Source organism: Gavia stellata, chromosome Z (genome assembly GCF_030936135.1).
Source record: "Gavia stellata isolate bGavSte3 chromosome Z, bGavSte3.hap2, whole genome shotgun sequence".
Classification (NCBI taxonomy): Eukaryota; Metazoa; Chordata; class Aves; order Gaviiformes; family Gaviidae; genus Gavia; species Gavia stellata.
Window position 1 is genome coordinate 49,001,140 of NC_082637.1, and position 72,089 is coordinate 49,073,228.

A 72,089-nucleotide genomic window follows, 5' to 3' on the forward strand; every position below is an offset into this window, starting at 1 on the left:
ACTGGTCTATGAACTAGACCATGTTTTCATGTTCACAGTAATACTGAACAGGTGGAGCCATATATTAGAATAAAATATACTGTTTAGGCAGCTCTTGATTTGCGATGAAACATCTTTAGAAAAATAAACATGCATGATTTCTTTACACTTGGTTGTAAGTTTTTATTTTGAAACTCTAATGATAGCCAATGTTTATAGGGTTCTTCTGTTCAGAGTGGAAGAAAACCTAAACTTACAATCTATAAAAAACTTCAAGAACCTAACTCTCTATTCCTTTTCCCAACAATTTTATTCATCCTATGATATGATGTTTCTCAGATCTTACACCAATGGAAGCTGCACAGAGTAGTGCGTAGTTTACTCTCCCCTCCCTACCCTTTCCATCAGCCAACCAAACTTGGCAGATTGGATACTATGCTTCACAAACCTAGTTCGACAGAGGACTCAGAGTGCAAAGTAAACTCAGCTTGGTATGTGGACCTTTTAAAAAAATTCCTCACCTCTTTATTTCGAAAAAAACTAAGCTGCTAAGAGTTAAGAGGAAATGTTCTCTCACGTATTAGTAAGAGGTCAAAAGATACAAAGCAGAAACCAAGAAGTTACTAGTTTCCAGCACAGAGGAGGCAGATCAGAAGACCCATAACAGGAATCCTAGGGGTTGTGCTATTCATCTTATTCCCAAATGATTTCAAGAAGCGGTTGTAGAGTAATGTGATAATTCAAAGTTATCTATCAGAGTAAAAGCTAAAACGAACTGCAAAGAATTACGAAACAATCTTGCCATCTCAAAAACTAGTCAAGAAAACATTATATGAAATTCAGTGTAGATAAATACACAAGTTATGCATGAGATCTGTCCTCACTTTAGATACACAGTGATGAATGTAACACATTGCTACATCTTAGAGTTATTCTAGACAGTTTATGAGCATGTGAACTTGATATCCAGTAGCATAAAAAAACAGTGTTAGAAATTTTTAGAAAAATAGTTACGATCGGAACATATATGCAGCTATATTTCTATATACTACTGTACAAAGCTTCAGCCTAACCAACTCTTGAACACTGTGCATAGTTCAGAGACAAAATAAACAGGTAAGCAGTAGAGCAACTCATTCCCCCAGCGTGTTTTTGACATCAGGAGTTTTCATATGGTCTGAATATAATTGAAGCAATTTGTAGACTAAAAATGCACCACAGGCTATGAACACAAAGGTTATAACTGGTAAAAAACTTTTTCATCCCTGAAGCTAGTAAGTTGCAATGGTTTGCATCCAAACAACAAAATTCCCTTCCTCCTCAAAGGGAAATACCTGTTGGAAACAGTCAATAGCTCATGGTGTAACCCAAAATCATTTGCAGATGTGTTCTGGGAGAGTACCCACTGACACAGATCAAACCATGCCTATTAGCATCTATTCTGTTTAATCATTAGAATAGTGTTCAGGCTTGAACCCTGACCGTGTCCTGTTGACAAGTATAAAAAAGTAGGTAGGCATCTGTTACAGCCTGTGACAGAGATCGGATATTCAGCTAAATAAATCATTGCTCTAACACCGTCTGGTTATTTATTTTACTTTTAAAAATCAGCAGGGATGCTGAAGAGAAGAAAGAGATTTGGGGTCTATTTATACATTAATGCCATGTCTCAGAGATGGTTAGAAGCCTGGAGCACAGCTAACCATATCCTGGGCTGCATCAAAAAAAAAAAGCATGAAGAGCAGGTCGAGGGAGGTGATTCCGCCCCTCTACTCTACTCTGGAGAGACCCCACCTGGACTACTGCGTCCAGCTCTGGAGTCCTCAGCACAGGAAAGACATGGACCTGTCAGAAAGGGTCCAGAGGATGGCCACAAAAATGATCAGAAAGATGGAACATCTCTCCCATGAAAAAAGGCTGAGACAGTTGGGTTTGTTCAGCCTGGAGAAGAGAAGGCACCAGGGACACCTTCTTGCAACCTTTCAATACTTAAATGAAGCTTGTAAGAAAGACGGGGACAAACTTTTTAGTAGGGCCTGTTGTCATAGGACAAGGGGTAATGGTTTTAAAGTAGGGCAGCTTTAGACTAGATATAAGGAAGAAATTTTTTACAATGAGGGTCATGAAACACTGGAACAGAGGTGGTAGATGCCCCATCCCTGGAAATATTCAAGGTCAGGCTGGACATAGCTCTGAGCAACCTGATCTAGTTGAAGATGTCCCTGCTTATTACAGGAAGGTTGGACTAGATGACCTTTAAAGGTCCCTTCCAACCCAAACCATTCTATGATTCTATGATTCCTTCTCATTTAGGAATACATAGCTCTGCTGTGCTATGGGTCTTAGGTACAAACCACCAATGCCTTCTGAGAAGCTACATCACTGTAAAGGAGAAATCACCTCCACAGAGAGGCACAAATTATAAGGACAGGATGTTATCCTTGAGCTAGTAGCATGCTTGCAAAAAGATCTTACTCCTAAAATGAGGTTTCTCAGCAGGAGGATAGACTGTCCACATTGATCTCTGGATTTTTTTTTTTTTTTAATTTTGCTTTAATTGCATAGTTATTCATGATACAAAATATCCTTTCAAAAACAGAGGAAGCTATACACCGAATGACAATTAAACTAATAATATGTACCTCAGCTTTGCACCACAGATCAGTTCTACACTTTTTCTAAGACTGTGTAAAAGATACAGTGATTATCTCTTTCAGAGAATCTGGAAACATTGTGATTTATTTCCTCCTTCTTTCCTAGTTCTCCGGGAACACAGATTAAGATTGTGGTTTGCTACTGACACAAAATGGCCTACCTTTTCTTTCTGATTCTCTCATATAACAGTGATAGAGGCATTAGAGTAGAGATTAAGGAGCAGAGGGTTTTACAAAGTTATCTTGCTGTAGGTGAAAATTCTTAAACTGCTTTATTTATGAGTGCTCAAGACCAGAAGTTTAAAAAACAGAAAAGCAGCAAGAAGAAGGGATTGTTCTTGCAAAACAGGAAGCTTGAGCAAAGATAAGAAGACTTCCTCATCACTACTGCTTATGATCAAAACTTGCTAAACATTTTTGTTGATTTTTAAAAGCCTGAATTTTAAGAGATTGAATGCACTGCTTCTGTGAATAATTTATATGAGAAGTTGTCAGTCTGCTTAGGAGAAATGTTTTTCTCTTTATAAACTCAGTGCTAAGAAGAAACATTTTCAGATAAAGCCTTTTCCGTAATAATTCTTGAGACTGCTACAGTCATAGCTGGAAGAACAGATTATTGGTAAGGAAGGATTACCTAGTAAAAAGGTTGCAAGGTTAATATTACAATGTTATGCTTTGACACAAGATTCAGAAATAGAAAATATTTACAGGTGACAATTATGACAAAAAAAGAATGAAACATTACACAAAAGTTGCCATAAAGCCTGTCCCTAATGACCACCTTTTCTGCTCGGCAGCTGCAGTAGCAAAACTGAATAAAGAAGACTACATGCATAAACTAAGGACATGTTGTAAATAACTTTTTTACACATCATTATATTAAAAATGTATTATTAGAAGAAGAAAAAATAAAAATCTACAAAATATATTTCTAAAATATTGAAGAATTTTTGAAATTTAGCATTTTAAATTCATTGTTTTTCAATATTACTTTTGCTTTAAAATTACTTCAAATACAAGACTGAAAATTTTAAAAATGTCAAAAGAAATGTGAACAATTGGCTTTTTCCAGATGTTTCAGAATATCTTTTGACTTACCATATCATCATATTCTCGCTAAATGTTTCAATGTTAATGAACCAACACAGTTCTCATTTTAAAACAAAACCAAATACCAACTAACTGGCAATCATTATTTTGTGTCCTAAAAGGGCTTTTAGAGCATCAGGGAATATATTAGAAGAATCTGTGTTTCAGAACACAACGAAATACATTCTTATTTTTAAATTGCAGGAAGTGAGTATGGAGAGAAGAAAAATGCAGGTTTTTTCCACAAAGCAACCATGGTATTTCATTACTGTGTTCTCCTTAATGTCCTTTAATTTCATCACTGGCAGCTAGCAGAAAGCCTTGCACGTAACTTTCAGATATAGAAAAGTCAGTAAAGCTGTAGATACTCCTTGTGTTGTGTTAGTTTTTCAACTAGATTTTCCCATTGGCTTTTTAGATTTTCAAATTGTGATCAATATGGAAATTGATACATTAATTCCCAATGCATTATACTGTTAATGTTCTTTTCTCAGACCAAGTAAAAGAATTTTTGGACACAACTTTTATTGCAGTCAAGCATTTATCCATAGAAAATGGGTTGAGCCACAGCAGAAAACTACAAACACAGACCTCCCTTCAGTTCCCAGCAATGTCCCTACACTCTATTATTTCTCTTTTCTTGGTGAGTTTTAGAGACAAACTTACATAACTTACCCTAAAGGTTTCAAATGTTCCAAGCTAGCTGCAGAAGAGAACTAAAGAACTCTTAGTCTCTAAAGCTCTGGAAAAGAAGGCCCACTGCTTTCTGATTCTTATTTTCACTCTATCCAAACACCTTCTTTTTAGTTGTAATATCTAACCTAGTTATAAGTTTCATGTACCTTTCTCAGTAGCAAATCTGTCTTAGGAGAACTCTAAACCAAGACATCCATTTCCAACACTGTAACACATTTTTCTTTAGTTTCATCTATTTGTCTCTTCGAGGCTGTGTTGCAAAACAGATCACCGACGTGAGCAAAGTAACAACTCTTGGGAAAAGAAGTGAGAGATTTAGTGGTTTGCTGCTTCTGAAGAACTGATGCCGTTCCACTGCCCTCTCTCCTCCAGTCTGTGTTCTCACACAAATTCCCTTAACTAGCACAATTGCTTGCTTGTCTGACTAGAAGAAACTAATGCATTCACTGATATGGCAGAAAACTAATCCAGGTAAGGGAAAAGCAAAAAGAAGTCAGTCATTTTTTGTCAGCTTAAAAATCAACAAGCTGATTCATCTGTATGATACACTGGAAGAAGAATATAGGTAAGAGTTTAAAAAATGTCACCACTCTTGTTTGCAGCAATGAACCACTGGATTATCTTAGCTATCTTGTTTAACTGAAAAAACCCCAAAAATCCACTCAAGAAAAGGCAAGAGGGGCACAAACAACTAGTATGGGCAGGTGTCTTTAAAACTACCTTCCAGGTATGCAGAAGGTACCAGTAAGATCTCTAAAGCAGCTGTTATCATTTAGATGCATTAATATGGGTGTACCAATTTGCGTTTTAGCAAGATCTAGAGTAACAAGCATGAACATTTCTTCCTGCTGCATGCAGATCTTTCACTTTAGTCTTGGGACCCACTTACCAAGCCCCTATATGTCAAGGATCAGATATTAGGGTGATCTCCCCAAGACAGCTGCCTGTGTGTTCCAAAGCAGTCTTTTGCCCACACACAGTTCGGCTAGTCCTAAACATCTTCTGGGAGATAAAATATTATGGATATAAAAAGAAAATATTTTAGGATTATATACTTTGCTTTATACAATCTGTTGATACACTTAGAAAGAAAACTTGCCCACTGGTCACAGGTAGCTTTCTTTAGTTAACAAAGACATTTCAAAGATGATCAATGGACAGCATTCAAATACCCAGATGCAGTTCATGCATCACCTTTTGGACACCAGAATGCATCTAGGCTTCCTCTTTACCAAGACTATTCTTAATTTCTCCAAATGCTTTTTTCGGTATGTCTTTCAACTTTGTATTGTAGTTGTAGTAAACAGTAGGGAACAAAAGTAGTAATCTGGTTGAAACTCATTTCAAGTTGGTAAAATGGCCTCACAATATTTGGATTGGTTAGGAAGCCGGCCTGCCATAAAAGGACAATTTAAAGTGAATGAGTGACTGAAGTTTCAATAACAAGAAACCACTTGGATAATCAATAACAGTTCATAGGAAGTCTGAGGGAGGGCTGTTTTGCTTTCTTCCTGTTGATTTTTTTTTATTATTAGTGGTAGTTAAAAGCATTAATGTCACTGTGCTTCAACTTCAATAGAAAAGACATTCAGCTGTTCACCATAATTGAAGGAAACTGACATATCTGTATTGTCACATGGGAATTGTCTAGGACACTACCTAGACAACATGTCTACACATGTGTCAGGACCACATTTGGACCCTGAATCCCTTATTTGAGCAGCTATTTTTCTGTATACATAAAAAAGAAGGGTAATTAAAGATTAAGCTACAACACAGGCCAAGATAGCATTCGACTCTTTGATGATTCTTAAAAATAGATGAAAAGGATCAGCAGAGACTCAGGAAAATGTTACCAGAATGTCAGCCAAAAGGCTGCAGTTTATCCAATAAAAATCAGTGCATCTTAAAGTTATCCCAAAGGATGAATAGTCATGAATAAAGCAATATATAAAAATGGCAAAAAAAAAACCAACCCAAAACTTAAAAATATGTCAGTTCAGTATTATGCAGTGCAATCTGTTTGTGCCTGCATTACTTACATGAATCCTGCCACAAAACTCTTCAGACTATTGATTTGGTTTTAGGTCTCTGTTGGGAGGTCAGTCTTTGAAATAAAATGCACACAAGTATTACCAACTCGTGACAAGAATCAATTGTCTTGAATTATTTTAAATTGTTCTTAAATGTGTAAACAAACAGAGCTCACAAAGCAGAAGAAATACTGATGCTAAAATCAAGCCTATAGTATTTTGTTTCTCAAGTGTTCAACTGAATTTGAATCTTAAAAGTTTACAATAAATGCTGCACTGTACTCTTTTTATTATAATTGTTATGACCTAGAAAACACATTATATTAAAAAATAAGGCCTTGCCAGAAAAGCCATTTACATTTTAACTGTTTGAATCAGGAAGCAGAGGCAAAAAATCTTCAAAGCATCTTTCTGAAATTAATGTCACAAATAAAAAATATGTATCAGTGGGGGAAGAAAAGATGAGGGAAGGAGGAACAAAGAATTTATAGTCCACCAACATTTTCTTAGATGTTAATTAAAACCATGACAAACACTTCAGATATAAATACAAAAAAGGCAAATACTTCAATGTTGCAAAGATTATGCCTTAAATAATCTACACCTGATATTAATTGCTTAAGGATTGGAATATATGAGGCAATAAACCTTTTCAGAGGGTTATTACCAAACAAGAAAAAGTGAAGTTTATCTAGTTTATATTCAATATGGAAATTAGTGATTTCCATTTATTTAAATATTATTTGTGTCTAAGTTGTTGATCAGTAAACCCTACATAAATGTCTGCAAACCAAGAGTTTAAATCAGTATATACACTTTACATAGCAATTTGATACTTCATTTGGCTTGTTAATACTCAAGATGATAGAAACACCACAATGATTACATTTAATTCACATTATTCACTTAGTAAAGGCTCAACATCACAAGGCACTGAACAACCTCACCTCTGTTGAATCTAAAGAGTATGGAGCGAGTTCAACCCATTATACCATAGGGTTCTAAGCAATGATTTACACTACCATACACATGAGAAAAGAATGAGTTTTGTATTTTGAAAGAGTTCGCAGTTGTCCAAAAAGGTGGTGTATGCCATATGCAAAAGCTTCAGATTAGATTTTTCGTCTAATTAATGAACTTGGTGGGTAGGGTCCAAAGCTGTAACACCTGCATATTCATAAACAACAAGGTGGGTGAGCACTCCTACCAGAATACTGAAAAGTGCTCCCCAACCTTTTCCAAAGGTAAGAACACTAAGTCCAGTCACCTCAGCTGCATGTATACCAACGCACATAGTCTGGGCAACAAACAGGAAGAACTGGAGCTTCATACACAGTCTGGAGTTTTAAATATCACAGGAATCACAGAAACTTGTTGAAAAAACTCACACGACTGGAATGGCTACAAACTCTTTCAGTAAAATAGGAAGGGAAGAAAACGAAGTGGATTTTCACTTTATGTAAGAGAGGAATTTCAGTATATGGAGGTGAGCTATGGAGACTACAAAAGTTCTATTGAATGCCTTAGGATCAAGGTTAGAGGAACTTCCACGAAGGAGGATGTCATGTTAAGTATCCGTTGCTGACCTCCCAGTCAGGCTGACGAGGCTGACAAAACCTTATTTTGGCTGCTTAAGGAAGTCTCAGGCCAACAGAACCTGGTCTTCATGGGTGTCTTCAATTACCTGGATACTTGTTGGGAAAACAACACAGTGGTGCACAAGTCATCCCTCAGGTTCCTGGAATGCATTGAGGACAGCTTTCTGCTACAGATACTGCACATGCCAACTAGGAGCAGCTGGATTTACTGCTTGCAAACCAAGAAGTCTTACCTGATAACATAGCTACCAATGGTACACTTGGATACAGTGATCACAACACTGCGCAGTTCAAGACCCTGCTAAGCACACTGAAGACCAGTAGCAGGCCAGCTTCATTGATTTCAGAGCCCAGTTGTGAGTGATTCCATGGGAAGCATCCATGCAGGACAAAGGAGCTTATGAATGCTGGGAGTGTATTTGGTTTGCATGGCAGCGCTTTGGTAGCAGGGGGGGCTACAGGGGTGGCTTCTGTGAGAAGCTGCTAGAAGCTTCTCCTATGTCTGATAGAGCCAATGCCAGCCGACTCCAAGACGGATCTGCCACTGGCTAAGGCTGAGCTAATCAGCAACAGTGGTAGCGCCTCTGTGATAACATATTTAAGAAGGGGGAAAAAAACGGGAAGCGGCAGCCGGAGAAGAGAGGAGTGAGAATATGTGAGAGAAACAACTCTGCAGACACCAAGGTCAGTGAAGGAGGGGGAGGAGGTGCTCCAGGTGCCGGAGCAGAGATTCCCCTGCAGCCCGTGGTGAAGACCATGGTGAAGCAGGTTGTCCCCCTGCAGCCCATGGAGGTCCACGGTGGAGCAGATATCCACCTGCAGCCCGTGGAGGACCCCACGCTGGAGTAGGTGGATGCCTGAAGGAGGCTGTGATCCTGTGGGAAGCCCGTGCTGGAGCAGGCTCCTGGCAGGACCTGTGGAGCCGTGGAGAGAGGAGACCACGCTGGAGCAGGTTTGCCGGCAGGACTTGCGATCCCGCGGGGGACCCACGCTGGAGCAGTCTGTTCCGGAAGGACTGCACGCTGTGGAACGGACCCATGCTGGAGCAGTTCGTGAAGAACTGCAGCCTGTGGGAAGAACCCACGTTGGAGAAGTTCGTGGAGAACTGTCTCCTGTGGGAGGGACCCCACGCTGGAGCAGGGGAAGAGTGTGAGGAGGAAGGAGCGGCAGAAACAACGTGTGATGAACTGACCGCAACCCCCATTCCCCGTCCCCCTGCGCCACTTGGGGGGAGAGGTAGAAAATCGGGAGTGAAGTTGAGCCCGGGAAGAAGGGAGGGGTGGGGGGAAGGTGTTGGTTTTTTTTTTTTAAGATTTGGTTTTACTTCTCATTATCCTACTCTGATTTTGATTGGTAATAAATTAAACTAATTTCCCCAAGTCAAGTCTATTTTGCCCATGGTGGTAATTGGTGAGTGATCTCCCTATGTCCTTATCTCGACCTACGAGCCTTTTCCTCATATTTTCTCTCTCCTGTCCAGCTGAGGAAGGGGAGTGAGTGAGCAGCTGTGTGGTGATTAGTCCGGCTGGGCTTAAACCACGACAGGGATTTATTCAAGAGCAGCATCCTGGAAACACAAGAACAGTCCATCCCCTAAAAAAAGAAAGGAAGAAGGCAGAACAAGACAGCAACCTGGCTTAACAATGAGTTTTTGAGTGTGCTTAAAAGCAAAAAGGAAGCATACCAGCTATGGAAAGGTGGACAAACAGCCATTAAGGATTACAAGAACCTGCAGAGAGGCAGTCAGGAAGGCTAAGGCTCAGCTAGAATATAAATTGGCCAGAGATGTCAGGAAAGTATTCTTCAGATACGTGAGCAGAAAGGAGAAGCAGAAGCACTGGGAAGATACAGGCCCATTACTAAACAGGGCAGGGAAACCAGTAACTAATAATACTGACAAGAGAGACGTTCTCAGTATCTTCTTTGCCTCTGTCATTACCAGTGTTGCTGGACCCCAGATCACAGGATCAAGTAGCTACGACAATGCATGGGTCAACCCACGGGTGGTGGAAGTGCTGGGCTGTGGCCAACTCCAAGGTCTCAACCCACATAAATCTATGGGCCCAGACAGAATCTAGCACAGGATGTTGAAAGAAGTGGCTGACACTGTTGCAAGGCCACTGTCTATAATATTTGAAAAGTTGTGGAGATCAGGGGATGTCCCTGATGACTGGAAGAACGCAAATGTCACACCTATCTAGAAGATGAGCCCAAAAGAGGACCCAGGAAATTACAGGACTATTAGCCTTGCTTCAATCCCTGGGAAAGTAATAAAACAAGTCCTCCTATCACAGAATCACAGAATCACTATGGTTGGAAAAGACCTGTAAAATCATCAAGTCCAACAATCAACTAACACCACCATGCCCACTAGACCATGTTCCACAATGCCACATCCACATGTTCCTTGAACACCTCCAGTGAGGGTGACTCCACCACCTCCCTGGGCAGCCTGTTTCATCACTCTCTCAGTAAAGAAATTTTTCCTAATATCCAATCTGAACCTCCCCTGGTGCAGCATGAGGCCATTTCCTCTTGTCCTGTCCTGTCACTCGTCACTTGGGAGAAGAGGCCAACACCTGCCTCTCTGCAACCCCCTTTCAGGTAATTGTAGAGAGCGATGAGGTCTCCCCTCAGCCTCCTCTTCTCCAGACTAAACAACCCCAGTTCCCTCAGCCGCTCCTTATAAGACTTGTGCTCCAGACCCCTCACCAGCTTCGTCGCCCTTCTCTGGACACACTCCAGCACCTCAATGTCCTTCTTGTAGTGAGGGGCCAAAAACTGAACACAGGATTCGAGGTGCGGCCTCACCAGCGCCGAGTACAGGGGCACGAGCACCTCCCTACTCCTGCTGGCCACACTATTTCTGATACAGGCCAGGATGCCGTTGGCCTTCTTGGCCACTTCGGCACACTGCTGGCTCATATTCCACCGGCTGTCAATCAACACCCCCAGGTCCTTTTCTGCAGGGCAGCTTTCCAGCCACTCATCCCCAAGCCTGTAGCGTTGCATGGGGTTGTTGTGGCCAAAATGCAGGACCCGGCACTTGGCCTTGTTGAACCTCATACAATTGGCCTGGGCCCATCCATCCAGCCTGTCCAGATCCCGCTGCAGAGCCTTCCTACCCTCGAGCAGATCAACACTCCCACCCAACTTGCTGTTCTCTGCAAACTTGCTGAGGGAGCACTTGATCCCCTCATCTAAATAGTCAATAAACATATTAAACAAGACCGGTCGCAAAACTGAGCCCTGGGGTCTCCACTTGTGACTGGCTGCCAACTGGATTTTGCTCCATTTACCATGACTCTCTGGGCTCAGCTGTCCAGCCAGTTTTTTGCCCAGCGAAGAGTCAACCTATCTAAGCCACAAGCTGCCAGTTTCTCCAGAATACTGTGGGAGACAGTGTTGAAGGCTTTACTAAAGTCCAGGTAGACAACATCCACAGCCTTGCCCTCATCCACTGGGCGGGTCACCTGGTCATAGGAGATCAGGTTGGTCAAGCAGGACCTGCCTTTCATGAACCCATGCTGGCTGGACCTGATCCCTTGGTTGTCCTGCACATGCCCTGTGAGCACCCTCAGGATGAACATCTCCATAATCTTCCCCAGCACAGAGGTCAGGCTGACAGGCCTGTAGTTCCCCGGATCCTCCTTCTGGCCCTTCTTGTAGATGGATGTCATATTGGCAAGCCTCCAGTCATCTGGGACCTCCCCCATTAACCAGGACTGTTGATAAATGGTGGAGAGTGGCTTGGCAAGCTCCTCCGCCAGCTCCCTCAGTACTCTTGGGTGGATGCCATCAGGCCCCATAGACTTGCGAGTGTCCAGGTGGCATAGCAGGTCATTAACTGCTTCCTCCTGGATCACAGGGAGTTTATTTTGCTCTCCATCCTTGTCTTCCAGCTCAGGGAGTTGAATACCCGGAGGATACCTGGTGTGGCTATTAAAGGCTGAGGCAAAGAAGGCATTAAGGACCTCAGCTTTTTCCTCATCCTTCGTGACGATGTTCCCCCCGCATCCAGTAAAGGATGGAGAGTCTCCTTGGCTCTCTTTTTGTTGTTAGTGTATTTATAGAAACATTTTTTGTTATCCCTTACAACCGTCACCAGGTTGAGCTCTAGCTGTGCTTCTGCCTTATGGGTAAGGATGAGTGCTTCTGCCTTTCTAATTCCCTCTCTGCATGACCTAACGAGGTCCTTGTACTCTTCTTCAGCTGCCTGCCCCTTCTTCCAAAGGTGATAAACTCTCCTTTTTTCCCTCAGTCCCAGCAAAAGCTTCTTGTTCAGCCAGGCCGGTCGTCTTCCGCGCCAGCTCTTCTTACAGCACATGGGGACTGCTTGCTCCTGTGCCTTTATGATTTCCTTCTTGAAGAAGGTCCAGGCTTCTCTGGACCCCTTTGCTCTTCAGGACCATCTCCAAGGGACCCTCTCAACCAGTGTCCTGAACAGGCCGAAGTCTGCCCTCCGGAAGTCCCTTGTAGTGTTTTTGCCGATCCCCTTCCTTACTTGGCCAAGAATTGAGAACTCTATAATTTTGTTGTCCGTAAGCCCAAGACAGCCTCCGACCTTCACTTCTCCCACCAGATTCTCTCTGTTTGTAAACAGCAGTCAAGCAGGGCACCTCCCCTGCTAAACTCCCTTACCAGCTGCGTCAGGAAGTTATCTGCCACACACTCCAGGAACCTCCGGGACTGTTTCCTCTCTGCTGTATTATATTTCCAGCAGACATCTGGTAAGTTGAAGTACCCCACAAGAACAAGGACTTGCGACTGTGAGACTTCTGCCAGTCACTTGTAGAACGCTTCATCGGCTTCTTCACCCTGGTTGGGTGGTCTGTAACAGACCCCCAGCAGAATATCTGCCTTGTTAGCCTTCTCCCTCATCCTTACCCATAAGCATTCAACCCTGTCGTCACAATCCTTGAGCTCTATACAATCAAAACACTCCCTAACATACAGAGCCACCCCACCGCCTCTCCTTCCTTGCGTATCCCTTCTGAAGAGCTTATAGCCATCCATTGCAGCACTCCAGCCATGCGAGTCGTCCCACCATGTTTCTGTGATGGCGACTATGTCATAGCTGTCCTGCTGCACAATGGCTTCCAGCTCCTCCTGTTTGCTGCCCATGCTGTGTGCACTGGAGTAGATGCACTTGAGCTGGGCTATTGATTTCGCCCCTAGCATCGGCATGCCACCCCTAGGCTCATTTCTAGGGAGCCTGGTTTCATGCCCTTCCCCCTTCAAATCTAGTTTAAAGCCCTCTCCATGAGGCTCACCAACTCATGAGCGAGAACCCTTTTCCCCCTTGACGATAGTTGAACTCTGCCTGCAGTCAGCAGGCCCAGTGCTGTGTAGACCACCCCATGGTCAAAAAAACCAGTTCTTCCGATGGCACCAGCCTCTGAGCCACGTGTTAACCAGGTGTGCTTTCCTGTTCCTTTCAGTGTTCCTCCCCGCCACTGAAGGGATTGAGGAAAACACCACCTGTGCACCTGATCCTTCAACCAGTCTCCCCAGCACTCTGAAGTCCCTCTTGATCATTTTTAGGCTACTTTGCTGAACCTCATCGCTGCCAATCTGCAAACCAACAGCAGGTAGTAATCAGTGGGCCATACCAGACCAGGGAGTTTCCTAGTGACCTCTCTCACCCGGGCCCCAGGGAGGCAGAAGACTTCCCTGTGGGTTGGGTCTGGTCGGCATATTGGGCCCTCTGTTCCCCTCAGCAGGGAATGGCCTGCGACAATTATGCTACTTTTTGTCTTAGTAGAGGTGGTTGTGATGCGTGGGGCAGTCTGACTCACCCTAGGTAGCCCCCTGGAAGGACTATCATCCATATCCTCATTATCCTGGCCCTCAAGTTCCAGAGCCCCATATCTGTTGTGTAGGGGCAGCTGGGAAGGTGAGGGAGGCCAGGAGGGGATTCGCCTGCTGCCCCGAGCAGGGACCTGTGTCCATTCCCCTTCGCCTCTTAGGTCCCCTCCTTCTGCCCGGCGGCAAGAGAGTAAGGGATCCTCTGCTTCTCGTGGAGCCTCCATCCTCTGCCTTTCCCTCAGGGACGGTAGGGCGTGACTCTACCACTGTTACAAACCAAATGAAGCAGCCATTCGGAAAAGTCAGTATAGGTTTACCAAAGGCAAATCATGCCAGACTAACCTGATCACCTTCTACAACAATATAACATCTTCTGTCAACATGGAGAGAGCAGTGGATGTTGTTTGCCTGGACTTCAGCAAACCCTTTGACACTGTTTCCCACAGCCTTCTTCTGGACAGACTGGCAAGATACAGATTGGATGGGTGGTCTGTGAGAAGAGTAGGAAATTGGCTCATAGGCTGCACTCAGAGGGTGATCAATGGTTTTTAATCAGGCTGGCAGCCTGTGACATGTTGGGTTCCCCAGGGATTGACAGTGGGCCCCTCACATGTTTAACATTTTCACAAATGACCAGGATGAAGGGATTGAAAGCACCCTCACCACTGGTGACACTAAACTGGGTGGTTAAGTGGACACATCAGAAGGGAGAGCTACTTTACACGGGGACACAAACAAGCTGGAAGAGTGAGATAGCAAGAACAACATGAAGTTTAATAAAGACAAGTGCAAAGTTCTGCACCAGGAACGACATAACCAAAAAGCCCAGTACAGGCTAGGTTCTGTGTGGCTGGGGAGCAGCCTTGCTGAAAGAGCCTTGATAGTCCTGATGGACAATAAGCCAAACACGAGTCAGCAGTGCACCACTGCAGCAATGGAGGCAAATCAGATCCTGAGCTGCATCTGCAGGGGCATTATTTTCACAGACAGAGAAGCTATCATCCCACTTGACTCAGTGCTTGTCATGCTGCACCTGGAGTACAGTGTCCAGTTCTGGTCCCCACAATTCAAGAAAGATGCAGACAGACTGGAGAGGGAGCAAAGGAGGGCCACAAAAATGACCAAAGGGCTGGAGAGACTGCCCTACGAAGAAAGACTTAAGGAATTAGGTCTTTTCTCCCTGCAGAACAGAAGGCTCGCTGGGACCACATCACAGTATTCCAGGATTTGAAGGGCATCTACAAAGAGGATGGAGGCTCTCTCTTCACAAGGTGCCACATGGAAAAGTCAAGGGGCAAAGGGTACAAGTTGCACCTGGAGAGATTTCATCTTGATATAAGAAAGAATTTTTTTTCAGTGAGCACCATCAGTCATTGCAACAACATCCAGTGATGGAATTGCCGTCACTGGAGATTTTCAAGATGCAATTGGACAGTGTGCTAGGTAATCTCATTTAGGCTCCCTTTCCCGTGAAAGATTGGACAAGACTATCTTTCAAGGTCCTTTCCAACCTGGGCTGGTCTGTGATTCTATGGTTCCATGACTTTGTCTTGTTTTTCTTCTGTTAGCAGGATGTTTTACTCTTGTTCTGTAGGTCAATCCCTGCTTCACCTCCGCAAGCAAAAAAAAAAAAAAAAAAAAAAAAAAAAAAAAAAAAAATTAAAACCTACAGTGAGAAGCTGTAATAAGTTAGAAAGATCTCTGCATGCACAAGATCAAGTGATCTCCTTAACCAGCCTACTTTTGACATGAGACACTACATCCTTAATATGGATATACTGCCATAAACATGGCATAAGGTGCTGGGCTCAGAGAGTTGGATTTCACTGCAGTCAGGCCACTGTCTCATTCATAAATCATTAAGGAAAACAGATTGTCCCTATTTGCTGGTCAGAGCTATTGTAATTTATAATAGTACAAGCAGACTCCTGTACAATGGAGGATATGAACACAGGGAGAAAAGCAAGGGAAGTCTTTTTCATTCTGAATAAGGATGGCAAAATACGCATACTGTTTTAAGATAAATACACTCTTTTTCATGAACAAGACAGCCCTGCTGCACCAACAGAGAGCACACAGGTTTTCCACATTTTTTCTTAAAGCCTTACATAGCAGGGAAGTAGTAAAATTAGTGAAGGAAACATTGTCTTTCAGGAAAGATTCTGTTCTTACTAATCTAATAATGGAGGTATTATTTAGATGCTGTGGTAACTTCACATATAGACTGGTCAAGTTAGTGTGATTCAGAAACAGCTCCCAGATAAAGCCTCACAGAAGGATGTTATGGCCAAGAAACACCTCATCATGTCCAGTAGAGAACTTGCAAACTGAAATTTTAATGGTGTATGCAGAGATGTGGGAACCTCCAGCAGCAGGCAGTAGCTCAGCAAGGATTTTAAAGCTCAATTATTTGGAATTTGTGTACCACAGATGTAACAGTGAAATGTCTAAGTTCCATCTTAGCTTCAAAGAAGCCATTTGCCTTTTACTTTCTTATTCTGATTTACTCAGGTGTGAGTTAATCACACATTTGCATTGACGAGTTTCTTCTGTACTATAAAATTTCTGCTCATACCATGATAGTAAATGGAGTCCTACTCAACCTAGGAGTACTAGACAGCTTGAAGATGTGCCAAGGTCCCTCTTCAGTCATTTGGTATACGGCCTGTGAATAACTGTTGTATACACTTTATCTGCCAACTATAAAACATCATAATCAAAACAATGAAAAAAATCTATGTTTCCTTATACTCACTCCGACAACATGTTAGAATTTTAGTTCCAAATAACAGGAAGACTAAACCTTTCTCATTTCAGAAAGACCCTCTTCAATTTTATTGCAATTGTAGTGAGTGGACAAATCAGCACACATGGGTAGCTCACCACATACTCGCCACTCAAATCTAACAGATTGTTAAAACAATGAGAAGACAGATATTTTTCATTTCCAAAATAAAACCTCAACAGTGAAATACCTGTACAGACAGCTTAAGCCATGCCTAAACATGTTTCTGTTTAACAGAACAAACCATTATGTTTGCATTTAAGTGTTTCATATCCCAATGTCTTTCTCATGACTTAGATGGGACATAAGTAGTCATTGAATTGCTATGCTAATTAAATACAGACTGATTACTGGTACCTCTATATAGTGTTTACTTTGGTTTTGAAAGAACTTCATTAATACTTTTTAATTCAGAAAAAAATATTTTAAGACTTCACCTTGTGTAAAGGCTATGAGTGGCCGATACATAGACATTAATGCTGGGTATTTTGCATAGGAATTCAGGGCTCAAAAAGACCCCTCTGTAATGGGGTTACAAAATGACAACAACAAAAAAACCAAACCCACAGAATGAAACGTTTTATTTGGAAGAAAAATTCACATTGGAATAAGGGAACTTGGATTGTTTTTCCTTCTAGGAGATTTTACCAGACACATTTCAAGGTCAAGTCAAGAGGAAAAGAAGTCAAAACATTTTGGATTCTGTCTCCCAATATCTGAAGGCATAGACTTGTAAGTATAAGTACATTAACCGAAAAGTCACTTGTCATCTGCTTCCTTCCCAGTCTTGCTAGCAGATGTTCCAAAGAAACAGTACCGTGAGAGATTTTCACAGGTGACCCCATCCTTGTGTATTTACGTGGTCATTAGAGAATGCGTGCACATACATGACCATATGTGAATATAATCTTTTTCTGAGAGTACACACAGCATGGAATGATTCCACTAAAAAATTAATCCTGTCAAAATTAAGTTTTAGAATGCTTCCAGAAGCCCAGTACTTAGAACATCGAGTGATAGCCTTCACAAACACTTTTATTCTTCATCCCCAATTGAGGTTCATGAGTTTCGCAGAACAATTTCAACTCTATACCTAAAAAGAGGAAATAATTTGGTGAAGCTAGAGGAGATTATCTGCCTTATTATCCAATATCTTAGAACAGTTGTATAAGGCAGACTATGTAACAACCAAGAAAGTGACATCTGTATAAAACATATTTCATGTTATTATGATCTAATCATCCACTGCAAATACAACAAATAAAGACCAAAACAGCATGCTTGTAATGCCCCTGTACTTGTTTCATGTGTTTCATTTGTTTGTAATTTCATACATAATTAACATGAAATAGAATTTAAAATTACATATGGGGCTGAAGCAGACATTAATGAGCCTTTGTCAATGTCAATAATTAGTTTTTATGCATTTAAATCTTTTAATGTTTCATTAATGAAAATTTAATGGACAAAGTGGACTTCAATGTAAGCTTTCCAATCCCACAGCGCAGGCAGCAGCAATTACTTATCTACTGTATAAAATAGATCCAAGGCTGAACTATTCAATCATATGGTGGATATGACAATGAGTCAGCTAGAGACTGCAGGGATTAGCATTGAAGATGCTGAAGATGAAATAAGCTGCCTCACTCCCTCTTTACTCTTTATTCAAAAAGCATCAGTAGGGTGCAACAAATGTGTTTATACGACAATATCCCAACATTTGCCAAGATGGTGATATTAACATTGTGACGAACTGCCTGGCTCTACAGCAGCAGGAGACCAAAACCTTTTTTTCTTCTTCTGTAAACCAAGATTACATCCTTCTATTATTATTAACTGCAATGCAGTTGTTTCACAGTAGAAAAATCTCACAATCCTGCTGTGGCTGAGTAATGGGCAAGGAGGTTTCTCCAGACTTTGCTATCAACATGATATGTCTTTTCCTCCTCCCACAATGCACGGTTGAGCCTATTGGGTTCTATCAGTATGCAGACTGAGATTTCGTGTGAATACCCAGAACAGTGTCATAGACGTGCACTTACTTTCTATCTTCCATTTTTGGAGCCTAATGTTGAACCCCAGCAGGTCCACACTGGGTTTGTTTAGATTAATTATACAAGAGAATGTCACATCATCACATTTGCAGGCAAGACCGGATGCAGTACAATAACTCTCCATAAATCTCTGTCATTTCACAGTTTCATACTAGTAATTAGTGACTGTAAACTGTACTAGTAAGAATTAAAGGATGGCCTTTCTCACTGGGTCACCTGTCTTCCAAGATGGTGTTATACAGAGATCATGAATGACAGCCTGAGACAGTTCAACTCAGTCTTGTGTGGCTCCCTGGTTCAAAATATTCAATCACAGGAAAGCAAAGGAGTAAAGTAGAAATAACAATACAACTGAATGGTGAGGTTAGACAGTGAGATGCAATCATTCTTGTGATTAGTTCATCATAGTACAGTTATACAGAAATGACTCTTAACATATTTTACTTACCAGAGCACAGTACCTTCACAGCTTTTTCTTGTTTGGTTGTTTGTTTTTTTTTTTTTTTGGTGATCTAATCCCATGTAGGAACATCAAGATGGTTTTTGAGCTTCTCCTGAAAGTAGGAATGATAGAAGCACTCCTTGAAAATTCATCATGTAATGCTGACAATAAAGTTTTCTCAAAGAACACATTTCCTCATGTCTTTAACTTGTGGTCCTATCAACAACAGTTCTTAACATGAGAAGTGTCTGTTTAAATCAAAGTAGGAAGTTCACATCATCCTAAGCACAGAGGAAAGAGATTGAGAGAAGATAGCAAAAATAATGAGGGCCAGTGGAAAAGGAATGCAGAAGTCCTGATCGTTTAAGGTTAGTTGTGATAATCCAAGTGAACACCTCAGAAATGTAATCTATTTTGTTTCATTTCTTCAAAATTAAAAAGCGCACTTCATCCTTAAACACTCATATGCAAGTATTCAAGAACGAAGTAACAATGCTGACAATACAGTGATATGAAACAGGCCACTGGCTTTGAGGGGAGAAAGAAGTCCTAGTCAAAATGCTTAAATACACTAAACATGACTTCATTATTGTTACAAAAGGGAACAAAAGGGAAAGTGAAAGGGGAAAAAGGGGAAAAAGGGGAAAAAGGGGAAAAAGAGGAAAAGGCAGTGCTACTTGTGTTATTAGCTACATCTGTTCTGCAGTTTAACACTGTAAATAACTGCTATTTAAAGGCACAAAATAAACAAAAAACAACACCAAAACTGAGTCAAAGATGTAAAACCTTATGGAAATCATGTTCAGCAGAAGACACGTTAAAAAGACAGGTATTGTGGCTTTTAACACACAATCCTCCCAAACCAAGCCTCAGCTTGTGTCATGGGAATCACAACCATAGCAAACTCACAGTCTTAATGATGATCCAGAATTTGCGCTACAAAGAGGAAAAATATTTTTGTTGCAAGAGTCTGAGAGAGCTTCAAAGGCAGAAGGTTGCTTTTAATCCTGCCCAAAACTATTTGGAGAAAGGGGGTTTGTAGTATGCCACCTATTCAGAGTCTGAGATATTCAAGATAATTCAGTCCTGCCCCAAAACCAAGAGGATATTCAAATATGCGAAGACTTCTGTCATAGGAGGAACAGAGACAAAATAATCTCAGAATGGCAAATCAATGATTTAGTTGTGTGCCAAAGCTGTTAATTAACGTTTGCATAGACTTAAGCTGTTTGTTTAGAAAGCCATTAGTTGAGAGAAAACGGATCCTGATGGACAGTAGATTCAGTCCCACTGTTCATGGTAGTCACTAGGGTTACAGCATATTCCATTGTTTAACTGTTTTGGTAAATCATCTTCTGATCTTTGCTTAACAAAAGCATCGTCACTCTTCAGAGTGTCTAAACCACAAGATAACAAAGCTGAACACAAGACCTGCTACCCTTCCCCGGATTACAGTAAGACTGTGCCAATTATCTGGTTCCTCCTGGGCATGATACGGAACAGTAAGAGGTGCTGTCTGAAATCAATACATTTACTCTCTCCTTGCTAAACCAATGCAACTGAAACAAAGCAAGGAAGTATAACTTACACTAAAACTAATAGCTGACTGGGTGCTTTCCCTGAGAAGGGATAGGAAGAGGAGGAAAATAAAGTCAGGAACAACATTTCAATTTGTGACCTTAAACATTACTCCTGGTTGTAACCTGCAGTTAGGTTCTAGGCTTTATGCAAGAGCAAGCTATCCTACTGTTGTGTAAACACCAAAAATAAGTGCATCTCAGCCAACTATTATCTATGGAAATGCTACAAATGTATTCCCTTTTGCTAGCACTGGCTAACCAGTTTATATTCAGTCAACTGCACAAGCTGGATTCCCAGATTTGCAGTACTAATATTTATATCTTGCTCAACATAAAGAGATTTTTATTGCTTTTCCAGACTTAAAAGACACAACATGGAATATTAGCTGGTTATGCTACCCAATCAAGTAGAAACTATTATCATAGCTGAAACAGAGCAAGTAGATTTGCTGCCCTAAAACCGGACATGAGTAAAGCCATAAAACATGCAAATACCATATCAACCAGGTCCATGCTGCTTCACTTGGAACTCATAAACGAGTAGCTCTCATCTGCTCAAGAAAAACTCTTGCTTCCTGAAAAATGGAAAAAATATTTCAAATCCCGGAGGCCACTGAGTAGTACATTCTAGTGATTCTGAATGAATTAAGAACAGTGTCTAACAATATTCAAACTTTTCCTTGAGTCATTTATATTTGAAGTTCAATTTTACTTCATCGGTACACATTTAATACAAAATTATTTGATTTTAATGAAATGCTTCAATACATCTGCAAAGAATGTTTCTGATTTCAATTAGAAGGAGACCATTTTACTTGCGGAGGGAAACAAAATGCTATACCATGTCACACATTCTGATCTCCTTTCCGGTTCTTTGACACCTTTTCTATGAGCAGACTACCATTAAATTCCTGACACCTACCATTAAGAAGGAGGCCTGAATCAGGATAAGTAAGATTGTGTCACTGTGCTTTGTTTTAATAATGCATATAACAAAGGCAACATTCCCCACCCCCTTTTTCTTTTTTATTAAATAAAAAAATCTCAGTTCTTACACTGTATAGCCTTATCTATTATTCAACCAAGCAATTAGACATATGCACATCCTACAAAGTTTTTCTTTCACAGAATCACAGAATCACTAAGGTTGGAAAAGACCTGTAAGATCATCAAGTCCAACCATCAAGACAGAATAAAACATTAGTTAAACAGATTCTAAAAGGAGCAAAAATCTTTTTGGCCAGTAGGCAAGCAAAAGAACAGTTTAATTTCTTCACCTCATCAGAGAAACAAACTATCTTTTTTTCATTTCTGTTCCTGCAGAATTTTAATAACCTAAGCTAAATAATCATTCTCATGTAAAGTCTTTAGATCCTTATTCCACTTTACCATCTTCAGCCAAGAACTTGGCTGCAGACCTTTCTGAGTTTGTAGAAATAGCACATACATATTTAGGAGGGGGGGGGGGGGGGGGGGGGGGGGAAGAATAATAAAAAAAGAAAACTAAACCAATGAGAAATTCAGGAACAAAATGAAAGTCTTGTATGTTTTGAAACAAAACCAGAAACTAAGCAGTTTGCTGTGGAAGTTATCTTTACAACTGACAAGGTCAACATAATTTGTCTTTTTTAATGATAGAAGCATCAGATTATAAGAGGATAAAAAAAATACTTATTTAGTCACCATGACACAATTTTATCTCCTGACAATCTTCAAAATTCCAACAACTACAGAACAACTTAGGCTTTAAGGTTTTTTTCAGATGTGTTCGTAGCATGTTTATTCTATATCTATTGTTTCCTGATTGAAGAAAACAGTGCGAAAATCACTGAATAACTTCTATTATACATTTTTGGTAGAAGACAGAGGTGATGAATACATATGTTTGAAGATGGTTCCAAAAAACCTTATTATTGCCAAAAAAAATTAATTTGGAATCTGCATGTGGAATCATACTGATATTTAGTATAACATAATTGCCTTTAAAATTTTGTTGTCACAAGACAATAGTATTCAAGTGAACCCCAAATTCCACTTTTTTTTTACACAAACTGGAAAATATGATTAAAAAGGAACTACTGCCTACAATAATCAATCAATTAGATTATGACTACTTAGTTTACCTAACTTTTTTTTTTTTTTAAGGTTAGCTCTATTTGTAACAGTTAACATGGATGAATACAGAGATTTTTTTAAAAACTGTTCATATACTGTTGAAGAGAAAGTTTTACCCAGGTTACAAGAAATCTCTGAGCAAAGCAATGGCTGGCCTACTTACAAGCAGTCTCAGATGCAGTATGCAGAGTTCAGTATGTAGGCTACAAATTTAATCCCACAGAGTGAATATAACTTTCAAAAAGGTGACTGGTCAGTGACCTGTGTCATCTGCAAATAAATTCCTATGGTTCTTCAGCAGTGCATCTGAGCAGATTCCTGCCTTCACTGCAATTTTAATACCATTTTTATTGTGGTTGTGTAAGCGCGCCTCATTTAAAAACTGTTCCTCTCATGCAGAAACCTCTGCAAGAAAGGAAATAATTTCTCACTAAAGCTCTCTTATCAAAATAGCGAAGGGACAAGTACCTCTTCACCACCACTCAAAATGAAAGTAACAACTTGTCCATTCCATCTTACCCAGGTTCTACTGCAAAAACATCAGCAGGAATTTTATATATATATATATATATATATATACACACACATATATATATACACGTACATACATATATATACACGATCGTGGAAAGCCACATACATTTCCCATAGAAGTCCTGACACAAACCTGACCTTAAGTATGCAATTAACTCATAAACAAACTAATATTTCACAGAATCACAGAATCACAGAATCACTACGGTTGGAAAAGACCTGTAAGATCATCAAGTCCAACCTGAAAAAAAAAAAAAAACCAAACAAAAAAAACCCAAACAAACAAACAAAAAAAAAACCACAAAAAACACAAACAACCCACGCAAGCCAACCACCACACAACAACAACAAGGCACAACACACCAAAAACCAACCCACCCAACACCACACAGCACCATGTCCATCAAGCTACATCCCACAATGCCACATCCACACGCTCCTTGAATACCTCCAGGGAGGGTGACTCTACCACCTCCCTGGGCAGCCTATTCCAATGTTTCACCACTCTCTCGGTAAAGAACTTTTTCCTAATATCTAGCCTGAACCTCCCCTGGCGCAACTTGAGGCCATTTCCTCTAGTCCTGTCACTAGTCACTTGGGAGAAGAGGCCAACACTCACCTCTCTGCAACCCGCTTTCAGGTAGTTGTAGAGAGCGATAAGGTCTCCCCTCAGCCTCCTCTTCTCCAGGCTAAACAACCCCAGCTCCCTCAGCCGCTCCTCATAAGACTTGTGTTCCAGACCCCTCACCAGCTTTGTCGCCCTTCTCTGGACACGCTCCAGCACCTCAATGTCTTTCTTGTAGTGAGGGGCCCAAAACTGAACACAGTATTTGAGGTGCGGCCTCACCAGCACCGAGTACAGAGGCATGATCACCTCCCTGCTCCTGCTGGCCACACCATTTCTGATACAAGCCAGGATGCCGTTGGCCTTCTTGGCCACCTGGGCACACTGCTGGCTCATCTTCAGCCCGCTGTCAATCAACACTCCCAGGTCCTTTTCTGCAGGGCAGCTTTCCAGCCACTCTTTCCCAAGCCTGTAGCATTGCATGGGGTTGTTGTGGCCAAAGTGTAGAACCCGGCACTTGGCCTTATTGAACTTCATCCGGTTGGCCTCAGCCCATCGATCCAGCCTGTACAGATCCCTCTGCAGAGCCTTCCTACCCTCAAGCAGATCAACACTCCCTCCCAACTTGGTGTCATCTGCAAACTTGCTGAGGGTGCACTCTATCCCCTCATCCAGATCATCAATGAAGACATTAAACAAGACCGGTCCCAAAACTGAGCCCTGGGGGACTCCGCTTGTGACCGGCCGCCAGCTGGATTTCACCCCATTCACTACAACTCTCTGGGCTCGGCCATCCAGCCAGTTTTTTACCCAGCGAAGAGTGTACCTGTCTAAACCACGGGCCGCCAGCTTCTCTAGGAGAATACTGTGGGGAACAGTGTCAAAGGCTTTGCTGAAGTCCAGGTAGACAACATCAACAGCCTTCCCCTCATCCACTAGGCGGATCACCTGGTCATAGAAGGAGATCAGGTTGGTCAAGCAGGACCTGCCTTTCATGAACCCGTGCTGGCTTGGCCTGATCCCTTGGTTATCCTGCACGTGTCCCGTGAGCGCCCTCAAGATGAGCCTCTCCATAACCTTCCCCGGCACCGAGGTCAGGCTGACAGGCCTGTAGTTCCCCGGATCCTCCTTCCGACCCTTCTTGTAGATGGGCGTCACGTTGGCAAGCCTCCAGTCATCCGGAACCTCCCCCGTTGACCAGGACTGTTGATAAATGATGGAGAGCGGCTTGGCAAGCTCCTCCGCCAGCTCCCTCAATACTCTTGGGTGGATGCCATCAGGCCCCATAGACTTATGAGTCTCCAGGTGGCATAGCAGGTCGTTAACTGCTTCCTCCTGGATCATGGGGAGCCTATTTTGCTCTTCATCCCTGTCATCCAGCTCAGGGAGACGGATACCCTGAGGATACCTGGTGTGGCTATTAAAGACTGAGGCGAAGAAGGCATTTCCACTCTAGGAGGCTATGTTCGTGTCCACTCTCTTTGGAGTAGAAAATATTCTAGTGAGTTCAAAAATATTTCTTTCCATGGTAGGAGACATGCCAACAGGTCTTAAATTTCTTATCTGTTTTAGAATGTCTCTTCAATTTAAGAATTGAAAAAAGAAAGACAAGGATGCAAATTTGGTGCTGCTTGGAGTCTTTTCTAGGGTTTAGCAGCACAGTTTCCTTTTTTTTTTTCCCCCCAAAGCAATTTCTTTCACGTGTCCCAAAATCTGACTAAAAGAACATGGCTAAGAATCTTCCTGTAGTCACCTAGCAAACACAGCTAAAACATCTCGAGTGGATCAAAAAAAAGAGGAACTTACCAGGACGAGGTTTATAGTTCAAACAATGCATGTGATGCTTTCAAAGTAAAGAAAAGCTACAACAGATTATATGCAGATATTTTAGGAAGAGACTTGCTTAGTTTATTTTCAATGAGCTCTTGGTATGCTTCAGTAGTAGTATATAGCATTTGCATGCCTTTTTACATCTTCTTTAGAAATTATTTTAAGCATCACATCATTCTTAAACTATTATATGAACTAAAACATTGCTGAAACTTACTATCTTAAAGTTTCTTCTTAAATTTACAGAAGTGCTCTGTAGCCCAACTATCTCTGCTCCATACTGGATACTCATTCACCTCCAGTACAATAGATCCCAATTGTCCTATGTTTTTCACTGTAAACATAATGAAGTATAGCATACACTAGCTTCAGGCCAGTACTCTGTGTATCCAGCAGTGCTTTTAAACTCCAGGCACAAGATCAGCTAAAACCAATCCAGTGACTATAAGCATATTTCTATTGATTTAATTTGCAACTTAATTTTCATCTGGGAAATAGAAGCCTGATTTCAAAAACTTAGAATCCAGAAAATAGGAGGCCTGCATGTTCTTGGTCTAATTCATTTATCAAGCATCACGTATGAAATCAATACCAGAAATATGCATGCCTGAGATTCATATCACTAGACCAATTCTCCTCTTCCTGTAACAACTTCCAGTGCATGTAGCTAGCAATATAAAGTCTTCTCTCTCAGTAGCTATGTTCTGAAAAAATTCCTTCCACACCTTTACCTTTATTATTAAGTTTCTAGAACATTAACTTTGCATTTGTTCCTTTTTTTGCAAAACAGAGGTTGTACTGATTTGTCTCTGCAGTAATGCAAGATGACATTATTCTTGTTTTACTGTAAAGAGGCAAAAAGTAAAATACTCCTTTCATTGCAGATTTTCAGAGCACTGCAAAGGGCTAGGAGAAGAGAAATAAGTCAAGCAGCTCACTAGGCTTTTATCAGAAGGGAAAGACAGTGGGTTTGAAGGCTGCAGTTTTAACACATCAGTTTAACAAGACAACTGTGGCTTCTTTCTCTAGTGGAGGCAAATTAGGTCAAAAAGGACAAGAAATCTTATGAAAAAATAGAATTTTACATAGGGATACTTTAATTTTCCTTGTCTTATATTGCATAATACCAGACATACTTTAAAAATATATACAGAAATACATTTACAGCACACTCACGCATCTTCTCCCAGCAGTATGTTATTCTGTAGAGGATCTGACAGAGAAAATGCAAAGAGCATGAAAATTAGCTGTATGTTTTTAATGACAAAATACATACACTTGTATGAAACATATGCTTTCTATCAGCCTGGGGAGTACAGTTTTGAAGATAAGTGCATAATCTGCTGCCTGGAGTTCAAAGTGCTTATGCAATCTGCAATTTTAAATTATGCTATACAGTCAATAATACCAAGGCAGTCCCTATTAGTTTTACACATAAACTTTTCTATTCTTTCTCCAACTTTCAACTTCCACACTTCCAATAGCAGAAATTATCAGCACTGAAAAGAGATTTCCTATCCCAGAATTGACACAACTGCCTTTTTGTATTTTATTTCTTATCTACTATAAGCATCATGAAGGGAATTTAAACCTATGGATAATGAGTCATACTTCTTTTAGATGATACATAGCTCAGCATTGTAGTTCATACTTATGCCAAGCCTGTGGCTAATTACAAATACCTCTTATGAAGTAAAACATCTGTGATTAGAACATGAAGGCCTCCAAACTTCTTAAATGGTATGCACCATAAGAAATCCAGTCTCTGTTACTGTCCCATCATGTTTGCTGGCTTTCAACTGAAAGCTAAATAGAAGACTTAGCTGTACTCTGAAGAGAATCAAACAAATTTAAGAAAAAAGATCTTACAATACATCAGTAATATTTCTACAATTAAACATATATTAACAACATGTAGGTGCAAAAACATTACATACAGATATATTCTCCTAATGAACTGCTGCTCTGTAGAGTTTCATTTTCGTAACTCCAAAATTAGGCAGCATGTTCAATGATCATTATTAAGTGATCCTAGAACAAGAATAAATTAGAATATGCTGAGGTTCTCACAAAGGAACATATGGAAAATATTATCTATCAGAAAAGCATGGCCTAAAAGGCTCTTAAAGGAAAATAGGAATCTCATCTTTGAAAAGCAGCCAGGTGTACTGCAGTCACATAATTTGGTCACTGCTGTGACTGGCAATATAGGTGGGGCTGACTGTAGATTGTGTATGAAAGTCTGCAATGAAAATCACAGTCACCCTTACTTCAGAATCTGGGATGTGGGTTTCGGTGCAGTATTATATATGGCTACATATTTAAGTATCATTTTACTATCACAACAGGCACCACCACCGTCATCTGATTTAATGCCTTGCCTTTGAGGTTCAGTTGTAACCTGGGTACAAAACTTCAGTACCAAAGCTACAAAGGAATTTGAAAGTGTCTTATTCACGCACTTCCGCTGCAATAGTCCATTTAATTTTACCCTGTTTAGTTGCTTATTTTTGATGCTGAGCATGAAAAGTTACATAATATTAATTGAAGCAGCAAAAGAATGTAAAACATTATCAAAACGAGGCAACCCATTATGTGCACCTTATACTTGAATACCAACTAATTGTATGTTTTATCTTCTATTTCAGGATGAAAATGTATGTGATCTATTTTGCCTTCTAAAAATTTCATCAGTCTAATTTTTCCACTACTTTGTATCTTGAATAGTTTTTAAAGATGCATTAAGGATAGATAAAATCAATATTCCTGACATGCATTAACTTCCATTCAAATTCAAATTAGAATTTGAATTTCAAACATCAGCCCTAACATTCAGGTACAGAGAGTATCAAAAAGCACACAGCCGCCAAATCACCAGCACTGCCTAACTTACTTGGCATATTTTTGCATAAGACATACTACAGTGAAAATCCTCCCTCATTTTTTAAATGGGCCCTGAAGACAGAAATCCTTTTTTAATTTCAATAAGTGTTTTCTTTTTTGTCAAGCATCTTTTCAAATGAAATAGACAACATAGGCACAGTTTTCCTAAAGATCACTTTCACAGTTGAAGAAGTTTTAAGAAGACTGTCTGTAATTGACAATACAGTCATTATTATTTTCACCAATATGATTCTATTCATTTCAATTATACCAGCTTAGAAATGAAGCAGCAAATTACACCCTCTGGAAACTACAGAACAAACTGAAAAATCTGTCACTTCCTATATTACATGGAGCTATTGTCTTATCTCTGCTTTCACCTACACTTTAAGGACTAATATTTTTGAGTAACCTCAGATTTCACATCTGTCAGTGAGAGGTTCAGAACCTAAAGCAAGAGGACTCAAATCATACATTTATTTATTTTTTTAAGAAAGTAAAAAACAATTTTCTGATAATGAAATCTATAGCTTCATTATTTTCTCTGTTTCTCTCAGGCACCACTCAAAACCTGTATGCTACTGAGAAGGAATTATTTTAAAGATTATTATATTTATCGATAATCTGGATGAGGGGATCAAGTGCTCCCTCAGCAAGTTTGCAGATGACACCAAGTTGGGTGGGAGTGTTGATCTGCTTGAGGGTAGGAAGGCTCTGCAGAGGGATCTGGACAGGATGGATGGATGGGCCCAGGCCAATTGTATGAGGTTCAACAAGGCCAAGTGCCGGGTCCTGCACTTAGGTCACAACAACCCCATGCAATGCTACAGGCTTGGGGACGAGTGGCTGGAAAGCTGTCCCGCCGAAAAGGATCTGGGGGTGTTGGTCAACAGCCGGCTGAATATGAGCCAGCAGTGTGCCCAGGTGGCCAAGAAGGCCAACGGCATCCTGGCCTGTATCAGAAATAGTGTGGCCAGCAGGAGTAGGGAGGTGATCGTGCCCCTGTACTCGGCGCTGGTGAGGCCGCACCTCGAATCCTGTGTTCAGTTTTTGGCCCCTCACTACAAGAAGGACATTGAGGTGCTGGAGTGTGTCCAGAGAAGGGCGACGAAGCTGGTGAGGGGTCTGGAGCACAGGTCTTATGAGGAGCGGCTGAGGGAGCTGGGGTAGTTCAGCCTGGAGAAGAGGAGGCTGAGGGGAGACCTCATCGCTCTCTACAATTACCTGAAAGGAGGTTGCAGAGAGGTGCATGTTGGTCTCTTCTCCCAAGTGACAAGCGACAGGACTAGAGGAAATAGCCTCAGGTTGCACCAGGGGAGGTTTAGACTGTATATTAGTTAAAATTTCTTTACTCAGAGAGTGATGAATCACTGGAACAGGCTGCCCAGGGAAGTGGTGGAGTCACCCTCACTGGAGGTGTTCAAGGAACGTGTGGACGTGGCATTGTGGGATATGGTTTAATGGGCATGGTGGGTTTGGATTGACGGTAGGACTTGATGATTTTACAGGTCTTTTCCAACCTTAACAATTCTGTGATTCTATGATTCTGTGATTTGGTGTTGTTTTGCTTTTTTTCCTGCCAAGAATTTCTAGTTAAGTATTGTTGAAGGTATCTAACATCATGGATATTTATTTGTACTGCATGAATAACTGTTGCCAGGCTATTTTATCGTTAGTTACAAATATCAATAATATCTGATCTTGTATAGACATGCCTAGTCTTCTCATTCACAGCATGAGCCTCTGTAACTTACTTATCAGAGATAAATGTAAGTGTGAAAAACATGTATTAATCTTGAGTATGTCCTAAAGCACTGCTGGTTAAGTATACACATCTCACATAGAAGGAATCTGAACTACATGTGACAATTAATTATCTGGAAACAAGGCCCATGAATACTTCAGACAACCTAATAATTGATTATTTAAATTAAATTTAGACAAAAATAAAGATCGAAGTTACACATGCCCGTCTTGAATTGCTTGGGAAATAAAATCTTACAATAGTTATGTCATGACATTAAAGCTCAGTTTTCTTTCTTACTGGCTTTCTTTTCTTTTTTGTGTTAGTCATCACAATGGAAGACAAGTATGTTTTCAGTGTATTTGGAAAATAAATTCCAACGAATATACCAAATTCAAAATTCAGCAAACTGCAGCAAATTTTCCTGCCCACATCTTTATTTCACCTCATTCAGAAAACCAGAGAAAGTTAATCATGGAAATTAGAAGATGTGGTGAAGAAAAAAAATCAGTGAATTCCTTGACACCTACAGAAACAACTTTGTTTGCTCACCTGTCATTTTGGTTCTTTGGAGATTATTATGGTTAGTATTTAAATAAAGACTGCAAAAATAGTAACAACCTACAGATGTAAGAAAAATATAATGGCTTCCTGTTTAACACTCTGTTCCACATTTTATTTATATGAAATAAGCATACTTATGAATAAAAGCATATACTTCACAGACAATTACCAGTTGTGTAAACTGTGATATTTTTAGCCCTTCGGAAGGTTAATCTATGATTTACCAAAAAGGTAGTTTTCACCTGGTCTCCCATCATGGAAGACATCTCAGGATCTGTCTCAGGAGACATTCTCGCTGGAAACTGGAACTGTGTGTCTCTAAGAGCTTGGCTAGTAAATCTGGTATACTTGGGATGGGGACACACACACAACACATACAACATCTATGTTTCAGTTTCAAAGATCCTATTGCTGCGTGCTTCAATTTACAAAAATACATCTGTCAAAGTAACAGAACAAATCTTGCAGTCTCCAAGACTTGCCATTAAGGAGTTCCACTAGTACGAAGTAATATGGATTAATGCAGGTTTTTTCTTCAGAGCAGCAGGCTACAAAATAACATCAATATGCATGCCCAGATGGCCCTCACACCTCCAAAGGGGCACTCTCCCACTTTGGAGCCTGAAATTCCCAACTGAGGCTTAGAACAAACCTTGTTCTGTTCCATGTGATGGGCTTTTTAGGGGCATGCAGCTGTGACAAAGACATTGCTGGTATGATGCCTCCTATTTACAGACATGTTGGTGAATTTCTGATGGCAACTGAATACTTGATTTTGCCACTGACAAGAAAGCACGGCAGTGCCTTTAGAGCAGGAAAAAGGGACAAATCACATCTATTTTTTCAGGTTTTTTCCCTGCATCTATATTTTATTGGCTGTCACAGGCCTGTTTAGTACTCTAACAGATAGGTACAACAGTGGCAAAAATTCTGATCTCAAGAGTTCTTAATACTGCAATGGAAGTTCCTAAATCTTTTGTGTTAGCTTCGACCGGCACAATAGGCAATCTCACACATCTGTTACTGGTACCCTATGGAAAGCAGAAGCTATCATGAGATATAAAGTCACAATCTTCAAAAAGCCAGACTTTTTTTTGTCTTATAGTTCTCTTACATTGTTCTACATGCAAGTGTAAAATTGATCTGTGCAAACAGCTGAGGGAAGACACAGGTGGATTACAACTTGCTACTCTTGTGTTCAGTTTTGGGCCCCTTACTACAAGAAGGACATTGAGGTGCTGGAGTGTGTCCAGAGAAGGGCGACGAAGCTAGTCAGGGGTCTGGAGAATAAGTCTGATGAGGAGAGGCTGAGGGAGCTGAGGTTGTTTACTCTGCAGAAGAGGAGGCTGAGGGGAGACCTCATCGCTCTCTACAATTACCTGAAAGGGGGTTGCAGAGAGGTGGGTGTTGGTCTTTTCTCCCAAGTGATAAGTGACAGGACAAGATGAAATGACCTCAAGTTGTGCCATGAGTGGTTCAGGCTAGATACTAGGAAAAATTTCTTTACTGAGAGAGTGGTGAAACACTGGAACAGGCTGCCCAGGGAAGTGGTGGAGTCACCCTCCCTGGAGGTGTTCAAGAAACGTGTGGATGTGGCACTGCAGGACACGGTTTAAATAGGCGTGGTGGTGTTGGGTTGATGGTTGGACTTGATCTTACAGGTCTTTTCCAACCTTAATGATTCTGTGATTGTGTGTGTGATTCTTATCTTATGCCAGGCTTCCCCCTCATTCTGCCTCCCAGCCTTGACGATGCTGGCATATGGGTAGTTTCTTCAGATGCTCTGTACAAAGACTCAGGACTAAAGATTAGATACCCACAGTTGCAGTATGTCCCACAATGTGTTCATTAACAGTGTCAAGTTTGTGTCCCAATTTGTGGCAGGTGCCAGACCTAGTTTTATATGTTATGTATTCACTCATAACTGTGCAAGAAGTCTGACCCATCCAGAAAAAATGTAAAGTTTACTGCTCAAAAGCAAGACATCTGTACAAGAGAAACAATAACTTTAATGCTTTCCAAACTTTTTAGGGCCTCTGTACATGTTCTTTAAGGATGGCTGTGCATGCAGAGTGAATAGGCCTAAGTTTTTTAGGCTGCTCAGAGCCCAGGCTACTGCTTGTCCCTGAGAATCTGAAATCTTGGAAAAAATCCATTGCTTTAAAAGAAAAAAGGTCTGAAGAAAGGTATGGTAACCCACTGATTGATGAAGAGGACGAAAAATAAATCCTGAAAAAAAAAAACTTGGCTAGCCATATTTTCAGAGTTCAAAAGCCTACATTTTGATTAAATCTGAGCTTCAGTCAAACACAATAAATACAGGCTTTGCATTTCTGTGATACCCATCAACTTATTTTACCACATGAGGAAATTGACAAGCAAAGACCAAAATTTTAGATGAATCTTAGTTCTGGGTGTCTCCAATGTTGAGTATTCATACGCAATAAACTCTACTGACAAAAACCTGTCCCCCACAGAACATTTTTGATTACATAAGAATCTGAGGCAGAACTGGGAATAAATACCTGTGTCCCAAGCCAATCCTTAACTACAAGTTGATCCTTCTGCTGGGAGGCTTAAAACTATATCATAATGACACTTCTGTTTTCCTATTCGCACTCCTGTAGCTGTTCCTGAGGACTCCAATCTGAAATCCAGGCTAAAACTGATGTATTTTATTAGGTACCAACTTCTGAAATGTCTTTTGAGAAATCAGTGTACAGTTCTCCTTTACTTTTGATTCACTTACTAATTTCTCTAGCTATTCTGCATGGGTCTTCTTAAAGAGATGGTTTTAACCCATTTTTAACATGTAAGCATTACCAAAATAAGTGAAAAAGTATCCCTTCAACAACTTTCTTCCCAGAATAAAGTACTGAATAAAGTCTAAATATCTTGTTTACACACAACTACATGCAGACAGCTTCTGCTACCCTCAATATAGGTAGCTCTTATTAACACTCTTATTATTGTTATTGTTGCTCACAATACTGTATGAGTAATTAAAATCAACCATAAGAGCCTTGCATTTCACATGACAAATTTATTTACAAATCATTTACTAGTCTGCTTTCAAGATTTCTATAGGATTGATGAAACAAGTAAGAATTACTTTCTGGTACTTCTGACTTTAGAAACTGTGAAAAATAGTTTAATATTTCATATCAAAAATATAAAAATTATTTAATTATGTAAAATATTTTTGTATTTTACTGTACATAAAATATATATTATTTCTTTTGGTATATCTCAAAAAATACTATATGTAGTATATGTCAAAATACAAAATATAGCAAAACATTTAAGTATATATTAAAACATTTCAGTATATAATTTTTCTATACCATTTTTCTCTGCAAAGAAGGGTACCTCATGGTCCCCCTTCTGTCTGTCATCACCATAACATACTAAATCTTAACCTTTTCAGTTCTTTTCTTGTGCAGTGCTATCTGCAAAACAATAGTAAAATCCTATTCTTCCTGAATCTTCAGTCTACTAATTTTATTTTAGACTACATTGACTGGAAAAACTGGCAACTGATCATGGCACATGTTCTTAACAGATGGTATAATACAGCTGCAATACTAACTCATATTTAGCATAATAAAATTTCTTACATTTAACATTTAAACAATTCGAAGTATTCTGAGGAATCTACACCCTTCAGAGAAGTCCTGTCAAAAATCTGACTGCACCCACAGCCCTGGCCAGGCACTGATCAGGCGTGAGTTTCAGCACCACAAGAAGAAAAGGGTATAATAATAAAGAAATACTTGCAGTGGGGTGGGGGGGTGGAGACAAGACGAATTTTGTGGATTTTCAGCCAGGGGTAAGTTACGCTGAGGAAGTTCCCTGAGCTCAGCTTCTGACCAAAAGCTTTTGGGCAGAGCTGAGGAGGGCAGAAATTGCTAGGACATGCTGAAACAAAAAGACCTTTCAAAATTGCTAAAGTGCAACTTGAACATCAGTCTCTGAGAACATACTTATTAACTGTTTTAACCAACATTGTGAGGTCTGACTCTGGTAATACAGGATTATGGGGGATAAATATTTACAGAGACTCTCAACAACATGAACATTCAGTTCCTGCTGTTGAAGGAGAGCTAGTCACCTGCATTGATGCTTTAATTTTTTCCTTGCTGTGCTGATGAGTAGGTCATCTAGTTGAGCAGCTCAATATATTGATTTGACAACCACTTAAAAAACCCATTTGGTTTCAGGCAGTATTAGCAGTTCTGTAAGTATGCAACATCTTTGAAGGGAACACACTAACATTACAATGAACTGCTTGCTAAAACTTTCTGCATATGGCTTTAATGTTCTTGCAGCATTATTCTAGTGTGTTTTACCTGCACAATATATATTAATCCATATGTTATTTTCATTTATTTTAGCCAGTAAAGAAATTCCAGTGATACAGAGATGATCTAGGAGATAAAGCAAGCTATGAAGCAGTTCTGTTGTCAACAGAAAAGAATACTTGTCAGTGAAATTCTCACACCTGTTTTACCCCTTTATTTAATGGTAGAAAGGAAAACCCAACCAAACAAACAACAAAGAAATATAAATATTTCTCAAGAGTTCAGTTCCTGCTAGAAAATGTTCCACACCAAAGATATAGATGGATGTCAGCTGTTAGCTCCTGAAAATCAGTGCACAAATCCAGCTCAAGCAATGTGCCAAGTGAGCTGCAGCATAATGTCATGTCAGGATCCCAGGCAGCTCTCAAGTTCATTCAGGGGTCTGAACAGACCATAATTTGGCCAGAGTTCCTAATTAAACTATACTTAGGGTTGCTCTGACAATAAATCAGCCAACCTAGGAGAACTGGGGGGAAGGGAAGGTATGGTATTAAAGACACAGCCTAAGGAATTAATGTTGTCTGAACACTGTTGATCATTTAAATATACATGTGTGTGTGTTAATTTCTCAGTTGCCTCCACTTCCTTCTTTTATTCATCGTATCACAAACCTGAGTAGTTTGAGAAGCTGTTCTTTCACTAGTCTGCAGCAAAGCAACTAAACCGGTATTTTTAAATTATTTTTAAGGCCTCTAGGTTTTATTGACATAGTCTACTTTTCATCAGTATATTCACAAAGATCTTTTTAAAAAACATAAGACAGTTCCATTCAGTCTGTTCCCAACTATCAATTAATTTATGAATATTTTGAGAAGAGTAACACAGATGCCAACATTAAAAACTGAGGTAATTTTGATAACTGTAAGATTTACTTTGTTTGGACACCTGGCAAAATACTTGGTAACGGATGATTTTGCCAATAAGAGGCACAAGACAGAAATGATTATCACTATCTCACATGCGTTTTTTAGAATATGCATCTACAAACAAACACAGCCATACACACACACACTTTATAGTCTCCTGCATTATGATTTAAACAACAAGCAACATAGGCTTGCATCCAGCAAGGAGGTGAGAGGAAGTCGGAGAGGGCCAGCTTGAGGAACTACCAGAATTATTTATGAATTTAATGTAAAGAAAAGCATGATCTTGGCTGAAAGTGATCACTTGGTAAAATCATTGAGCCAATGAATTTCAAAAGACATACGGACTTTCTTTCCCCCTAGCATAATCAGGAACTCACATGCCAGAAAAGAGCTTTAATTTAACTGACAAACACTGAAGAGAGACTTTTCATCTTCCAATGGTATTACTTTCTTTAATTCATTTAAAACCAATACAACTTTCCTAATTTCTGGGCATTCTCAACAGTATGGCGTTGTATAAAATATCCTGTGGATTTTAATATAACAAGAGCATAAGTCAGTTTAAAAAAATATGTGCACTATGGTCAAAGCTGTGAAATACAACCGAAGTTCAAATTAGACAATTTGGAATTAAAACTAGGTAATTTCATAGCAATAGTTCATTTGCAAAAAATGCAGTAGTAACCCACTTGTGCATTAGCTCAGATCAAATAAAATTTTCTTGAGGGGGAAGAAGGGGGACATGTGCACAACAGTGATGGGCAGTCCCCTGAAAAGTTGCTGCACTTTATTCAGTGAACTAGTTGCTACCTAAGTATTTTCATAGAAGTCATTAGACAAGGGAATGCCCAGAGTGCAAACTCTGCAAAAAAATGCGGACAAATCTCCCATGCAAGATGAATACAGAATCATAGAATCACAAAATCATTAAGGTTGGAAAAGACCTGTAAGATCATCAAGTCCAGCCATCAATACAATACATAAAAAGATAAAGGTCATTCTGAAACTGCATTCCCTCAATCTTTCCTGTTGGGTCTGCCCTACTTTAATTAGTACAGTCATCTAGAAACAGAAGTGCTATGCAGACAAGTGTTTTACTTGTAGATCTGTACCCTATTCCACAGGAGGTGCACTAGGGGCATTGCCCCTAGTAAAAACTAAGAATGAACCAAACATTAAATTATGTATAAAGGATATAGTCAATATATATCATAATCCATGATCTTTTTAAATACCTATAACTTCTAGGAAAGCAGTGTTTGGCTTGGGCTAGAAACAGAGACATTTCAGTATGAAATACACAAAGGTGTTAAGTGGAAGCCACTGGTATGGAACTGCTTTTAGTAGCTAAGAAAGCATAACAGGGGAGAAAGGAGAGTTGAAGGCCATAACCTGAGGTGTATGTATTTCCTGAGAACGCAGCCATGAGCCCCTTTACTGGCATAGTCTCACATTTGCAGGTAAAAAACTTGTTACACAATCTACGCCAGAACTACATTTTAGGAGTCATACAATCAGCTACTAAACTGCATCCCACGAGAAGAAATACTCCTGCCTTTCTGGTTGGGTATCTTCTAAAACAAAGTTTTGTCAGTTTTGCTCTTAGAAAAGTTACACAGCAAAACTTCCCTCTCACTAACGTTGGGGTTGGATAGTCCTCTTATTTGGCTATGAATCTGGCTTTTTGAAAAGATGTTTCGTATCTAGGCCATTTAACTAATCTAATCTGTAGTTAGTAAGATACTGCTTTTCCTTAGCAACCTCTTACTTTGGCTTTTCACCTTCTGGCAGACTAATATATTGAGATGCAGAGAGTAATATTATCACCATATTCCACATACATTTTATGTGATAGAAACATTTACATTCTTGTCTATGGCACAGCACATCTGCAAATTTTTGTCTAAGTATCACCTGACTTTGTAAGCTATGAAAAGCACTTGATCTCTTTCCACTAGAGCAGCAATCTAAATATCTTTCTCTCCTCATAAATCCTGCAGTCCATAATGCTTATCCACAGAATCACAGAATCACACAATCACTACGGTTGGAAAAGACCTGTAAGATCATTAAGTCCAACCATCAACCAACACCACCATGTCCATTAAACCATGTCCCACAACGCCTCATCCACACGCTCCTTGAAAACCTACAGTGAGGGTGACTCCACCACTTCCCTGGGCAGCCTGTTCCAGTGTTTCATCACTCTCTCAGTAAAGAAATTTTTCCTAATATACAGTCTAAACCTTCCCTGGTGCAACCTGAGGCTATTTCCTCTTGTCCTGTTGCTAGATTAACATTAGGGTTCAAAGATGAAATTGGACGCAAATCTTGAGACTAACAGCTCTTCCTATTCAGAAAAAAACTACTCATGCCCAAGACTTCATGGACTGCAGTAACATATTTGGCATACTGCTGACTTTCCACTGAGTATTTTTTTTGCAAGTTCTACAGCTCTCATGGCAGTTCTGAAAATATCTTGATTTTAAGTGTAGAAAGTGAAATAAACTTCAGTTCTTCATATTTTCCAGGCGTTCCACACACAAGAAGTGAGAGGCATTCCAGTTTGGAAACCAGAGACAAAATGACTGTTTAAAAGAATTTCAATATGTTGTTCTGCTGAGTTTTTAATATTTTTCACACAGTCTTTGAAGCTCACGATTGGAATTAAAAAAATAGGCTAGTTATTAAGCCCAGTGCTACCACACCAGGGATTATTTAAGAAAGCTTTATTTTTTCATGGCTAGTTGCTGCTGTCCATTTTATCCAAGAATTTCAGCTGTTCCCATTTTCCAAATATAAATGAGTAAGATAAGCATTCAGCTGCACCTTCCTACTTTTTGGAAAAAGGGCAAGATGATGTAGGTTCCCAGCTCTCCTTTAATAAAGACAGCCATCAAATACTGCTATTCAACTTGCAGTCAAGTAAATGCACACTGGATTCAAATAAACAAATGGATTTTTTTATAATAACGTATCCTTCATTGTTCACCCTAAAAATTAATAAATTGAAGCTTTCCCATTACATTCTGTTCTCATGCTGGAGTTTCATCCCCCTGTGTGTGCTGATCAATACACTCTTTCACTGCACGGACAACCAGCAAAGTTCTGAACAGCACCATCTTCTTGCATGAAACCCTGTCAAGCTTCACATCTCAGCAAAGTGTGTTTACTTTCCTATTAAAGCTTGGAAATAATCCACTGAAGCTGAGAGGACTACTCTTCTGCACTGACTGATGAACAAATAACATGAAAGAAATGTAGATTTTATAAAAGAAATGTATATGTTTGTAAAGATCATTCCTTGAGAGAGCTTACATACAAAAAAAAAAGTATCAATATTACAATGCTTACATCTGCAAGTCACACAAAAGAATGGTATTTAAAAGGACTCTGCCCATATGCATGCTTGATATATTTCTACCTGTAGTGACAAGCTTGCCAGAAAGTAATTAGAAAGAACACTGAGAAAAAAAAAAAAAATATAAAAGCAAACTACAGTGACAGATTGTGTATAAAAGGGTAAAACTAACAAACAAAATAAACCTTAAAATGTGAGAATATGTAAATCCAAACAATTGGTGTCTGTATCACTGTAGATAGTGTCTTCTCATCACTCAGTATTACCTATGAAGATAGAGATGATATGCCTTCAGTTACTGTTCTTAAATTTAGAATCTGCAAATATAGCAACACTTTTTCTTTTCAACTTGCAAATAGAGCAGAATTTTTTCATGTACAGCATGATGTCTTTTATTTCTGAAGGCTGCCATGTAGGCTTCAGTAGTCACCTCATTAGAATTTAGCTGTATATCAGACTTTTCCACTTGAATCTCACATACTCCTTTTACTCCTATCCGACATGATCCTCTGTTAGGCAGCACAGGTACTTTCACAGCAATGTAACGAACCAGACCACAAAGTGATAGGCCTGAAAGACATCATGCAACCTCTATGTTTTTCCCCAGCTTATTTCTAACTTAGATCAATTTATATGGTCTGCCTTTTCACATGGCCACAAAAAAAACTATGCTGGCACACATACGGAGGTGTTTGAGAATGAGCAACCAACTTCCCAAAGGAGCAGCAATGACCTTGTTACCAATAATTTTTTCCATTCTTGTCAGAAAAAACTTGCCATGGCAGCTTTCATATTAATAAGGTGAAACTAATGATATCAAATATTTCTGATCCTAGGTGAACTGTGGAAATTAACTAATCAGCTATAACAAAAAAATGGATATTTTTCTTTTGTTCTTAGAAAAGCACTTTGAAACATACTGTTGGACTTTCACTATCGAAGAGAAAAATACAAACCTAACAGCAAGAATTGCTGCTTTGAGGCATAAGTTGTTGTGTTTGGTTTTTTTAACGGATGATTTGCTGTTATAAATATGGTGCTGTCTGGTGTTATAATCCACAATGAGTAATTATTCTGAACTTGGAGCAGCCACCTTAGTCTGTCAGCTGAAGACTAGATCCAAATTTTGATCTCATTTATACTAAAGATTTCATTGGTCTCATTTGCAATAATATCCCAGTTTTCCTCTGCCACTTGATGAAATTACTTTATTCTGCTTCTAGGAAGGAAAACATGTTTCTGTATTTATGTAGAATACATTTTGTGTCTAAAAGGGGACTTTACAAATAGTTGTGTGTGAAATGTGAACACTTGCAAATGGGGACAGATCATATGACACTTTTGATTAGGAACATGGGGGAATACACTTGTATCCATGGTAACTCATTGCTTCCGAGATTCTAAGGCAGCTAAAAACCTTAGAGTAAGAAACACTACGCTGTATTTCACCTGCCTAAAAAAAGGAGATACATGAACAAAAATTATATCTTCAAGTTTTAAACAAAAGCACAAAATACAGTTCACCTTGTTTATTCAGTGACCACTTATCACTTGAGGTTCCTCCACATGAATTATTCCATTTCCTAGCTACTTGAAAATATCAGCAAGAAAGTCAGTATGCTGTGTTGAAATTCAGCCATTACAGCCCTGGCTCATAACAGGCTTAAAGTTGAAATTCTGGGCATGCCAAAAGGGCTCAGGCAGTTCCTTCCTTATGTGACTAAATTCAATGTTAATTTACCAACAGAATGTTGACTGACATATGTACATAGTTTCAACATACTCACTGCATCAACAATAGACGGTTGACAGACAAATTTGCACATGCTTTAAATGGTAGAAGGATTCTAGAGAAATTGGATGATTAGAATGCCAAGTGCCCTTGTCAATTCTTCTATTATGAATTCGTATTGACAGTACAGTTCTAAATTAAAATTTTCATTTTTTATTTTAGAGGAGGCATTCAGTAGGCTCAATACCATCAACCCTAAAAGACCATGTGAAGTCCTCTGAGACTACAAGTAGCCTCATTCTATAAGTAGACACAAAAGATTACTCCCTAATCACCCTCCAGCGAATAAAAATGTCATCGATAGCAAGACAGGTCTGCGGTCATCCTCATGGTGAGACCTTCCATTGGCCTTGTAGAAAGTTTTGCTCAATAAAGCATTATGTCTGTTCAAAAAATAGGGAAGGGAAGAGGAAGGGAACCCTGGAGAGTGGATATAACAAAACAGAAGTACATGTTTCAGATTTTGTTACAAGTGCTTATTCTTAGCTGTTCACATACTTCTTATTTTGCTGAATTGTCTGTTATAAATAAAGGATTTTGTGATTAAGTTCATCTAGAGATTGTTTTTCTCCTTGTCAGCTTTTATATACGCACTTAGATGAAATAAGAATTTAGGCAACAGAAGACATGGGTACATGCTGTCCAAATACATAATCCTAAGGTATTTTTTGTACACAAACACACATATATGCATACATACAAATACAGATATAAATACTCATGTATAATATTACGTACACATGCCTCCTTACCAACACACTGTTGTACCACAGCAGTGACATAAATCTTACTTTCATATTGTCTCTAAGTATAAATTACTTCTACTCAAAACAATGTAGCTGGCAGCCAACAGTAGTCATCTACTGACACACAGGGATACTGCTTTTGCTGATTATCAAAGATCTATGTTTCCAGTTTACAAATAGCTGAACACTGAGTAACTTTTGACACTGAAAAAGAGTGACCTACCTAAATGTATGTATGTAGCTGAGCACGCTACAGTGATGTGATGCATACTGCTTTACCAGAAATGTTCAATAGAAAGAGAATGCAGAGTTTTCACCCATGAAAAGAAATACATTGCCTGCCTCAAAACAGATATTGTACACTGCATCTGCTGAGAGATACAAGCCAGTGGTAGTTATTTGACTGACCTTTTATTACAGCCTCTACTGTTTAAAGAGCTATTGGCTAGAAATTGAGCTGCAAGCTGAGTGCAGCTAGGAATTTTTCAGTCTTCTTGATTATGTGTAACCACTTATATTAAGAGCTTTTAGTAAACATTGCTCATTATAATCGATTTCCCTGAAGAAATGTCATTTTCAAATGAATATTTAAACACAGCTTTACTTTTTGTTCCCTTTTCACAGAAGATTTTGTTCAATAAGCATTGGAATGCGAAGGAGATGCAGACAGAGATGCAAACAGGCATTAGAAAACATAAAAAGAAAAGAAAACAGAAATAGAAACTCTTCTGCAGTATGAAGTGGTGAATTAACAAACTAATCCAGCACTCACTAACTCTGCTACACATCACATTGTCAGCAATGCTATTTCAGGGGTTTATAACTAGGTTACTTATAATTGCATTGAATTAATCCTTAGTCACCCTAGGTATGATTATTTCTGTTGACAACCTCAGCATCAATAAACTCAAGAAATCAGCAAATTTGGCATTTGACCTATCCACCTCGTAACAAGAGATGGCTTGTGCAGACTTCAGGTATGCAGTAAGGTTTTGTGCTTGTTTTGGCTGGGATAGTTAATTTTCTTCGTAGTAGTTAGTATGGGGCTGTGTTTTGGATTTGGGCTGGAAACAATGTTGATAAAGCAGGGATGTTTTAGTTACTGCTGAGCGGTGCTTACACAAAGTCAAGGCCTTTTCTGCTTCTCACATCACCCCACCAGCGAGTGGGCTGGGGGTGCACAAGAAGTTGGGAGGGGACACAGCCGGGACAGCTGACCCCGACTGACCAAAGGGATATTCCAGACCATATGACGTCATGCTCAGTATATAAACTAGGGGGGAACCTGGCCAGGAGACCGCTGCTTGGGGACAGGCTGGGCATTGGTTGGAGGGTGGTGAGCAATTATTTTCATTTTCATCACTTGTCTTTCTTGGGTTTTTGTTGTTGTTGTTATTTTCCTTTTCATTACTATTATTACTATTACTATTACTATTACTATTATTATGATTATTATTATCATCATCATCATCATCATCATTGTTATTATTATTAGTTTTGGGCCTCTCACTACAGGAAGGACATTGAGGTTCTGGAGCGTGTCCAGAGAAGGGCGACAAAGCTGGTGAGGGGTCTGGAGCACAAGTCTTATGAGGAGCGGCTGAGGGAACTGGGGTTGTTCAATCTGGAGAAGAGGAGGCTGAGGGGAGACCTTATTGCTCTCTACAATTACCTGAAAGGGGGTTGCAGAGAGGTGGGTGTTGGCCTCTTCTCCCAAGTGACAAGTGACAGGACAAGATGAAATGGCCTCAAGTTGTTCCAGGGGATGTTTAGGCTGGATATTAGGAAAAATTCCTTTACTGAGAGAGTGGTGAGACACTGGAACAGGCTGCCCAGGGAAGTGGTGGAGTCACCATCCTTAGAGGCATTCAAGGAAAGTGTGGATGAGGCATTGTGGGTCATGGTTTAATGGGCATGGTGGTGTTAGTTGATGGTTGGGCTTGATTTTACAGGTCTTTTCCAACCATAGTGATTGTGTGATTCTGTGATCCTGTGATTTATTAAACTGTTCTTATCCCAACCCATGAGCTTTCTCACTTTTACTTTTCTGATTGTCTCCCTCATCCCGCTGGGGCAGAGCAGGAGTGAGCAAGCAGCTGTGTGCTGCTTAGTTGATGGCTGGGGTTAAACCACAACAGGTTTTTAAAGTCCTATACCATAGATATCAATGTAGAAAAAACAGAGCATACTCAGCGCATGAGTAGCCTTGTTAGACTTAGCCACTCAGTCCCCATTTTCTGTAACATTTTTTTTTTTTCTTGAAATTCAGGAAACTAAACCAACTGTTTGTACTACCTGGCTGTGTTCAGGCACTGTAGACCATCACAAATATTGCTAAGGTACAGATAGATTTTTGTGCTGTTCATAAGTTAGAATTACCTGGATGGGAACTCTGGAGAGGTTCCAAATTAGTTATATTTGTAGGTCATGTTGTCATGCATTCAAAGCACTTGCAAGGAACACTTTTAAAGGGACTGATTTAAAACTATTATGAATCATATATTTTGGTCAAGATCATCTGAAGGGTTACCAAAGCCCAGACAAATAAAGTACAAATGTACAGTGTTCAAGTATTTTGACATTTGCTTTGGCTCTAATTTGGAATATACTTTCTGTCAGAAGTTTTTCTTTCTGGCTCTGTTCACAAAGCTATTGCATTATTTGGTCTTTTCAGATTACTCTGATCTTTTATTTCCTTATTTCAGGTGTAAATATAGAAGCCAAAAATGAGGTAAAACTGGCCACATTTCTCAGTGAAATTTTGAATCTGATGAGCAAAAACATAGCATCACAGCCCAGGACCCAGACTGGAACATTTTCCTAGGAACAGAAACTGGAGAAGACTCCGGACTACCAGTAGATTATTCTCTAAGAGAAATTATTGTGCAGCATGATGAAAGAGATAGATGGCAAAAGCTTAAAAAGAGCAGATTAGTCCAAGGTCATGGTGATCCACTGCTGACAGTTTATTCAAAGAAGCATCATACGAGAATGTGTGGAAAGGCAGGTTGCTGAACTGATTTAAGTAAACAAAAGATAGAGATGGTTGACGCAGGCCAGCATTGGGGAGATATGCCTCAGGACCACGGAAGACAAAAGAACAAATTTACAATTTGATAAATACGAAATCACAATAGATTATCTTGTCTACTTTGTCTTCACAACTACGTTGTGATTTTGGCCTTAGAAGAAGGTAAATTCAGCACTGTCACATATGCTAGGGTAATGTATTTCGGTATATTCAGAGTTCTGCAGCATAACTATAACTGAAGAACTCAGAAAAGCCATGGAAGCATTCACAAATTGGACAAAACTACTTGAATAAAAACAACGTGGCCCAAGGGGACAGATACAGGATTATACGTTACATATATACATAAATTACACAGCGTATTTAGGCCTATAAATTTGGGACCTTCCAGATAACAGTCAGAAAACAGACTATTGTGGAGTTACATTCTGCACTGTTCACAGGCATTTTAAAAAACTGAAACACTGTGTTGCTGATCTAAGTTAAAAATTAGTATGTTCAAAACACTTCCCCCCCGCCCACCCCAATTTCTGTGAAACTCTAGAGTAGGGCTCAGGAACTATGCTTTTGGGGACTGGCCATCATCTGTCTCAAACTACCGAAAGTGCCAGATTGGACCATGTCTAAAGCATACATGGCATATCTGAGCACATTTAAGACAATTAAGATGGATACCACTGAGTTTAGCGCAAGACAAAGTAATTAGGACTTTTATTAAAAGAAATTAAGCAGCTTGAAGGACTGTTTGATGTTGTAAAAGATAGTAGGAAGATCTTGATTCACTGCCCTTTCCAATGAGAGGCTTGAACCCTGAAGTGTCCTTTCCCTGTGATTAGAAAACTCCCAGTTTTTGTTAAAGCTCTGTTACTGCTTCAAGAGGCAGATACTGAGATAGAGAGCAAAAGTGATCTTGCCTTGTTAGTCTGGAACATTCTTAGGGGAATGTAAGCCCAAAAGCAAAAAGCAAAAAGCAAAAAGTATTTTTAGACTTAAGGGAGTAAATATTTTTGCAGTTTTGTTCTGATCTTGTCTTTATTTAAGAATGAAGAGACATATAAACATCAGTGAAGTCTTTTCCACATCACCTCAAACCCTCAATGAAAAGGCTATTCTGTTCTGTAATATAAAATTACATTGGCACTGGCCTTGTTAAGGTTAATTGTTGATAACTGCATTCACTGGCAGTATCAAAGGTAATTCAGAGAGGAAAGAGTAAATGACAGATAAATTAGAATGCCAGGCCAGAATGCTGCATTGCAGTTAACTCACTAAAAAGGATTTGAAATTGCTGTGGTTCATCTTGCAGGATCGTTCCAAATACTTCCTTTAATCCACATGGGATAAGGATAATTTTGTTGGTTCATTTTCCTCTTCACAATTAACTTTTGTTGAGGTTATTTTATTTTTAATAGCAGCTAAATTTTTTTAAAGTAATCTAAATAAAAAATGCTTGAGAAACAGGCTTTCCTGATACAGACATAATTTATATGTGGTACCCTGAAAACCTCAACTCCTTCTAAATTTCCTCATGACTGCCAGAAAAAACTCATGTAGTCAATGACTACCCAGACCTTCAACAAGTTCAGTGCATAGAGACAAATTTCTCCTGCTTCCCCAGGCTTTTGAAGAGGTTTTTGTCCTATGACATATTTGGGGACAAGCAGTTCCAAATCCCATCACATTAACAAAGTCCTGATTTTTCTTTTGCAGGAATTGGAAACATCCAAACTTTTGTGCTGTTCACAAGAACATTGTGCACCATGTTACTCAAGGTTTCCCTGACATAACAACCAAGTATCCCCCACACCACACTCCCCAAGTACCCCCTAATAGGCAGGATGCAAGTGATGTCTTCACTGTTCTTTTGTGCTCTCCTCTACCTTATTTTCACATCACCAGGTAACCCCATACTTGGACAAGGGGGAGTCTGTGTTATAACCCTTTGTACAGTATACAGTACACCATTAGATGCTGAAATCCAAACATGAAATCCAAAAGAGCTCTGCACACTTGATACACAGGATCAAAACTGTAAAGCCAGCTTATTTGCTTGCACTGAATTTCCTCAAATAAGTGAAGTTGAGCCTTTATGTATATCTGGAGCTTTGCAGTTCTTAAGGCTGAATAGAAGCTAGATCCCACAGAAGCCAAATGGGATCAAGTCAAGTTGACATTAACTAGGTAGGAATTCTTACAGCAAACACATTGGCCCTTGGCTGCCAGTGATTCATAGTTTAGCACTACAATAGCAAGTAACTGAACTCAGAAATATGAGAAAAATTAGGTTTGCAGTTCTATCTCCCCTTGTAGTGGGCTGTGATTTTGTGAGTGTAGGGTTTGTTTTAACCAGGACCCATTGGATGATACTAAGATGTCACAGAAGATCCTTTAGTTCTCTTGATTTCCACCTTCTAGGCCTTAGACAACTAAAATTAAATTTCAGATAAGGAGGTTGGGGGGGCGGGAGAGGGTCAAGAAGCATTCAGAAAAATCATTCTCTGGAGGGAAGAGAGCCAAGACGATTAAGTAGTTTCCCTTCAGCTCTTGTTGCTATAATTCTATACTCTGGAGTGAATAATTTGAAAAAGAAAATCTCTGTCTTCCAGACAGACAACATCCTCCTCAGATTCAAGGTTCATGACCAGCTCAAGTTTCTCCTCCTTATAGATTTTTGTGCATACTTCCTGAGCATTTAATTTCACAGTTTGCTAGGATCATTAAAATCAGTTTTTGTCCCCTAACTTCTTAGGAAATATCTAGAAAAAAGCTATCATACAACAGAGCACAAACCCTTCTCTTCTCTGACCTGAAGCTAAATTTTTCTGCATCTTTTTTGACTTGAAGGGATCAGCCAGGAATCATCTCCTTTTTAATGAGACTAGTGAATGATTTTCACTCTGAACAGGCAAAAATAATAAGTCGGGATGGGAATATTCCTCTTTCCACTCTTACAAATTAACATCTACGAACGTAGTGATTTTCCTGAAAACACATTGATAAATAAATAAATAAATGTAGCAAGTGACAGGTTTTTTAATCGTCTACCAAGTCCCTTGACACACACACAATGGAAAAAAAATATTTTTAAGTTCTTTGACTATGTATGATCAGATACCTGACTGAACAGAACCCTAAGAAATAGGATCAGAATTCAGCATACTGCTGTGCTCGCCAGCTTGAATGGTTCTGTAATTTTGACTTCACACCCATCTTTCTCTTCATAGGGAACACGGAAATGTGTTACATGTTATAGATACTGAAAAGGACCAGTCGCTTAGGACAGCTCATAACTTATTTCCCCATCTGTGTCTTCTTGGCACTTTCATATATAAATAACACATCTCATCTTCCAGAAAAAAAAAAAAAAATAGAAGTAAATACTTCACACAGTTTTGCTTTTTTATTTTTTTTTTTTTTTAACAGACCAAAAAATCTCAATTCAGGAAATTTTCAAGAAAAGAGCAGTGTAAGTATTAAAAAATGTTTGCCTTGGTCACTGATATAAGAAACATTTCTACTTCCCTAAATCAGCTCAAGTTTTCAATTTCTTCTTACGAAGGTTTTCCCAACAAAGGCATTGTAGAAGCATGTAGTTTAAATTCCTGCCAGTCAATATATTGAATTCTTTGCATTTGCAACATGTTTCACATAGACAAGCAAGTCTAATATGTAAATTATTGAAAAGGAAAATGTACATTGTAGGTTTTTGAAGAGTTATATCTTGCATGAGGGAGAGGAGTCAATAAAATCCATTGCAACATCAACACTGTATTTGATGTGGCAGCTGTTTCCTTTGCTGCTGCGAGAACTTTGTTTTGATTACAACTATGTAGCAGATGTTTATGAGCAATAAGGATGTTGGTAAATTTATTACCTGTTTCTATGGGCAACGTAAGTCTCTAATACTTGAATTTTCTTCAGTAATGCTTACTCAGATCACAAAGTGAATGCCAAACTGATGCTATAAGTATACTTAATAAGTTTTTAAAAGTAATTTTGTGCCTTCTATTCCCTAATTCATTTATCTAAAGCTTTATGAAATTATTGACTCTTACTGAAGAACAGCGTTTTCTATTGTCTGCACCTAGGGTGTTATTTCCTTGAAGGCAGAAGCAACAGGATTTTTCAAACACATACTTGAAGGTGGGTTTGTAATAATATAGATGGAAAGGAGGGCAGTCTGCCATCCTGTAACACAATTCATCTCTGCTCCTCTCTGCTCAAGCCTGCTGAGCTAGACTCCTTCGGTTACAGAATTCAGAATAGACTTTCTACAGCACAGCTTGAAAAAGTTGCCCTCATTTTGATCAGCTGAGCTACAGGGCAAGCAGAAAGAGAGATGGAAACCTGTAGTTCAGAGAGATTTTCATAAAGGATTGGAGGGCTTGGACGGACCTCTCAGCCTCTGGGATGATGGATATCACCTTTGTTAATGATCTGAATACCTTCGCATAGGAGGAAAAGTTTACCTTGACCTCCACGCTGAATGGAGAGACAAAAGCCGAAAACAAGGAGCAGGAAGGACTGCAGGGAACGAAAATTAAAAAGTCTACTTGGAAGCAAAGCATGTTACTAGTCCCAGCTCCCTAAATCACCTTGATTTCCCCCACTGAAAGAAATCATGATCTAGGTAACCAAATTTAATGAGCAATGGAACTCAAAGCTCTTGCAAACCTTCAAACAAGCAATGGTGTAAAGCAGAGCTGCTATTAGGCTGCAGGAAATTTCTGGCTGAAAGATTAGACATACCATTGATTTGACTGAGTATTTTAATAACTTTTCCTCTGTGACTTCTCCCTAGCATTACCCTGTGTAAACTAATTGCCTATAAAAATAACCATCATGTTCCTATTATCCTTTCCTTTTTTCAAGAATGACAAATGTGATGTAGCAAGCACATCGGACAAAAAATATTATAGATTAACACTGCTGCCTTCCTCCTACACTTAAGGTTTATGACTCTAACAAATTAGTCATAGCTTTGATGACATTGTACAGGTGAAGGACCAAATTTTCAAAGGTCTTTGGAACAAACAGGATTTGAGATAGCATCAGCTTTCATCTGGTTATGATAATGCACTTCTGAGTAGTCAGGATACATAAGTCTGGAAAGCTTCAGGTTTATATTAAAAGAAATATATATAAATGAATAGAGAGATTTTCTATTAGTCTCTAGCATGAAGAAAAGATAAGAACTATTTTGTACATAATTCTGTGTCCTAATCAGGTAAAGTGAAACCCAGCAAGTCTGAAGCCAAATCTATCCTTTTTTGTCAAAAAGAAAATCAAAGTGCTTTTTAAGTGTCTTTTGAATGGATGTTTCTTAGTATCCAGTTAATTTAATACTTGCCTACTTGGGTTAGCTTTCCTTTCAAAAGAAGGTATAATATACTAACATGTTACTTGATGACATAAATTAGTATCATGTAATTGTAGATACATTAATTATGGTATTACGAGGCTCACTGTGAACCACTAACACATAGAGACTGATGACTTTTACACTTCTGTGCAAGAATAGAGATGAACTCTCCATGCCTCCTATGAAGACATATTCTGCTCTTAAGACTTCTGCAGTGAGGATACAGAAGGGTTATGCTAATTGTAGTGTACAAACCTAATTGAGCAGAGAAAACAGAAGCCAGGGAATGTACATCACTGTCTTTTCAGCATTATTTTTTGTTTAGAGGTTAATTGTTTTACCCTAAAACTTAAAGTAAAAGCTAAACATCAAAATGAGTAAGGCAGAGAAGGAAGGGTTTTATTTCAGACACACCCTGTAGGCAGCTTTTTAATCACCAAGTACTGACGTTTTAATTTAAACAAAATAATTACAAGCAAGAGGTGAGTGAACTTTTGCATGCAATATACAGTCACATATTTCTTAGCTCTAAAGAAGAGAAAATTCAACTATTTAGAATTAATTAAACAAGTCCATAAATACTGGTTTGTTGTTTTTTTTTTTTCCAGGAAATCCAAAGCAGTTTTACTTTTACTAAGGACCAACCCCTACATTCATTAATAAAATAGAGGAATGGACAAATCCCACCCATTGCTGTATTTCACCTTCAGAATGTGACCTAGCTTCATGAGGTTCAACTGTGTGAATTCTGCCCAGTTTCATCAATTAAAAAAAGTTGTTGAACTACAGCTAACACCATTGGTTTGCAAATGAAACTGACAGTGTCACATACACAGACAATGCAATTTAAAACTATGCCAGTTAAGAAATTTGAAACAAGAGACACAAAGGAAATTGTTAAATCAGCAATATTAACTCAAAAGAAAAATACCAGGGGTCGGGGAAGCAAGAGCTAGAAGACTGCTACTGCCAGGTGAAGGACCATCCCATCCCAAGTAACAAAAGAGACCAGCATTTACCTGTGTCGCTGCGAAGTGCACAGCCAGCAAAGGCTAACTGTTGTGCATAGTTATAATGAGCCCAACTGAAGTCCCAAATTGCATCATCCTCCTTGCAAGTCTGCACTCAGAATAATAAAAAAAAAAGTTAAATAAAGTGTTACAGCTAGGAGTCTTTGTAAGGGTTGCAAATACAGTTTCAGAGCATTTATTTCCCAAATAAGTCTACTGAAATATCTTGGTATTTCTCAGTGTGGGGACAGCAGCATTCCAAACCAGCTAATAAAAGTAAAATTATGATTTTCCCTCTTTGGGTTTGCCAAGCGTTCTAAACATGATAGACCATGATTTACATGTGTGAATGTCAAAAAGTAACATAGCAAGATGCTGAAAAAAGCCATGAGAGCACTAGGAGGAATACCGAGATTTCAGGTAACGTTAAGCTAGGGGAGAAATGGCCAGACTTCACAGATAAATGGGGAGAGTGTCGGGGACCTTCTTGGGGGCAGAGCCATGCTAGGCCAACAACATCACAGTAACTACATCAGTCATACCAAATTTAGGTACAGATGTAGTGAAACTGGGGCCAATGGGGAAAAAGTTATTAGGGGTAGGGTGTTTTTTTGGGAAGAGAAAAGAGTTGAAGTGGATGGAGGAAGAACAAGCACAGGAAAATGGAGATAAAGGGGCTTAAAAGGTGTCAGTCATCCATAATCAAGATGCTGGTCATTATTGCTTGTCTGGCTGATATCTGTCCCTGACTGACATAGCCTGTTCTATCCTCTTGTTAGACTCTATTTCATAGAATCATAGCATCATAGAATCATTTAGGTTGGAAAACATCCTTAAGACCATTAACATAACACTGCCAAGTCTACCTCTCAACCATATCCCTAAGTGCCACACCTACACATCTTTTAAATACCTACAGGGATGGTGACTCAACCACCTCCCTGGGCAGCCTGTTCCAGTGCTTGACAACCCTTTTGGTAAAGAATTTTTTCCTAATATCCAATCTAAACGTCCCCTGGAACAACCTGAGGCAGTTTCCTCTCATCCTATCACTTGTTACATGGGAGAAGAGATGGACACCCATCTCACTATAAGCTTCTTTCAGTACTTGTAGAGAGTGATAAGGTCTCCCCTCAGCCTCCTTTTCTCCAGATTAAACAACCCCAGTTCCCTCAGCCGCTCCTCATCAGACTTGTGCTCCAGACCCTTCACTAGTTTTGTTGCTGTTCTTTGGACACACTCCAGAACCTCAATATCTTTCTTGTAGTGAAGGGCCCAAAGCTGAACACAGTATTCGAGGTGCGGTCTCACTAGTGCTGAATACAAAGGGACGATCACTTCCCTAGTCCTGCTGGCCACACTATTTCTGATACAGACCAGGATGCCATTGGCCTTCTTGGCCACCTGGGCACACTGCTGGCTCATATTCAGCCACCTGTTGACCAACACCCCCAGGTCCTTTTCCACTGTGCAGCTTTCAGCCACTCGTCCCCAAGCCTGTAGCGTTGCATGGGGTTGTTGTGACCCAAGTGCAGGACCTGGCACTTAGGCTTGTAGAATCTTATACAATTGGCCTCATACAATTTGAAATTATTTTCCTCATTGTGTCTCAATTCTGTGTGTAAATGTGCAAGATACTGGCGAACTTCAAAGTGGTCTAGCCTGCAAACCAGACAAAAGGTCTGGGCCAGCTGCCAGAGAAACCCATGAGGATTTGGGTGCGAGGCTTGAGCAAACTTCAAGCTGGACTAGCCAGCAAGTATAACAAGAGGTCTGAGGACTGCATACTGGAGGGACTAGGGTTCTAGGGGCTGGGTGCCTGAGGACAACTGCGTAAGAGATTGTGGGTGCATTTCAGCATAGATCTACTAGCAAGATTAATGGTGAGCAAAACAGGATCAGGTCTTTTGGGGTTTTTTCATGTTTATGTGAGTACCACTCATGTGTATGTGATGCCTGTAAAATCATTATTCTATCTTGATGTGTTAGTGGTCAACCAAGTCTGTATAGTGAGAATGTGCCTACTGGGAATATGCACCCAGACTCACCACTGGCTGGATCTAGGGATCTGCAGCAGCTTTACACCTACTGGGCTGGGATTCCATGGTTCTAGAGTACACCAACTTTGTATCTAGTTGACCGGGGAGGAAAACACCCCCTAAGTGCACTGAATTCACCTAACCTTAACCATAACAAATTTTAAAAGATGCTAAGACAATGATTCCACAGAGATCTGCTCTGCAGGTTCAAAGAGTGGGGCACCTGGACACTTATATACTAGCAGCCATAGTTTGTCCTACCATAATAAGCACAGATTCCATGTCATGTAAACTGGCTCACTTATCAAACACATGTTTTTGTTCTAATTTGTAACCCACCAAGTTCGTTCTACTAAACATGAATGGTACTATCAAACATGCAAAATGGTTGCAAAGAGTGGTAGATTAGAACAACAGCATTTTATACATACCAAGATTCCCCAATACGTTACAGTTAAGAAAAAAAAAGGTGTGTGTGGGATTGACTGTCATTTTACATTGCTGAGTGGGAAATCCCTACATGTCCCTAGACAATTGTAGGAGAAAAAGTAGCCAACCCTTTCTGATAGCCAGTCTGCTGTCACTGGGGCAGAACTTTCCAACAACTGGTTCCTTCTTAGTCTCTGGACAACCATAGATATTTTAGACTTCAGTTTGGTCTTTTATTACAGATCATACGAAACATCATAAAACAGAAACCACTATCAATTGAAAACTATTACAATAATCAGAAAGCAGCTACCCATGTAGATGCAAACAAGTGAGACGCCCACAGCACATTAAGTAATGTTGTTATTGGTAAACTTTTTATTCACCTTATCCTGAAGTGGCCTGCATCTCAGATAACAGTTTATAAAAGACAGAAAAAGGGCAGTGTGTTCTCCTGTCGATAGAGAGTCATTAGCTGGCATTTGTACAGTTCATAGTAGGGCACTGTCAAATTACTGTTATGCTATTCTTTCCAAATTTGCCCTTCAGAAGAAGCGTCACTGCTAACTCATATGACCGCTTTCTGCTACTATCAAATACACCCCTAATTCATAGCCTGAGAATAAAGTGAAAGCTTCCTGCTTGTTGCCAGTATGTGATTAAGAAAGCACTGTAGTTTCTGCTCATTGCACATTTTTGCTAAGGTACTTGATCCATCATCTGTTAGTGTACAGAAAGGATCCAATTCTAGGCTTATTAGTATGGATCATAATGGGCTTTTTATTCTTTTTTTCTGATCTAGATTTTTCATATTTCCTTATTCTCATTCTTCAGTTCTTGATTATCTTCCTCAACCTAAAATAAGTTTTTCACAAATTTCATCCTGGGCAGCCTTACTTCCAACAGATGTGACACAGCATGAATAATAAAAGATCCCAGCTCAGGTAGTTGACTACTTCAAATACGTTACTGAAGTCGCTGCCATGCATTATCAGGCCTCAACCTTCCTGACAGCACTAAGGCAAGAGCAAATCCTATCCTTTTCAAGGCTTGTGCTGAGCTTAAATCATCATGAAGCTACAGAGAAGATTGTAAATGTCATCTTTCATTGGCAGAGGGATATTGCTTTTACAGTCATGTGACTGATATCCTGACTAATTTTCAGCTGTCGCAACACATATCACATTATAGTAAGAACTACACTTTTTAGGGAAAAGAAGGGTGTACGCCTGTTTACATAAGCAAATGTTGGTCTCTTTCAAAAATGTTCTTCAAAAGACCTGTTCTCTTTCTGTAGGTGATGCTGCCATTGCAAACATAACTTTTTTCAAAAAGTAAACCATATGCGTTTGGAATGAGAATGTAGACAGCATACAATTACTAGAAGATCCTCCTATATGGCTAATACAATGCAAAGGACTGACAACTTTAACTCACTTGTTCTAACGCTTCAGAAATAATTAGCAGTCTTGGTGACAGTCTCATTATCTGCACAGCAGCAACAATAATTTTTTTAAAAGTGAGGTTCCAGTCTAAATTTCATAATAACCCCATTAACACCAAAATGCAACTTCATTAGGTCAGGATTCCATTAGTATTGCAACATACCTATACAAATATTACACTTATATTTTCAACAACTATCCGAAATTATTCAAATTCAGCAAAAATTTCAAAAATGAAGGGATGCAGGTTATTACGTTTGAACATCTCTAAGTTCCTCAACCAAACAGATGAATTAAACTTACTTTCATAGCATTACACTAGCTTCAAGCCATTGTAGAAAAGGAACAGAACCCCCATAAACTGTAGCAGAACTAGAATTCAGCAGCATCGTAACTATATTTTGGTCAAAAATAATCATTCATGGTTATGGTAATAATAAAAAAAATACCATTACTTACAATTTAGTAAATCAAAGTACAAGTCTCTAATAAATAGTTGTTATATGCAAGCAGAAAATAGATATCCTTGTTAATGAGAAAAAAAGGATTATGTGACAATGTTATCAGGTTTCACAAGATTACCTGCATAGTGTGGTTCAGTAGTTCTTCAGTACAGTATTCCGTTTTTCTCTCTGTTAATACTCTATCCCAAAACAATATGTTTTATTCTATGATCTTTATTACATTAGCACCAGCCTGCATACCTCCTCAGTTTAATATAAATATGTTTGTTTTAAAGCACATGTTTAAGTCTTATGAGCTGTCCATGACTACAGTTATCAGAATTGGAGTTGTATGTATGCAGATAATAATCAGGGCCCTTCGGTTTATTTTTTCTGAAGGATTTTATCTTTTAAGAAATCACCTTATTTTTGAGTTGCCCCAAATCACCTTGCAAATCTCCAATTGCCTTGCTCATCTTTGCCCTTTCTCTTTTTCATCAGACAGCTGAGCAAGTAATTCTCAATAACTTTTACGTTAGTCAGAACCTGAGCTCTGACAGATAATTTACTCACATGTTAGATTTCCTTCTCTAGTTTGAATTCATGTAATCTTGGAATTAGTTTCTGGTGCTCAAGTATGAGTCTAGTTTCTTTTTCTTCATTAATAATTTTCAGTGATCAATTACATCCAAGTTACCAGATACTCCTAGTCACCTGTTGGTTTTGGTATTCCCCCATTATAAAATAAATAGATTTTCCATCCCTGTATGTCTTATTTGTTCATAAGTGAATGTTTATAATATTTTGGGTGAATTCAACTAAACTTAGGTCTTTTAACTGTCAAGTATTAAATGTGTCATCAGTTTTCCATTTCTTTTCAGTAACCCATTTAAAAATTACATTAATATACAAAGTAAAAAGGAATTTTTTGTGTTATTTTACTTTCCTTCGCTTTTAGAAACATGACTATCTATTGTACCACTTCAGAACCAAAAACATTCAAGTGAATTTATTTGCTTAGGATGGTTATTTGTTGCTCTGTTCATATGGTTAGTTCTATTGAAGTAAACAAAAATAATTATGGAGTAATAAAGTAAGGCTCTATTAATCTTTTGAATCTAGGATCTTGGCCTATAAGCAGATTAAGTCACATCAACAATCTTAGAAGGTAAGCAGAAAAGTTCAGAACTACATAAATAAAAATCCCATTGATGACAGAAATGTAGTATGTAGTGTGCAAAGAGTTTCAGTAGAACTCACTTCAGATTTAAAACCTCTGTTACAACTATTCCTCTGTAATAAGTTTAAAAAAAACCCTGAACTTGTATGTTTCTGTTTGAAGTGTTAATTTCCTATCTATATTATTAAACTGCTTACTCTGCAAAACATTTATATAGACCAACATTAGAGGTTGGGGCAGGAAGGAGCTGTTTTAATTTTTAAATCATTAGTCAGATTTGTTTGAAGAAGAGCAGAGAAAGTTGAGTGTAAGTTGCAACTTTTTATCAAATCATAAATATTAGATATTTCACATTCTAGTTTTTCAGGCAAAGATCTATTTAGGGTGCATACACTCACATATATATGCGCTTATAATTCTTCAGTCCAAATCAATAGTATTAAACACTAAAGACAAAAAATACCAAAATAACCAGACACCAAGCACGGATAATAGTATCAAGAAAACACAATGGGCATAGATTTTTTTTTTTTTACTGTGCATACCTATATCTATAGCATTTAATTCATGTTGCTTAAGTCTTCTTTGCACTGCACCATCCAGGTTTGCTTTTGCTTCCTGTGGCCTTTTTCAGATCCCACCTTTCCCTGCCTGTCTCTCAGCACAGCTGTGCTGGTGCAGTGCCACAGTCTGTGAGTGCCCAAGGAGGGATGGCAGGGGCAGCACAGTGCCAGGCACAGGATCTGATGCTGCAAAGCAGCAGGGAAGAGGGTCCCAGTTCCCTGTTGCCCTACTGCTCCCACCTTAGAAATCTTCTTGGTAGAAATCCCCAATGCAAGCCACCTAAAAAAAACCCCAAATAATCCAAGAAATCCAGCAACAAAAACTCATGCCCTCCCACAACAGATGTGAGAGGAGGAGTAGAGAAGCAGCATGTAGAGGAGGGAGAAATTCTTGCTTCTAACTACAACCTTGCAAACCACCACAAACCATTTTACAAAGGAATTAACACTGTATTACAAGCATCCAATACTGAGATAATATTGCGGTGGGCATAGCTGTCAAGGTGTTGGTAGTGGGGTGCTGCATGGGTGGCCTCTGCAGAAGGTCAGGGACTGCCCTGTGCTAGACACAGCAGTTTCAGCTGGCTCCACAATGAGCAAAACAGACCTATCATGCACTGAAGCTGACCCAGGCAGAAGAGTTTCTAGAGACTCTGCAGAAACATATTTAAGAAAGGGTGACAAATGCAGAGAAAAACACCACCAGAGTTGGAAGACAGAGAAGAAACAATGTGAGAGCAGGAGGACGTACAGGAGGAGGCACAAGGGAGATACCAGAGCAGGAGGGACACTGAGGAATGGAGGAGGCACGAGCCACAGTGCCAGGGCAGGAAAGACACCCAAGCAGGAGCAAGGGAGAAACAAGAAATACTTGAGGGAAGGAGGGACAGTAGAGCAGGAGAAATGCTGGAGCAAAACTAGCCACGCAGAGCAGGGCAAGAGCCCCAAGCAGGGAAAGATCAAACAGCTGCCCAAGCAGAGACCAAGAGGCGATCAAGAAGGAGGTATGACTGTGGCCGATGGAGGAGACCACACCAGACCCACTGAGTAGGAACCCCAGTGGCTAAGCTCAACCTCCTGCGCCTCCCATTCCCTCCCAAAGGGACCAAGTGTAACCTGTGGTGAGGGGAAGGGGTGTCCAGGAGGGTGCATGGGAGAAGCCCGGAGGGAAGCTGAGGTATTTTCCATAAGTGTGCTTATTTGTTTACTTGCTTTTATTTTCCAATAACAGAAGCAGTAATCAAAGTTCATTAACTGGCAATAAATCAAATCAATTGAAATTCACCAACCTGAAACTGTTTTTCCTTCTGTGCTGGTTTTGGCTGGGGTAGAGTTAATTTTCTTCACAGTAGCTAGTATGGGGCTGTGTTTTGGATTTGTGCTGGAAACAGTGTTGATAAAGCAGGGATGTTTTAGTTACTGCTCAGCAGGGCTTACACAGAGTCAAGGCCTTTTCTGCTTCTCACACCGCCCTATCAGCGACTGGGCTGGGGGTGCACAAGAAGTTGGGAGGGGACACAGCCGGGACAGCTGACCCCGACTGACCAAAGGGATATTCCAGACCATATGACATCATGCTCAGCATATAAAGCTGGGGGAAGAAGAAGGAAGGGGGGGACATTCGGAGTAATGGCGTTTGTCTTCCCAAGTAACCGTTATGCGTGATGGAGTCCGGCTTTCCTGGAGATGGCTGAACACCTGCCTGCCCATGGGAAGTGGTGAATGAATTAATTGTTTTGCTTGCCTGCACAGCTTTTGCTTTACCTATTAAACTGTCTTTATCTCAACCCATGAGCTTTCTCGCTTTTACTTTTCCGATTCTCTCCCTCAACCCACCTGGGGGGAGTGAGCGAGCGGCTGTGTGGTGCTTAGTTGCCGGCTGGGCTTAAACCACGACACCTTCCCACAACAAATGTTTACCTCTCCCTCAAGAAAACTTCCTCAACACTCCCTAAAACTGTATCAAAGGTTTCAGTGGCTTCATCTATCTTTGATTTACACTCAAAATTGGAGTTTGTTAAAAATATCCTGATGAATTTCTCAAAAGTTTCAAACACATTCTAGACTGCTAGTTTCATGTTGGTTTTGAAATTAAAATGGGTGGATTTTTTGTTCCTACCACTTCCAACAGTTTAGAAAGATTATTTTCTTTCTAGCCTAACCAAGGTTTCGTGGGGCTTGTCTCCATCCTCACGTAGTACCTCTTCCAGAGCAGATACCAAACCAGCGTTCTTTGCCATGCTCATCTCTCAGAGCACATTAGAGGTAGGTGTCAGAAGCATGGTAACATCTGCCTTCCTCATCCTGTCCCGCTGAGGCTCCAGCTTCCATGCCAGTCTCCATCAATAACCGCAGAACCACGGAAGACTTTAGTAGGCCACTTGAGGATATAAATATGGCATGGGTAAGGTGAAATGAATTATCTAAAGATGCACAACAAAGTTTATTAGCTAAGTGCTTTCCAGCCTGAGGAGATGTTGAGATAGTAGATCTGAAGCCACCTAAATACATTGCCTTCTGATTTTGATGATCCCACTTCTTTCTTTATTTGTTATCCCACACAGGCCCTATGTAAACATCCCTGTTTTTTCTGCAAAAGCAAAAAAAAAAAAAAGGTTCTTTCCTGCTGGCAGGTTTTGTAGAGAACCCTGCTGGAAGCACCATCCTGTCTATATGGAGACTTCACACACAGAAGAAAATAGGGTAATATCTGCATTAGAAAGTCAGACACTGACAGGTTCTGCCTGTCATGTGCAAACTGCATCCAGTCTTAAACACTGTAACCCTTGATGTTCACTGTTTCCAATTTGAAAAAATAGCCCTTTTAAATAATATGAGTGCAGTGAGGAGCCTGAAACAGGACAAAGTGCAGAGTCATTAATCACTGTAAATTTTTAAAAATTTTACATGATACCCATGAGAACACAGACAGAAGAAAAAAAAAAATACTGTCTAAAAATCTCATCCCTGCTTAGAAGTGTAGTAGAATTAATAAGCATAGTTTTGGAACAGTTTTTTTTTGCTCTTCCTATATCCCATGACTGGCATTGGCCACTTTATGTACAACAAATTAAATCTAAAAAGACATATTTGGCATTTTCAATTTTGTACACATACTATAATGAATTGTTTTCCACCTTGCAGAAGTTGAGGAACATATTTGAAACAAGTTAAAATTGTAAAGCAGATATTCTAAAAAACCTATGATGTAAAAAGTTTTTCAGATAAGTTATCCAGCTTTTTTTTTCTCAACTATCTGGCTTGATAATATTACTTTCATCAAACCTTTAGATGTTCACAAAAGACAAAAATTAATAGAGAAGGGAAAAAATTTACTGATGTGTCAATATTTAAAAAGATAAATAGAATGAGCAAGGTAATTACAGGGCAACATAAATCTCAAAATAACAGGATGGCTAGTGAGAGTTTGATTCAAACTTAGATCACTGTAATATAAACAATGCCAATCAGCACAGGTTTGGGGTAAAGCAGACCTTGTGACATTAAATAGATTTTTTTTTTTTTTCTGATGGGAATATAAGCTTAGCTGATAATAGTGCTAATGCAATAGTTTTCTATAAAGAATTTTGACTTCGTACTGCATAACATGTCAATTTGGTGCTCTGAGTGATATACAGTTATCACATTATATTATAAAGACTAAACCAGCTAGTTCATGAATCTTAAAAATGTAACTGCAGATTAAAAAAAAAAAAAAGTAATCTCTGGAGTTTCTCCAGGGACTGTTACATGGCACTGTACTATACAAAACTTTGCTTTACTGAAAGCACCATAACCATAGTGACTGAAATAATGAAGTAGGACAGGTGACAGATCTGAATCTCTCTCTATCCACGTGCTACCAAACTCTCATTCAACAGAACCAGAATTAAAAACACAATCTATGCACAAAATTGTTGACTTAACTGGAAAGAATGATCTCTGGAGAAAAGGCTTAAAGATGGTCAGCTGAACACTATATCCAGATAGCATATTTTTTCCTGATATCTATATATTTATCTCTCAGGAAAAAAAAATTGCAGTATATACTACCCATACATTTTACACTCTTGCACTGCAATTACGCTCCCTGTTCTAGCATTCACAATGTAAAAGAATTTTTCTTTTTAAATTGAGAAAATTCAGAACAGTCACATAACAGATATGAAATTGTTCTTTGTAGTACTGCAATCAAGCAATGAGTGAAAACAGAAGTTAATCAAAGAAGAACTTAATAAACTGGAAATGAGACTGGGATAACCTTGACTTTCTTCTCAATAGATTTACACTTACAGTATTCCTAGAAAACCCCTTCCACCAAGGTAGAGACCACAGGTTTCATAGGCATAACACAAGCATTATTTTTGCTTAAAGTTGTTATTAAAATATTTTCCTAGTATCTCAAATTGCCATAAGGATATTTAAGTCAAGACATCACTCCTTATCTCGGCCACAGAATACACTGTTCCCTTCTTCTTAGGATCAGCCTTTATTGTGTATGAGGACAATCTCAATCTCAATTTCTTTAAGTCAGATAAGCCTGATTTCCTCATAAATCATGATTTTTAGAATATTCACTATACCTGCCAATTCTCTGGACTCTTTCCAATGTGTGTGCATACTTTATTATGTACAATACCCCAAACAATGTTCACAAGAGGAGAGACAAGGATTACTTCATGAATTCTGTAGTGCAAATTCCCTTTTATAGGGACCCTAGTATACTGTTGCATGCTTGCATTTTGCTGCAGCATTGGGTTCCTCATATTCAGTTCATGACTCAAACAAGTCTATAGACCTTCTCTACAAACCTCAGCAGTTGTTCTGCATCCTGTATTTGGATGTCTGATTCTCTCTGCTTTGGTACTCCCCTTTCCGAGAGAGCACACCACTTCCCCTCACACCTTTCAGCTTGTCAACACCATTTTGAGTCCTACTGTGAGGGCACTCCCTTCCCATAGTGTTATTTTTAAATTTAATAAGCACCCATCACCTATTCCAAAAGCAAACCCTGTCTACTTTGGTACTTACATGAAAGCAGAATAGAGCACTATGCTAGTTTTGTTTTTAAAATGTAGCTGTCCATTAGTTCCACCTTAAAAGAGAAATGGTATTTGTGGTGTTCTAGCTTGTTCATTCAAGGAGTATCTGAAGTATCTGTGTGAAGTGTTATGTTGTCTAGACGTACCTAAGATCAAAGAGCAAGAAATAAAAGCTAGAAAAACAAATCCCTAAAGCAAGGGTCAAAACAATATAGACAACTAGTTGCTTAAATACATCCAGCACAACTTTAGTAGCTATTTAATAAAACAATGAATGTTTTGGTAAAAAATACTTAAAGTGAAACAGAATCACAGAATCACAAGATCACAGAATCACAGAATCATGAAGGCTGGAAAAGACCTGTAAGAACATCAAGTCCAACCATCAACCAAAAAAACCAAACAAAAAACAAACCAACCCACAAACAAAAAACCACACCACACACCACCATGCCCATCAGGCCACATCCCACAATGCCACGTCCACACATTCCTTGAATACCTCCAGGGAGGGTGACTCCACCACCTCCCTGGGCAGCCTGTTCCAGTGTTTAACCACTCTCTCAGTAAAGAAATTTTTCCTAATATCCAGTCTGAATCTCCCCTGGCGCAACTTGGGGCCATTTCCTCTTGTCCTGTCACTCGTCACTTGGGAGAAGAGACCAACACCCACCTCTCTGCAACCCCCTTTCAGGTAGTTGTAGAGAGCGATGAGGTCTCCCCTCAGCCTCCTCTTCTCCAGACTGAACAACCCCAGCTCCCTCAGCCGCTCCTCATAAGACTTGTGCTCCAGACCCCTCACCAGCTTCGTTGCCCTTCTCTGGACGCACTCCGGCACCTCAGTATCTTTCTTCTAGTGAGGGGCCCAAAACTGAATACAGGATTCGAGGTGCGGCCTCACCAGTGCCGAGTACGTGGGCACGATCACTTCCCTGGTCCTGCTGGCCACACTATTTCTGATACAGGCCAGGATGCCATTGGCTTTCTTGGCCACCTGGGCACACTGCTGGCTCATCTTCAGCCGGCTGTCAATCAACACCCCCAGGTACTTTTCCGCCGGGCAGCTTTCCAGCCATTCATCCCCAAGCCTGGAGCATTGCCTGGGGTTGTTGTGGCCTAAATGCAGGACTCAGAACTTGGCCTTGTTGAACTTCATCCAACTGGCCTGGGCCCATCCAGCCAGGCTGTCAGGACCAGCCTGTCCAGATCCCTCTGTAAAGACTTCTGACTCTCCAGCAGATCAACACTCCCACCCAACTTGGAGTCATCTGCAAACTTGCTGAGGGAGCACTCGATCCCCTCATCCAGATCATCAATACAGATATTAAACAAGACCGGCCCCAAAACTGAGCCTTGGGGGACTCCGCTTGTGACCAGCTGCCAACTGGATTTCACTCCATTCACCACAAATCTCTGGGCTCGGCCATCCAGCCAGTTTTTGACACAGCGAAGAATGCACCTGTCTAAGCCACGAGTCGCCAGCTTCTCCAGGAGAATACTGTGGGGGACAGTGTCGAGAATACTGTGGGGGACAGTGTCGAAACAGTCCAAACATAAAGAAGTTCTAAAGATAATTCGACATAAAGACAAACTATATCATTCATGGGACATGGAATTAAAAAAAGCTTTAGAAGATGAAGCAAGAAATTCCCTAAGCCACACTTTAGAGTAAATCAACGGATTATGAATAGCTGTCATTTCTCACAGTAACATTTTCATAGGAATTTAAAAAAAAAAAATGTATAATTTTATTTGAAATATACTTTTAAAATTTTTTAAAAATAATTTTCAAAAATATCATAATCACCCTACACATTGCAATAGGCAAATAAGTAAAGCAGTGTAAAGTATACAGGAAGAAAAAATACATGTTCATACTGCTGTTGAGTGAAGTTTTTTCTACAACTTACTCTTATCCAAGTAACTTTACTTGGCTAATGACAATGAGAAACAGGGTAGCAAATATGTCATATGAAATCATGGACACATATGCCTACATCCATGCAAACATAGCTGATCATATGCAAAGGGCAAACAAAAACACTGAAGGATTCCATTGTATTCAATATACTGAATATATATATATATTTCTTATATTTTTATGTCTTGATTTATTTAGGGCATGGAATTCCTGGGGAGGGGGAGAGAAGTAGTAAAAAAACCTAATTTCTTCCACTAAATCCCATTTCCCATTCTGCAATGTTTTCTCAGACTCTTTTAATTCCACTTGAAGGGTGAAGACATGTCCCACATGTCAAACTGTGTTTTCTTTAAGTTCCTGAAGTCATCTCTAAACTGCGTAACTGTCAGAAGAACCTCAAACTTGTATTTGTTAAAATATTTGTTAACTTGTCTTTTGAATAACAACAAAACGTATATCAGGTGTGACTTAACCTTTCCAGAGAGAGGTGCTCTCAGGCTCCTAAATATCATCTTTACCATTCTATGCCAACGGCCCTGAACCAAATAGCAGTGAGTGATTGCTGCAGACAGAGTTCAGCAGTTCAGCAAGAGGGTGTTTTGTTGAATAATATCTATGGTATCAGTTAAACAACCTTTGATTTACAATCTCCAGCTTTATCCCCTTTCTGAAACATTTCCACTTGCTAAAATGAAGCTGTTAAAAAAAAAAAAAAATTATCCTGGTGTGTGTGGTGAGAGGAAAGTGATACCTTTCAAGTAACACACATTCCATTACACTACCTTTAGAAATTCCTTTAAAAGCATAGACCTTGCACATCTAATCACAAAAAATATTATCCACACTGTGTTTAATACAGAAGAAAGAACTTTTTTTTTTTCAGCTAACACCTTCCAGAGAATTGCATATATAAATTGAAACATATTCTTAAAAGGTAACAAGTACGCTAAGTTGTAGTGCAATTTCTTTTCTCTTTCTACTGATAGAGCAAAAGGCTGTCAAGAAGTAAACTGATTATTCATCCTATGTCTCAATATGATATTCACATTATTCCTACATATGGTTAACCACAACTAGCTTACCTTACTGAGGTACATAGTTAGAGTAATGTTTTTTAGTTCAGGAGACTAAAGGGTAAAGAAGTAAAAGCTTATGACCAGTTTACTTTATCTCTCTTGAACAGAGTCACTTTTTCTTGGAACAAAAATTATACTCACTTTCTTGCCCCAATTTCTAGCAGCCAGAACATCCTAAGGTAGTTCAGAATCTTTAAATGCTAGTTTAAGGCCTTTTGATGGTTCATTATTAGTTCTGTTTTAATTTGGTATCATTGATTGTACTAGCTTACTGGAACACCCTTTTAGCAGAAATCTGGCGTTTTATTTCAGCTCAAAAGTCACAAAAGTTAAAGAAGACTCTAAACCTGTTCACTGTAAAGAAGGCAAGCCTTTTATTTTTTATTAAGAATCAGCTTTTCTGGTTCTGAATAATGTGTGAACTATGTGGAAGTATCTAGCTTCCCAATATGCATCTGTAATTCATAGGCATGATGCAGAATCTATATTTTCTTTTCTTAACTTTAAAGGTATTACAAAGTCTTTTTACATACAGAGGTCATATTGGATTCTGGAAAAATCCTGAATTTAAGAGCCTTAGATTATATTAAAACTGATGAAATAGAACTCTTTTCCCAGATAGTCAAAAGCAATAAACCTTATAGTAAGTTGTGGTTTCAAACTGAAATTAAAGCAACAATGCTAGTTTTGAACTAGTCAGCATTGTTTGTGTAGAAGACCTGGACAGTACGCCAAAATATCTTACATAAAATGCTTACCCAGAGAAGCTCCAGATTCTTTAGTTATGCAGCATAAATATATTGACATTTTAAGTCATCTTAAATTCCATTTCTAATGTACTGCTTCCTGTCCTCTGCTGGCTTATCCCCAGTTGATGGAAACAAGAAATGTGCTGAACAATTTAGGAATCATTAAGGCAGATCCCTCATGCTCAGAGTTCGTACATACTTGAAATTCAAAGCAAACCTCGGTACAAATCAATACTGTAAATCAACAATGCAGAGAAGCCTCTGAAAAGTAAAAATTGGAAGTTTAAACTATATTCAAATGTGTGCCATTAAAGGAAGACCAACTAGTTTTGAAAAGCACAGTAAGATAGACAGAAGGCATGTTCATCTCTTTGTCTACTGACCTACATGATAAACAGGAAGTCAAAAGCAGCTTTGTTTTTCTGTGTGGAGGATACAGGAAAAGAGAATAAGTACAAGAAGCTTCCCAAAGTTGGATTTCTGACTGGTGGAAGGAAGAAATTTCTCCCTGACAATGCCATACGCTGGCCTCCAGCTTTTGTAGACAGACAAAGGCAAGGAAGGCTCTCCAGAAACCATGACATTGCCAAGATAATGTAATAGTAAAACCAAGGGATTCTTCATGCACTGAAAAACCTGTCCTGTAACTACAACTGCACTATACAAATACCAACATGCAATATCTATTGATTCAGGTATTTGGATTTATCTTGACATCCCATGGTGTGTAAGAGACAGTGTCTACAGACGATGCATCGCACATAATCTTTATCTATTCTATTAGACTTACTAACTTGGGTGAACAAAAGTAATATACTTCATAAAGGGAACTAATATGGGAGAACAGTATTAAATATAGATAACATGCTATTAACAGAATATTTTTTTCAACATGTTACTTTATCTGTATTTTAAGTGAGTATTAACTCAAGTGTTCATTAGGTACTTAATAATTACAGATCAGCAGACAGACTGCAGTACGGTCTTCAGTTTCACTTTTGCCAAGTGGAAGCCAGATAAACCAGTCAAGATTGAAAACTGTTTAATACAAAGTCTCCCTTGCTTTTAGTAGTTCTAATAGCAAAAGTAGCATTAGATACAAGTAAGTGCTCCTCTGAAAGCATTTTCTCAATACACAATGTATCTAGAAGTTTGAGGCTTAGTTCCCAGTTCACAGAATTAAGTTAACAGAGTTAAAAAGGCTAAATTCCACATCGTATTACTGTGTGAATTCCTGCTAGTTTAATGAATAAATGTGGCATCAGCACATCTATCATTAGATTTTTATTATATATTCTCCCAGTACCTCTAAGGGTTGCTGATGTCTGCTTATCTAATATTGACTGAAAAGCAGTCTGTAGATAATTTATTCAGGGCTATTTCTTCCCTTGTTTCCACTTCAGGCTTCACTTTTCCACTGATTGCATGTCTAATAACTCAGGCGGTTTTGACTTTTCCATGCATGTCGTGGTTTAAGCCCAGCTGGCAACTAAGCACCACACAGCCACTCACTCACTCCCCCCCTGCCCCAGTGGGATGGGGGAGAAAATAGGAAAAGTAAAAGTCAGAAGACAGCTTAATAGGTAGAGCAAAAACTGCGTGGAGAAGCAAAGCAAAACAAGGAATTCATTCACCGCTTCCCGTCAGCAGGCAGGAGTTCAGCTATCTGCAGGGAAGCAGGGCTCCATCACGCGTAACGATCGCTCGGGAAGACAAACGCCATTACTCCGAATGTCCACACTTTCCTTCTTCCTCCCCCAGCTTTATATGCTGAGCATGATGTCATATGGTCTGGAATATACCTTTGGTCAGTTGGGGTCAGCTGTCCCGGCTGTGTCCCCTCCCAACTTCCCGTGCACCCCCAGCCCACTCGCTGGTGGGGTGGTGTGAGGAGCAGAAAAGGCCTTGACTCTGTGTAAGAACTGCTGAGCAGTAACTAAAACATCCCTGCTTTATCAACACTGTTTCCAGCACAAATCCAAAGCACAGCCCCATACTAGCTACTATGAAGAAGGTTAACCCTATCCCAGCCAAAACCAGCACATTCTCCATCCCTTATTCCATACCATTTACGTCATACTCAGGTCTCACACTATCCAAAACGTTCTCATTTCCTACAATCACCCTTCTTATCCTTTGATATAGTACACAGATATCATTCCCTTAGTCTATGGATCACTCCTGTGAAATGCCTGTAAAGTGTCCATAAATATCCACAAATGTCCACAAAATGTCCATTGAGTTCATTTGTCGATGACTTTGGGCTCCATCTGTTATGGTGGTCACTCAGGACAGGAGAGATGTTGCATTGCATGGAGTTATCGGGCACTACAGCCAGCTCAGGTCAGGTCACTGCTGCGCTTGCACTGCTTCTTGTAAAGCTTGTCCTTCATTAATTCAGGTGGTTCCTGCTATAGTAATTCCTGTAACATGTAACTCAAATCATGGATTAGTTTCACCCAGAATTAAATCACCTTGAGGTACACACTGGACTCCCCCATACTTCTGCATTACCCACCAAGTACACCCAGGTCCTTGAGCAAAACCAACCCCGCAAATAGGTTTACCTTTTCCTGAGGAACGAATAACCCAGACTGGTTTTGCCAGCAAGTTCTTTAAATGTACCACGGGAATCTTATCTCCTTCCACAGTGCGAAGGGGTTTTGATTGGGCAGGGCCAGGTCGACTGGCAGAGCCTCTAGTGTTAACTGGCCAAGTGGCTTCTGCTAAATGTGTATCCCAATGCTTGAATGTCCCAGCACCCATTGCTTTCAGTGTAGTTTTTAACAGTGCGTTGTATCGTTCAATTTTCCCAGAGGCTGGTGCATGGTAGGGGATGTGATGCACCCAGTCAATGCCATGCTCCTTGGCCCAGGTGTTAATGAGATTGTTTCGGAAATGAGTCCCTTTGTCGGATTCAATTCTTTCAGGGGTGCCGTGTCGCCATAAAACTTGCTTTTCAAGGCCCAAGATAGTGTTCCGGGCAGTGGCATGGGTCACGGGGTATGTTTCCAACCATCCAGTAGTTGCTTCCACCATCGTAAGCACATGCTGCTTCCCGTGGCGGGTTCATGATAGTGTGATATAATCAACCTGCCAGGCTTCCCCATATTGATACTGCAGCCATTGTCCTCTACACCAAAAAGGCTGTAGCCGCTTAGCTTGTTTGATTATGGCACATGTTTGACATTCATGGATAACCTGTGCAATGGCATCAATGGTCAAGTCCACCCCTCGATCACGAGCCCATTTGTATGTTGCATCCCTTCCTAAATGTCCTGATGTGTCATGGGCCCACTGAGCTATAAACGGCTCACCCTTATCTTCCCAATCCAGATCCACCTGAGCCACTTCCATTCTAGCAGCCTGGTCCACCCGCTCATTGTTTTGATGTTCTTCAGTGGCACAACTCGTGGGTATGTGAGCATCTACGTGACGTATTTTTACAACCAGGTTCTCTACCCGAGCAGCAATATCTTGCCATAATTCAGCAGCCCAGATGGGCTTACCTCTGTGCTGCCAGCTGCTCTGCTTCCATTGCTGTAGCCATCCCCACAGGGCATTTGCCACCATCCATGAGTCAGTATAGAGATAAAGTACTGGCCATTTTCCTCATTCAGCAATATCTAAAGCCAGCTGAATGGCTTTCACCTCTGCAAACTGACTCAATTCACCTTGTCCTTCAGCAGTTTCTGCAACTCATCGCATAGGAGTCCACACAGCAGCTTTCCACCTTCGATGGTTTCCCACAATACGACAGGATCCATCTGTAAACAGGGCATATTGCTTCTCAGCCTCTGATAATTCATTATACAGGGGGACCTCTTCAGCACGAGTAACCTCCTCTGGCAACACTCCAAAGTTTCGGCCCTCTGGCCAGTCCATGATAGCTTCCAGGATTCCTGGACGGTTGGGGTTTCCCATCCAAGCTCGTTGCGTTATCAGTGCGACCCACTTACTCCATGTAGCATTAGTTGCGTGAGGCGTAGAGGGGATCTTCCCTTTGAACATCCAGCCCAGCACAGGCAATCGAGGGGCCAAAAGGAGCTGTGCTTCAGTACCAACTACTTCCAAAGCAGCTCGAATTCCTTCATATGCTGCTAATATTTCTTTTTCAGCTGGAGTGTAACAGGCTTCAGATCCCCTGTATCCCCGGCTCCAAAACCCTAGAGGTCAACCTTGAGTCTCTCCAGGTGCTTTTTGCCAGAGGCTCCAGGTGGGGCCGTTATCCCCGGCTGAGGTGTAAAGCACATTTTTCACATCTTGTCCTGTCCGGAGTGGCCCAAGCGCTACTGCACGAGCTATCTCCCGTTTAATTTGTTCAAAGGCTTGCTGCTGTTCAGGGCCCCATTCAAAGTCGTTCTTTTCCCAGGTCACTCAATAGAGAGGGCTTACGATCAGACTATAACCTGGAATATGCATCCTCCAGAAACCCACAACACCTAAGAAAGCTTGTGTTTCCTTTTTGTTAGTTGGTGGAGACATGGCTGTTATTTTATTGATCTCATCCATTGGGATATGACGACGCCCATCCTGCCATTTTATTCCTAAAACCTGAATTTCCTGTGCAGACCCTTTGACCTTACTTTGTTTTATAGCAAAACCAGCTTTCAGGAGAATCTGGATTATTCTTCTCCCCTTCTCAAACACTTCCTCCGCTGTGTTGCCCCCCACAATGATGTCATCAATATTCTGCAGGTGTTTGGGAGCTTCACCTTGTTCCAGAGCACTCTCTATCAATCCATGACAAATGGTAGGACTATGTTTCCATGCCTGGGGCAGTCGATTCCAGGTGTACTGGATACCCCTCCATGTGAAAGCAAACTGTGGCCTGCACTCTGCTGGCAGAGGGATAGAGAAAAACGCGTTGGTGATATCTATTGTTGCATACCATTTGGCAGCCTTTGACTCCAGTTCATATTGAAGTTCTAGCATGTCTGGTATGGCAGCACTCAGTGGCGGTGTGACTTCATTCAGGCCTCGATAGTCCACTGTTAGCCGCCACTCTCCGTTAGATTTTTGCACAGGCCATATGGGACTATTAAAGGGTGAATGAGTCTTACTGATTACTCCTTGACTTTCCAGTTGACGGATCAACTTATGGATGGGAACCAGGGAGTCTCGACTGGTGCGATACTGTCGCCGATGCACTGCCATGGTAGCAATTGGCACCTGCTGTTCTTTAACTTGCGGCAACCCCACCACAGAAGGATCCTCTGAGAGACCAGGCAAGCTAGACAGCTGTTTAATTTCCTCTTTACTCAAAGCAGCTATACCAAAAGCCCACCGGTACCCTTTTGGGTCTTTGAAGTACCCTCTCCTGAGATAGTCTATGCCAAGGATGCACGGAGCCTCTGGACCAGTCACAATAGGGTGCTTTTGCCACTCATTCCCAGTTAGGCTTACTTCAGCCTCCAACACAGACAGTTCTTGGGATCCCCCTGTCACTCCAGAAATACAGATGGATTCTGCCCCCTTGTAATCTGATGGAATTAGAGTACACCGTGCACCGGTGTCCACTAGACCTTTATACTCCCGTGGGGCTGATGTGCCAGGCCATCAAACCCACACAGTCCAGTAAACCCCATTGTCCCTTTTGTAAGTGCAAAACAGAATTCCCTTCATCAGGATCAAAAGTACAGTCAGCCCTTCTACTCTGCCCAACAGACACTGGAGCAGCAATTTTCCTGGATGGATGCTTTTTGGCTGTTGTTTTC

At 39.9% G+C, this 72,089-nt stretch overlaps 1 long non-coding RNA gene across 1 annotated transcript; it reads right to left on the reverse strand.

The window, feature by feature from the left end:
* Positions 1-17,212: 17,212 nt before the first annotated feature.
* On the reverse strand, positions 17,213-59,071 carry LOC132320771 (uncharacterized). The gene is made up of 5 exons (XR_009484589.1): positions 58,874-59,071; positions 51,495-51,594; positions 21,214-21,293; positions 19,145-19,250; positions 17,213-17,735 (listed from the first exon to the last, which is right to left on the reverse strand). It is a non-coding gene; the product is annotated as an uncharacterized LOC132320771 (long non-coding RNA).
* Between the last annotated feature and the right edge of the window lie 13,018 nt (positions 59,072-72,089).